Here is a 72,089-nt window from a genome sequence, read left to right as displayed (position 1 = left end):
TAATTTTTGGAATAGCTGGCGCGTTAAGGAAGCATGAACTTCTGGAGTTACAAACCAATAATGTTGAAGACCTAAAATCAAAATTTCTAATCACTATCCCAGGATCAAAAACAAAAACAAAGGAGAAAAGAATTTTTACGGTTGTGGATAATAATCAACATACATTCTTAAAATTAATCAGACAATATATAACACTGAGACCACAGCATACAAAACACACACGATTCTTTGTATTTTATCGAAACAATAAATGCTCTACAAATCCTGTGGGCATCAACACATTTGCCAAAATACCATGTACAGTTGCACAATTTCTCAAACTGGATCAGCCACAGCTATATACAGGGCATTGCTTCCGCAGATCTTCTGCCTCAATATTGTCAGATTCAGGGACAGATTTTGCAGCAATAAAGAGACTCGGGGGGTGGAAATCAACCAGTGTTGCGGAGGCATACATTGAAGATTCAATCCAGAACAAAGTAAACATTGCTAAACAATTATTTTGCACAAACGAGACAGCCTCTTCTTCCAAAGCCCCAGGTGACATCAACATAACCTCAAACAACTTTGAAAACGTCCAAAATGATTTGAACCTGAATATAAATCCTGACGTTCACAGCACAAACAATTTATCTGTTCCTTCCTTAACTTTAAATAATTGTAATATTAAATATTTTGTAATGAATAATCAAAAATAATTATGTATTAAAATGTACGATGTTAGAGTTATTGAGTCATTTTCATTTTTCATTGGTTTTTTATGCGTATATCTGGTTGCCTGTATCAAAACGTCAAAATCGCAAAATCGTTGATTAATGAAAAATAGTGTATTAATGAGGTCCATTAATACACTATAATTTAGACAAAAGAATTCATTAATACTGAAATTAACAAGCGGTCAACGGAAAATTACTCTAATTATACATTCTTTTTAAGGCCTTATGGAAATTTCGGGTCCATGAATCTATGTCCAAAAATGAAACAGAGAAACCAAACACACGTCCTCCAAGAATAAATAAAATCTAAACTGTACCTATATTATGCAGTAGGAAGTATTCTTACTACTAAAGTGGCGTAGATTACTCATAAAATCGTCAAATATGCCACGTCATTGCTGTGTCTCAGGTTACAAAAGTAACTACGATTCAACTTTAAAGGATGGTCAATGTGTTTCAACTTTTTCATTCCCAAAGGAAGAGACAAGATATGTAAGCTGGATACGGGCTATTCCAAGAAAGGATTGGACGCCTTCAAAGTGTTCGGTGGTGTGTTCCAAATATTTTAATGAAAGTGACATTATCTATTTTGATACATATCTTCAACCTAATGATTCTGTGCAACGAATACTATTGAGACATCCAAAATTAAAAGAAAGTGTGTTTTTCCAAGTCTACCGTCATATTTAAGTACAACACATGCACCACATCGGATTGATCCTGAGGAACGATATAAAAGGAAATTTCAAGCTAAGTGTTATGTAATAAATAATTTCTTAAACGCTGATATTATAAGTAGGTTTAATGAGTTAAAAGTGGAGTATGCTCAAAAGATAATATATACAATTGGGAGACCAAGATCGCAGATGATAAATTGTATTTTTACATATTAAGTTTTGGTGAGATTTTGTCAATCGAGAACAGCGTTCTTATAGACAACAATCTTGTTGCTCATGTATATCTAAAAAGAAATAAATTATCCTCGTCTGACTTGAATTGGATACTTCCAAATGATATGAAATTACAGTACACCTCTAGAAAAGTGAGCTACCCTAACACTTTATGGTTTTGACTGCAATTACCAAACAATTGGTGGCAGTTTGGGTCAGAGCTCGGTGGGCTCGGGGCTTAGCAGGTAATAAATTTCGAAGAAATGTAAACAACAGACCATCTCGGCACCGAATTTGAAACTAAATTTGATGAAAAATTGTAAAGTCCTCGTCGAAAAATAGTCAATTTTAACTTAAATTGTAAATCATTTTACAATAGGAGAGAAAATTGTCTTATAACTACCATAAATAATTCCATAAATAAGGAGGGGTTGTTAGTTTACCTGATGTTTCCCCTTCCTTGAGTCGGTACTGCACAACAAAGGGGCAATAAAATTAGAGGGTATAATGGAATTATTTATGGTATTTTCTCTCCTAAAATGATTGACAATTTAAGTCAAAATTGACTATTTTTCCAGGAGGACTTTAACACAAGTTATTTTCAATAAAGTCCATTTATATGACATGAAAAACAGGAATTACAAAAACAATTAATGAAAGACAATACTTGGGAAGAAATAGCTATTGTTTTAGAAACCACGCCAGATGATTGTAAGCGATTATGGAAAAACCTTCGTGGTCGCTTCACAAAGGAAAAAAGGACAAGATCGGGTGAAGCAGCACCTGAGTGGCAATATTTCAACCAAATGTTGTTCTATGACAAACATTGCACTCCTAGGAGAACAATTACAGCTACGCCTTGTGGCAGTAGTGGCTTACGCAGAACAAATGAAGGGAGCGACAACGAAAGTTCACAACCATCAGGCTCCTACAGAAGCTGGACTTCTACTTCTCCAGAACTTGGGACATCACAGGGAACGAAGAAATCCAGGAGTTTTCTGGTTCGCAACCTCTGTACAGTTCGGAAATGTCTCCATCATTCCAAGTGGTGAGTGGTGAGTGGTGAGAGAGCGAAGAGACCAAGACCTGCTGTGGAGACAGCCCTGTCAACAACTGCAGGAAAGAAAAGGCAGAAAGTGGAAAACAAAGAAATAAGTGGGATGGTCCAGATAGCAAAACAAATAAGTGCCAATTGACAGCACCAACCAACGTAAATCAAACATTTGGGAAATATGTAGTTTCCAGACTCAATGAAATGAGTGCCGAAGAAGCAAAAAACATGCGAAAAGCAATTAATAATATAATTGATTCATAATACATACAATTTTTCTTGTTGTACGTTAATAAATCATTTAATCAATAGTCCCCCTCATTATTCTTTCTGCCTGCCATGGAACTTGACCAACTGGTGATAGAAAGTAGTTTGCAAAAGTATCGCTAATTCCGTATACGATCCTACGGTGTGATCAAGAATGACTGAGTCTGTTGGTAACAATGAAATTTGACAAATTTGAAATTTACCATCAAAGGTTCATTTTTGTAATAGCATAAACATAACCGGCATAACCAAAAATGTTCAAGTTAAAAAATTCAGTCAGTGCGAATTACGAGACAAAATACACCAGTATTTTTCAATTGTTTCATTGCCAACAGACTCAGTCATTGTTGATCACGCTGTAGTAGCATGTTTGGATGATAGTCTACCAACAGACTGGAAGGGTTCTGCTTCAGTTCTCCATAAACCATTCTCTTCATCATTAGAGTCTGTGTATCCTTGAGGGCAATAAATAGTATTGTTTATTGATTCAATACCACCAAGTTCCTTTTTGCAAAAATTATGCAAAACTACTGTGGCGTTCACAATATTGTCAATATTGTCGACTTTGCAGCATATACAGGCTGATTCATCTTTTACCGCCGGTGGCAAAATGACCCTTAAGAATTGAGAAAAATTTATAAAATTTACAGAGTTGATTTGTCGAAAAATTTACTTTCGACCGGTATAATTTATTTAAAAATTTTTTTTTTATTGAGCAGATATTTATAAAAAACTGTTTTTCAAAAAAAAATTATGTTCAAATTTTTGCATCAGAATGTGGCTAATGGCGTATAGAATCAATATCTGCAAACCGTTTCGAAAAATGTTTGATAGTTTTTGAATTAAATCGATTTTAATGGAAAAGTTGCTTTTATTGATGGTTGTTGGCTTTTAGTGTTGTAAATTTTCTCCAACAATGACTACCTTGTAAAACTGACCTGCTTAGACGAATTTCTTCGATTTTACAAAGGACCCCCTGCTGTGGCAGTAAAAATCCTCTAATAAATCTTATTGTTAATATATTTGGACATTATGTCGTAAATCATGAAGCAAATACAAATTTGAATATCAAAATGCATTTATTTCAATAATACCATACGCTAAAATTAATTTAACATGGTAAAATTGTGTGAAAATACCTGAGTGTGTATATGCTACAAAGTTGAATAAATTAAACAATTAATAATTGAGAAAATGGCAAAATTTGACCTAATTAACTTATAAATTTCATTTTTTGAGATTATGTGCCTTATGGATAATAAATTAGGTCTACAAAATATGAAAGGAAAATCATAATTTTTAAGGTCAATTTTGCCACCGGCGGTAAAAGATGAATCAGCCTGTATTTTGTTTCAGTATACGTCACCTGGCAACTAATATCCCAAACGTGTTCTCTATTGTACGGCGAGCCCTTGAAAGCCTATAATTAAATATTCTTTGTTTAGCAGGTTGACTGCCACAAGTACCCTTTCAGGTACACGCTGCGCAGTCATAACACGCCTCGCCTAACAGGAGCTTTTCGGTACGTTGAGGGGGATCGAATTTAAACCAGCAAATCAAAATTTATGGAATTATTCCACTAGTAGGTGACTTGTTATACACTTGCGCATTATATGCTGCATAATTTCACCAGAGTACCTAATGTGGTACACGCGGCCTGGGAGACTAGACTACGATCAGCTGATTCTAATTAACTTGTGGTTTATGAACGTTATCTCTGGTTTATGGTTGCTTTTTTAATGTGATCAGTTTATAACCTGTTGGTAAGTTTCTTTATTGCTTTTTATTGATATTTTCTAAGTTTTTGAAACAATCTTAGGTACCCCAGTACCTATTTGTTTTTGTAATGGACAAAGCAGAGGAACGACGACTTCTTGAATTATATGACACAGTCGAAACGCCTTCTGGAAGCGATTTCGACGACAGTGACGCGGACCCTGATTTTTTAGATGAATCTTCAGACAACGTTAATTCTGTTTCTTCTGATTCACCCGATTCCTCAATTGTTGGCCAAACGAACCAACCAACCGCTACAGTAGTGCCTGCCGCTAATGTTCAAAATTGGAATATTCCGAATATTAATTCTATTCGTGATTTAGTATACAACCCCAACCAGGAAACAATCGAAGTTAATCCTGATATTCTAGAAACTATGCCAGATGCAACTCCGTACCAGTTTTTTTCTTTATTTGTGGGCGACGATGTTATAAACCTCATTGTCAACGAAACAAATCGATATGCCCAACAACTGATTCAAAATAAGAACTTAAAACGAAAGGCTAGACTTAAAAGATGGACTCCAACTGATGCATCAGAAATACGTAACTTTTTAGGAATTCTGCTTTGGATGGGTTTGGTACAAATGCTTTCTATTGCTTGCTATTGGAAAAAGGATGGGATATATCAATGCAATATTCCAAAATACATGTCCAGAAATAGATTTGAGTTGCTGCTTAGCACATTTCATTTATCAGACAATTTGGCTGCACCGGCCGGTGACCGACTATACAAAGTCCAACCGTTGATTTACATGATGGTAACCAACTTCAATAATGTGGTTATCCCCGAAGAATTTCTTTGTATTGATCAATCAATGATACCCTTTTTAGGAAGACTGTCATTTAGGCAGTATATACAAAACAAACGCCATCCCTATGGCATAAAAGTTTTCAAACTGTGCGCAAAAGGCTTTTATACACTACAATATAAAATATACGCCGGAAAGGAGGCAGTTGCCGATATGGCAGTTTCAACTAAAGTAGTAATGGAGCTGATGCAACCATATTTAAATTTTGGACGTACCTTGTATACCGACAACTGGTATACCAGCATACCACTTGCTCTGATATTATTAGATAATGAAACTCATCTAGTTGGTACTATTCGCCAAAACAGAAAAGACATTCCCGTTGAGGTCTCTAAGAAAAAACTGAAAAAGGGCGAAACAATCGCTAAACAAAATGATGATGGAATAATGGTCTTGAAATGGAAAGATCGTCGAGATGTACTCATGTTGAGTACAAAGCATTTGGACGCAATGACAGCCGTAGCTCAACGAAGTGGCGAAAAGTTTAAGCCAGACGTGGTTCAAAATTATAATACCGGTAAATCGTTTATTGATCTTTCAGATCATCAGCAAAGTCCCTAAATTAGAGCGCCTTTTCGCGATTTAGGTTAGGTTTATAATTTTCCGATTTCCGCTTGTTGGTTGATAGCTGTCGTGACTATGAGTCGAAATTTTGTGATTAATTATGTGATTTAAACCAAAGTTTTGTTAATTTCACTTAAGTTCCTCAAAGTATCGTGTAAGTTGTGTCCGTTGTGTCAACATTTTGAAGCGATAAGCAATGGGAAAATATAGCAAATAGGTTAGAAAATATTGGTCCAGTTGGGAAGAGCTAGATTGGGCTAAAGGTAAGAACAGTAGTGGAAAACTATTTAAAATGAACGTCAACATTTGTTCAAGGCTGGTTAATCAAAAACGACGATGTTCATAATGATAGATTGATAGTGAAGCATACTGTAAGGGCTGCAAAGTCGCTCTGCGGGCCCATAAAACAGACCTCCAAAAACATGCACAAGGCCTTACTCACACAAGAAAATTTAAGTGTTGCAATACTTCAAATTCAAAAACCAATCACATCACAAAACATTGTGTAATAAAAGTTACCAACAATGAAAAGGGGCGTGACATTAAAATGGCAGCGTTAATTGCAGTTCATTCAGCACTGAGGTCTGTAGATCATCTAAGCAATGTATTAACTATGATTGGCAAGAGTACGATATTTGAAACAATGAAGATGCACACAGCAAAAGCAACGTGTATTATAAAAATGTTCTTGCTTTAATAAATCCGGTTCGGCCGCACCCCCCGCACCGTCGTAAACACTCTCACTATTTTAAGTAAAGTTGGGATTAGTTTAACCTCGGTTCGTAAAGGCTGCAGTGGCGCTAGTATCGGAAAAAAAATTACAGTTCCCTTCACCCACATTCACTTGCCAATATAAATAGCTTGGGTCTGTGTTTACTCCCCCATTTGAGTTCAGTTGCTGTTATGGTATACTTGAATCCGCCTACGCTGCATTTTGAAATTTATATTTTAAAACGTGCTGTACTACCCGCATTTTTACCAATACACAATCAGGATGCCTTATAAATGCTGTGTATCCAATTGTTCTTTTGAGAACTTGAAGTTGCACATATTTCCAAAAGATGTGGAGGTAAGTAAATTGTGAGATTAAAATCATTGTTGTGATATAAAACAACTTAATAATATAGGTATGTGTAATAAGAGGTGCAAATTTTCTTTGTTATAGCTGTGTAGAAAATGGTGCGTGGCTATCGCAAGAGAAGAACTGTTGGCCAAACTTCCGATAGTGCAAAAATATTATCGGGTCTGTGATGTTCATTTTGACGAACAATCCAAATTCCCAGATAATCGTAATCGCACCAATTTGAAAGTTGGTAGCGTTCCTCGCCTCCACGTGCCAGGTAAGTATAACATTAATATGTTTGATAATTCTCTTTTAGATGTAGAGATGGCAAGCAGTGAAATCGCAGTTGTGCCAGGTAAGTATGATATTAATACGTTTGATATTTCTGTTTTAGATGTAGAAATGGCAAGCAGTGAAGTCGCAGATGTGCCAAGTAAGTATAATATTAATACGTTTTCGTGCAATCGTGTTGTTATAGCTACTTACAAGTTGAACTTAACAACCCTAATGCTGTAAGTAAATAACGACACTGATACCTACTGAGGTAAGTCATTATTCATTAATAACATTAATGTCTACAAAATATTCCTGTCAAAAAAATAACTTCGAAGCCATTTTTTTTCGTATAAGCGATTGTGCGAAAAACGTTGTGGGATATAGTAAGTGCCATAACAGAATCTCGATTCGGTTATAATGCACTTAGTAACCTTATATCCCAATGTACTATTGATACTCCTGTTTTAGATATAGAAATGGCAAGCAAGGAAATTGCAGATGTGCCAGGTAAGTATAACATTAATACGTTTGATAATTTTGTTTTAGATGTATAAATGGAAAACCGTGAAAGGAAGCTAAAGAAGAAATCAACGTCAAAACTGAACGAAGACATGTTAAGAAGGAAAAGAAATTTACTGCTTGAAGTTCGTTTAAAAAGAAAAGCACAATTAACTCCCAAAGCTAGGAAGTTATATCAAATTGCAAATGAATTTCGGGATATCGGAAGGAAGTTGGATGAAGAAACTAAATCGTACAAGAAAAAGTTGGAAACGCTCACCAAAAAAGCAGAAGATTTAGAATTGTATCAGAACAAAATAAACAATGTCACATTTAGATTTCTGCAGTCGCAACTTAGTCAGCAAAGCAAAAGGGCAAAAGGTCGTCGGTTTAGTACCGAAGACAAATTATTAGCGTTGTCTTTGTTAAAACAAAGTCCTAAGGCTTATCGTTTGTTACGAAAAATGTTTGCGCTCCCATCAAGAAAAACGTTAATTGCGCTTCTGAAGAAGGTGCCTTTTGAATCTGGAATTAATAAACCCATCTTTCGATGCATGCAGGAAAGTGTGAAGAAACTGAGTCCACGAGATTGCCACTGTATTTTGCTATTTGATGAGATGAGCCTGCAACCCGCACTTTCTTACAATAAATCCGAAGGTGCTATTCATGGATTTCCATGTACCTCTGGTAGTTCTGTGCAACGGATTGCCGACCATGTGATTGTGTTTATGATTGTCGGAATATGTAAAAAGTGGAAGCAGCCAGTGGCCTATTTTTTTAGCCAGAATGGGATGAAAAAGGAAGAAATAGCGAAAAATATCAAAGACATAATCACAGAGCTCAACAGCATCGGACTGGTTGTTGATATAGTTTGTCCAGCGAGAGATTGGTTGACATAAAAATCACTAAATCCTACGTAGAGAAAGTGGTACCTGGCGCATGTAAAATTTGAAATATATCCTTCAAGCAGTAACATTTTTGCACTGAATTTATGCTGTAATTAATGTATTCTAGTGCATTTTGTAGTGTTGGGTTAATTTAATACAATTTAAAATCTCCCAATCTCTCGCTGGACGAAGTTTAGCACTGTGTGTGACCAGAACAACAAGGCAGCTGTGAATTATTTGGTTGAAGAAACTAAAATGAATAGAAGGAAAAACAATCTTGACCATGAGTCCTATTCGTTTTTCATTGGTGATAATGAAGTTTTGCCATTGTTTGACTTTCCTCATCTTCTGAAAGGAATTAGGAACAACATGCTTAATTACAATGTTCACTTTAAATGAAAAGGTGAGGAAGAAGTAGCTTCATAGGCTCATGTTGAAATCTTATACAAATTGGACAATGATTAGCATGTTGCCAAAACTTACAGATGAACATGTTGTCAAAAGCCAAATCAAGAAAATGAAGGTGAAACATGCAGCGCAAATTTTTTCACATCGAGTTCAATCAACAATGAGAGGGTTGATTAAATATGGTAAATTTAATTTTCAAGTATAAAAAATTCTTTCATATACCATATTTTTGTTGCAGGCAATAACGTATTACCAAATAAAGCCATTGGACAAACCCAATTTTATACTTTTTGTTGATAAACTTTTTGATAGTGTTAATGGTTCATCAATTCATCCCAAAGACAATAAACCCTTGCGACGTGCGGTAAGTCTGAACACGGGTCACATGGATTTTTGTGATCAAGCCATTAATGTTTTAAGAACAATGAAATTTTCAAATGAGAAAAGGGAGTTTGTTCCACCCTCCATTACAAATTGGATATTATCTCTAAAGAATTTGAAACTTTTATGGAGGAAATTGCAAGCTGTGGATTTTAAATTTCTGCTACCTAGAAGTTTGAACCAAGATCCCCTTGAAAACTTTTTCAGTAGTAATATAACGAGTGACATGGACATTGCCGATTATATTTCGACTGAATTTTACGAGTTGCTATGATTTTGGAAATATAACGAGTGCGAAGCGAAGCGTAGCACGAGTTGTATTTCCAAATATCATAGCAACGAGTTAAAATTCAGGAGAAATATATTCGGCACATGTCAATGTCAAGAGTTGTATTTTACATGAGAATTTAACAAACCAGAACCACAGACATTTACAAAAAGGTATTTATTAATTATTAATTATATCAACAATGGTAATTTCTGCCACTGAAGTAGACCCCCATCTATTTGCTTGCATAATGACAAATTTAAACTGTCAAAAGCGAATTTGTTGATTTGGTGACAATTGAAGAGTTAAATGCAGAATAATCGCCTATTTATTTTGTACCTACAGAATAATCAAAAAAGCTCGCTCGTAATTGGCTGTTATTCAATCCAATTCTTAACGTTCATTGGTTCTTTGACACGTGCGTTGAATTCTCAGTATTATACGTTCACATGGTGCCCGTAATATAAATCCCACTTGTACACATTTTAAAGCTGCATTCAAAACTCTTATTTTGAATAATTTCATGGCAGCTCATTCAATTGGTGCCAATTGTGAGGAGGATGTAAGTGAAGGCGCTCTTTTCAGTTTACGATATTTTATTCATGGGGAGCTGCCTGAAGATACTCATGTATTACCACTGGATTATGCAACACAGAAAGTGATACATTTGAACCCTGTCAATGGTCGTCACACTTTAATGTTACACGGCTACATGACTGGGTATATGGCCAAAAGAATTTTGAAGTTGGTGGGTAATTGTAAATGTCGACACGAATTAATTACTCACATGGATGATACTCTTGATGAGCATATGCTTATACAATGTCGGGCATATAACTCTAACTCCCTGCTGAAACCTCGTACAAAGTTTGTGGTATTATTTGGTTTATGTACACAAGTTCTTACACATTTTCTCCCCACACTTTGTAACGAAAAATTATTAAGGTCAAAATTATATCTAATTTTGTGTGCAAACATTTCGAATACCATTTTTGCAGGATGTCCTCAACATGACCTATACGAGTATAAACAGTTCTTGCAGATTTTTATAGATCTTTTTTGTTTTACATGGACCACAAATGTTTCGAAATTATTGAGAGGGCATCTTCTCCCTGAGAAGGCAGCAGACCCTATTAAAAGGCAAGCCTTGGTACTTCATAATAAATATAGAAGTAAATTACATAAGGTTAGGCAATTTAAGCAATTGCAAAATTAAGAACTGTACAACGGCGTACATAAAGAAGATTATCGTGGAAAGAAGAACCTGAGGAGGTTCTTATCGCTCCACGACTCTTCACCAAATGTGCGCTAGCCTTATAGGAAATGAAACCCCAGTTTCAGCATATCGAAATATGTGATTTAATTCGACTTAACAAGGTTTAGTATATGTCGTGAGCAGGTGAATGGTATTAATTCTATATGTGTTTTTTAATATGTATTGTAATCGGCGGACTTTGTACCCCAAATGCCCACTGAACCTGTTACAGGTGCTACCAGAACATGCAACGCAACCCCGAAATCAGAAAGAGGACAAAAAAGTGGGGGTTGTCGTTTAAAAAAAATGGTGATGACGTAATAGCTCAAAAATGGATAACGTCATGAACAAGTGAAGCAACTTAAAATAAGCATTATGAGAAATAAATATTGACTTGTTTCAGCGTTTTCGACAAATGTCATTTGTTTTGAAATTACTGAATTTATTCCATAAGTATAGTGTATTAATAGTATATTAAAACATGAGTTTTATAAAACTTATATTAAGACACGAGTCAGATTTGCAGCACGACTGCTGCAAGCAGAAGTGCCTGTAAATGACGAGTGCTCTTAAGTTTTATAAAACGAATTTTTTTATGCTATTTTTTCTAATTTGCATACTAAATACATGTTTTTTTGCAAATAAAATCAACTTTGGTAATTTAGGGAATTTTGTGACAGTTGGTGACATGGTGACACATTTATTTCATACTTAACATTTAAAGTAAAATTCTAAATTTGAATCTAGACTAAACATAATTGTCAATTTTCGCAAGTTAAATTGTAATTAAAGATGAATTATCCAGAAATGCGGCAAATAGCAGAGAATACCAGAGTATTTTCTGCCGGCAATGTGTGTTACCAACTGAAAATAGTTCCTAGATTTCGCATGTGTTAATAGCTTATTAACGCATTCAAAACGAACGCGTTAACAGCTTTGCTAAAACAGCAAATTAGAAAAAGTGTATTACAGTAAATTATTGGTAATTTAAAATCCAATTCAAGAATGTTGTATTGGCTATTATATACGCAAGTTCCGTTCCTGGGAATGGGAAATGCTAGTTCTCTTTTAAGTGTTGATAATGCAAGTAATTCATCAGATTCTGAACAAGATAAATCCCCCAAGAATAAGAAGAGAAACTTCAAAAATGATCATAGGAGACAAACAAAACCGCAGAGATATAGGAAAGAATGGGGAAAAAATCTCTAATATCGGGGATGGCTGCAGCCTGTATATTAACAAGAAAATGTTTTGTAGAAAACCCCGAGAAAACTCAGTGCACTGCCTGCAAGTCAGAATATAAAGCAGATATTATTATTATTGTTGGTTAGTGAGCTAACAGGCTTAAAGCCCAATTACAAGCCTCTATCAGTAGGCAGAGTTATACGAGTATCTTCACAGCTGTAAATCACTGTGTTCTCATCTGAGAGGCCACCCTGTCCAGACCCTGAAAAAGCTCTTAACTTGGTTCAACCTGCAAGCAAATGTATCCACATTCATCTCTACGACTTCGTGACCACGCAACATTTGGGTAACAGGAGACCGAAGACCGGCGTCCGTATGATATGGTGTAATGAGGAATGTATTGGTTGATCGAGAACCCGAACGAGGAACCCTAAGATTGATTCTTGAGAGTAGAGCAGGGCAATGTAGAAATCCATAAAGCAGTTTATACAAAAAAATGACAGAGTGCTCCAATCGTCGGTTTGACAGAGACTGCAGACCAAGCCTATCTAGCAAAAGTTCCTGAGGATAACCCCTGGGGGGATACAAACCGTCCGATATAACAGTCATCAAAAATCATAGCACTAGAGCAAAACACGTGAAAGCTGTGGCGGCGATAAACAAATCACGTAAAGGCGTAAATTTAAAAAGTTTCTTTCAAAAATCAACAGAGGAAGACCAGCAAGTAAAACGGGCAGAAATTAAAATTGCGACGCTAATAGCGAAGCATTACTTGTCTATGAAATTATGTGATTATCTTATACCTCTTCTAAAAAATATTTTCCCTGATAAAAATAATAATAAGCAATGTTTTAGGCGAAATCATCAGAAATAGTATCTCAATTAAAACAAAAGAAATTCAGCATTTTAATAGATGAATCAACTGATATTGCTACAATTAAAAATCTTTGTGTTTGTGTAAGATTTTTCTGCGAAAAACACAACAGATGCATCTAAATTTATAAACTTACAAAATATATATCTTGGTGTGTCAGTTATGCAAAATAAATATTAAACAAATAGAACAAACTGAAAAGGATGATTTTTATGTTAGATGTTGTAAATTTTTAATCGTGTCTTGGTTGGGAATTAAAAAACGGTTTAACTTTCAGGACCACATTCTTTCGCAAATTTCTATATTTGATCCAATAAGCAACAAAAATTCTGTACCAAAACCAATTTCAATTTATAATAAAGATTTAATCCAAAAAATTGATGATCAGTGGCGCCTGTATTGTCAGATGATTAATGAATTCCCTGAAGACATTAAGACTGAAACATCAATTGATAAATATTGGTATAAAATTTCAATTACAAAAGACATGACAGAAATTTGTAAATTTAAAGAATTGGCAAAATTTTTTTTGGGTGTCTTAGTGATCCCACATTCAAATGCAACTTGTGAGCAAACCTTCTCTAAGGTTAACTTAACCAAAACTGATATAAGAAACAGGTTGTATTCTGATACAATAAAGGGATTAGTTCTTGCACCAGAAAGCATCGTTGATGGTGTGCACAATTTTTGTGTTGATGACAAAATTTTAGCATTAATGACAAATGATATATATACAGGTGTGCCAAAAATGGGACAAATGGTGCACTACGGTGTAAAAGAGATTACCGTAAACGTCAGAAAAATGTTAAAAAAAATTCTATTGGACTTATTTGCTGATTTGGCGGTCTTTGAAAGTGGCACTTAACAGGTCAATTATTTTGAAATATATGTATGAAATTGTCATGACACCTACCTCTAATTGTACATATTATCACAAAGTACAAGATCACTCACTAGGAATATCTAATCCCGCATAATAGAGAATTTAAAAGCTTTGGAAATCGAAAAAATTATTTTAAATCCACTACGGTATAACATTGCAAGGTAATAATGTACGAATATATCTTTGTTAATAATAATAATAAAAATAATTGATTTTTTTGTCGGAAAAAAAAATATTACACAGTCTAGGACTGGTTTACAAATCTATGAGGGGCGTGATGACCGACCAACTCAATAGACCGGGACCAATGACTTAACGTGACTTCCGAATCACGAGATAGAATATAGCCCTTTTTTTTATAGCAATATCCGTAATAGTGTATGTACTCCGGCAAAATTGCCGTGCCGCCGGGTGGTGGAAGGTTCAGACATTGATTTTTTTTGTCGGAAAATTTTTTTCATGTACATTTAAACATCCTCGATAAGGTAGTAAGTAGTCTGTACGCCAATTTTGGGACACCTGTATGTACCCACAAAAAATCTGGATAGCGACAGGTTGATGTTATATAACATCACTTTTGAAACGGTGTAGTGAGATGCAATAACTTAACTTTTTTTTATTTTACTTTTTTCATTTAGTATCTAGGATGTTACCTTCCTATTTACTTTATAGTATTTAGTACCAAGTAATACGTAGTTTAGTTCATTATTTATACTATTGTGTAGTGTGAGCAATTTTCCACAAACATGTTTCCTGTTGTTTCAAATAAACAAAAATTATTAACGAATGTTTTAATTTTATTTTCGCTACATTTTGTATTAGAAAAATATGATTTACAAACATTCCATAATTTCAAATAAAATTGGATAATTTCGGCAACACTGTTCGATAACTGAAGTTATCGCGCCTGGCAACGCTGCCTGGGAGGGACCGTCAGTCCCCAACTTCCTTTTTTTGGAATTCTTCCGCTTGGTTACGTTACCCTCAACAGGTCCATAGGCACCAACCAGGGTGGGGTTTAATTTACTTGTATTGTTGAACTTTAGTTTGTTCAGACCAACTGTTTTTTTTTTTTGTAAATAAACGCTGAACGTTTTCCAGGGACACCTATAAATTTAATTGATCCTAAACCCCGAACCCCGGCCTTCTCGACTAGAGCTAGACCGCGGCCAAAAGTGCCGTAACGAAGGTTATAATCCAGTGGCGTTCAAATTACCAATCGAAAATTTTGTCTGTTACGAGGTCTGTTATTATGTAATTTTATATTCCCAAAGCAGGCAGTGCGAAAAGAAAAATGGTTTCAAATACTTGGTGTTCAGCCAATTGTAACAAAATTTGTTTATGTATGCAGTTGACATTTTACTGAGGATTGTTTTTACACAACCCCGAAGGAAATCCGCTACTTGAAGAAAACGGCTGTACATTTAAAAAAATTATTAGTAAATCCATATAGTCAAGAGTAAGTCATTAAAAGTTTTTATATAAGCAGTACCACTTTTACTTTACAGGCCATGCTATTGTAAGTTTGGCAACATTGCAAGTAGTCCGGCTCTAGTTTGTGTTAATATTATTTACGCTTCTTGCATTGGCTAAATCAGAACAAACTTTTATGCTAAGTTCCTGTTTTGGTCATTTTAAGGGTACATAGTCAACTCCAAATCGTTTTACCGGGTAAAATAAAAAGAAATGAATATTCTGGTCCAATACATGATTTCAACGATCCAAAATTAAAGTATCTAAGATAATTTGTTTTATGGATCAGAGATTGGAGATTATTAACTGAGTCTAATGTGGGAGTCGAACTAACAAAGGTCAAAGGATACCTCTGCTGCAATTTAATGTTCCTTTAAAAATATTGTACAGGAATTCATAATAAAACAGGTAGCCAGAGATTGGGAGATTTTAAATTTTATCCAATTTTGCCTTATAAAGTCATGTTTAAATACTTAGATACAGGGGATAGAAGCACTTGTTTAATGAATAATCGAATAAAATTTTAATTGCTCTAGCGGTTTAAAATTTGTATTTCGCTAGCGGTTTAAAAATGTCAAGTAAATGTCAAAAAAAAAATAATAAAAATTCATTAAACAATAATAATTATACATACATTATAGGTACTGGGAAGCAATTGTCCAGAATTGTATCATCCATTTTCTAGATTTTAATTTTCTACACACTGATACGCCGTAAAGACCTAATTTTATTAGGAGTAATTTTGGATTAAATAATTCACTGTCACGCCGATTTTTTTTCTCATGTCAATAAACCCATGGCAACAAAAAAATCACACTCAGCGACTCGACAATCATAGGTGATTACTGATTACTGATTAGTGACACAAGCTTCGGAATTGATTTTAAAAAAAGATACACTCAAATTGGAGAGGTTTATTAGTGTAAAATTGGATAAACAGTTGTATTATACTCGCGGGCTAAATGAATGTTTAACTTGCGATGTTAACGCACTTGCGGCTTCGCCGCTCCCGCTGTTAAACGCATCGCTCGTAAAACATTCATTTACACCCAGTTGTTCAGTGCTTGGTTAACCAAAAAATTTTTTGGTTACCAACCAATATCTTGGTTACAGGTTTTTCAGTCAATTTTCGTCCCTTAACCATGGTTAAGTTGAACAAAATTTTAACGGACCGATGAGAGCTCCGTTAACCGGTGGTTGTTTGTGGTTTACACGTGCACGTGGTTTCAGTTATGGAGTCAAAAAAAAACAGGGGCTGTAACAAACAAGGAAAAGGGAAAAATGTGGGAAAAAATTGCTCTCTCGTTTAATTCCCAAACAACAGAAGGGATTAATCGAGATGCAAAAGTTTTAAAAGAAAAGTGGACAAATTTGAAACGGGTGGCGGTGAAAAACCACGCCGCAGACAAAAAATTCAGGCAAGGAACAGGTGGTGGTCCAAGTAAATCAGCACAAGAAACACCCACCGATACCCTGGTGAACAATATTTTGGGCACACGATTAACAGGGTTAGAGGCCGAATGTGATTCAGTTGCCCTGCCAGTACCAAGTATGTCAGGTAGGTAACTTTTTTTCAGTAATGATTAAATGATATAATAATACAGCATAAGTAGATATCTATTTATTTCCTCAATAGAGCTCGTGATAACACCTTTTTCAATGCTTTGGTTTCAGCCGATAAAGGCTACACACCTTTAAATTTAAGTGATAATATAATTTCAGACATTGTTAAGCCAAATATACCTGACACAATAGCAAATATAAAACAGAAGTCTTTACATGGGAGATACTTTAAAGAACTGGAACAACCAGAAGTTAATATTCAGGCATCTCATGCATGGCTTAAGAAATCAAATATTCACCCTGAGACGGAGGGTTTTATATTTGCAATACAAGATCGTGTTATAAATACAAGAAATTATAAAAAACACATATGCGGTTTACAATCGATAATTGATAAATGTAGGATTTGCGGAACTGAAGGGGAAACAATTGAACACATTATTTCTTCTTGCACCGTTTTGGCTCAAAGCGAATATAAAAAACGACACGATATATTCGCTAAAATTATACACATGAATTTAGCTGTTAAATTCAATTTATTAAAGAATACACAACCACATTATAGTTATACACCAGAAAGTTGTTTGGAAAATGACAGTTACAAGTTATATTTTGATAGAACAATTTTAACTGACATTCATATTAAGCATAACAGACCAGACATTATAATTTTAAATAAACAACAAAAGCAAGCATATCTTTTAGATATAGCTGTTCCAAATTCACATAATATAACACAGACATATAACACAAAAATTAATAAATATTTAGAGCTGTCCGTTGCTGAGAAATCTTTGGTGTTTAGAAAAAAATTCGATTTTACCACTTGTAATTTCAGCAACGGGAATAGTACCGCAATCTCTTTTTAAAAATTTAAAAATTCTGGATTTAGATAACACATTGGTAGTTGAAATTCAAAAAGGTATATTATTATACTCATGTCACATCGTGAGGAAGTTCCTTAACATTGACACAGAACATAATACACAACAAAGTCAAAATGCGGAGGCAAGACGCCGGTAATTATGTTGATAAGCACTGCACTATTACTTGATAGTAATATCCGTAATAGTGTATGTACTCCGGCAAAATTGCCGTGCCGCCGGGTGGAGGTGGGATAGTAAATCTATAAAGTTTGTATATGACCACTATTTAATATCTGTTGTAGAACACGAGAACATGTACAAATCTGCATGGGATACTTACGATAGTGATGCATTTGACATAAGTATTTTAGAAAATAATGGCAGTGAAATAGATGAAGAGAATACCAGAGGTAAAGTTACGAATTATTACTTGGTTTACAACTAATAAAAATATTCGTGATTGCAGGAAATGATTCCAGCAACGAGCTAAACGAGTCTACTTCCAGTTGTCTGAAAACAAAGACATTCAAAGGTTAGTACTTATTATAATTTCTATAGCAGCTTGCTCATAAGGTTATAAAGTTAACAAAATAATTTATAACAAAATCACCCTCTGCCAAAAAAAGAAGCAAAAATTAGATTTAATTACTGAACAAGGTAGGTAGTTATATATTTTTATTGAAATTTTAAAGGTATATTGTTTCTTAGTTACAGAAGACGCAGAAAATAACTGGGGTGATTACAACACAAAAATGTTGATAAGGCCGGCATCCAGCCCTCTGCATGTAAAGACACTCAAGGGTTAGTATTTATCATACTTATTACAACAATCTTGTCATTGAATTAATGTTTTCATTATAGGAAAACATAAAATTACCGGCACCATGACAAACGAAAAGTGGTGTCGTTTAGCGGAACAGAAGCAAGAACTGGCCGAGTTGAAAATTCAACAGTTACGACAAGAACATGAACAAAAAAAAGAAGTAAATGAGCTAATGCTCAAACATTTGGAGGAAGAACATGTGCAAAAGTTAGAATTCAACCAAGAAATACATTCATTAAAATTAAAATTCCTCCGGGTGGAGCAAGAAATAAAACTGAAGCTATTGCAGGAGAAATAAACTGTATTATATATTAACATTAGTCAAATTATTAAAATAAGTTAGCATTACATTACTCGTCATGTTATTATTATTCTCATTCCTAAAAACCTCTACAGGAACATTGTTTGCATCTTCAAATGCTATTTCTTCAGCTGGTGTTAACATAGCAGGGTCAATTTCATTATTTTCGATGGCAATATTATGTATTACAGCTGTTGCTACAATAATCCACTGCACCCGGGACATATGTAAATTAATGCCATTACTTAAAATAGGAAATCATCTTTTCCAAACTCCGTAAGACCTTTCTACTGGATTTCTTGTCCGTATTTGAGCTTCGTTGTATAAATTTTCACCTCTTGTGTTAACATTTGTGAGTGGTGTTAACAAGTTTTCTTTTAAGGGATCTACTGCAGTGAAGACACATTTAGGTGATGAAAAATTGAGGTAGTTATTTATTTATTTGTCAAATACCTACCTTCATTTTGTTTTTGATGAAATGTTTATAACTTTGTGCAACCCTCACTCGCTAAAAGTACATAGAGTATCTCATCCACTGCAACAGCTACAGAGGGTGACAGTGTAAGTCACCATTTAGCCAAAAAAACGTCGTAGAAGTACATCATCAACCTTGACTGCTATCTGGTCCCTATATATGACAACTTATTTTCAAAACTCCAGCAATGAGAAAAGAGCCAAGATATTTTGGAGATTGTGGCGAAGTAGCACGTACACCTAGAAGTGCAAAAAGAAACTGGCAGTTGGCTAGCAAAATATAACTGCACTAAGAAAAAGGGTGAAAAATATACAGCACCAGAACAGGAGACTGAAATCCCGTCGTGTTGTGTGCTTCAAATCTTTGTTAGATTCTTTAAGAGAAAGTCAACTGATCACAGACAATGCAGAACCAACATTAGTGTAAGTATGTAGATATACAAAGTGTCAAAATGATTTACATCTAACATGAATTTCCCATGAAAAATAAAATATGCCGCTCTCGTATAATGCTGTTATGCTAGTAGATGAATAACGGAAGAATAACATATTGTCCTGATCGAAAATATGACTCAACTTGTACAGTGTACCTACATATATGTAGATTAGTTTTTTTTGTTTTTTTTTGTAGCCTTCCCCTTTCACCACTCCTGGCCTCTCAGGTACCTTGCGGTCGGCTAATTGTTTTTTCCTCCTCCCCTCTTTTTTTCCTTAGATGGTGCGGCGGGGCTCCGGGGTACTTTCCCCGGCCACCCACGCCCACCCTCTCCACTCCTTTCTCCTTTCTGGACGACACAATACGCACACAACACGACATCCATGAGTGGCCCATCCGGCCGGGATTTGAACCTTGCGGACCTCGCGGTGGTGGTCGGAAGAGTGTCGCTCTTCCTTCCACCACCCTACCGTCAGCCCCTGAAAGACATACTTGACACCTTCGCCAATAAATCATCACACCTCTACTAGCGGAGATCGCCGGAAATGAAAGTTGTTCAGGAGCAGCGACATTCGCGCCCCGGCAGTTACTTCCACTTTTGAAACTGCTAAGAGCAGGAGTCCCGGACGCCGAAGATGTTCACATCATTGGCCAAGCACTCAATCAAATACCCAGATTTGGATGGGAGCAGTTCGAAGGCCCAGTAGTGGCACCCGCCGCACGTGGACCTCACGCATCACACAACAAACCATTGATTTTTGGACTGACATCGTCGACGAAGAGCTAGACGAGAGAGAGATTAGATGGACAGATGGAGAATATCGGATATTTCAGAAGATCGTCCACTCTATGGGGTCTAAAAAGGGATTCAATGTCGCCGTGGACCTATCACCAGGACAGGGGACACTGTCGCAGACAGTGCAGGTACCAAAATGGCGCATCGATCGAAGTTGTGAATGGTTCACCATGGGTGACGTGTCAGAATATATGTATATTAGTTATGGTGTATTAACAAATTTACTATTTGATTGGTAGTATGTTTAATTTATGTTTTAATTTGACAACTAATGAATGACATTAATGACAATGTATAAAATATTTATATTTTTAGGTGCATGTCACATGTTAAAATTAATTAGAAACTGTTTAGCCAGCCAAGGGACAGAGACAAACGCTGCAAATGAACTGATAGTTTGGGATTTTTTCAAAAAAGTGGTAGCGTTACAAGAAGCGAAAGGGTTACATGCGGCCACTAAACTTGAAAAAAAGACATATATTCTGGGAAAAATGAAAAAATGCGTGTAAATATAGCAGCTCAGACATTCAGTAGCGATGTTTCTATGCCGGGTGGTCCAACGCTTAAGGATGAACTGGAGTAACAATCTCAGCAAAAAGTTGCGGAATTCTTATAATGCTATGAAACGTTTATTACGAGAAATCAATATTTGAAAAAATAGTTTTTAATTTTTGGAAACGAATTGTAATGAGTTGCAAGTAAATTTTGTGTTTATTTTCTTGATATTTAGATAATTACTTACATGTGATTTTACAATCTTTTGACTAAGACTGTACGTGAAAGTAAACAAAAGTACACTGAATTTTAATTTTCATTGATTTCTGTTAAAGTTCTTAACGTAACTGCAGTAAAACGTGCGATATGAGTGTAATGTTGCATACCGACGTCAATTATATGCATTTTGTTCACTTTTATTGAAATTAAAACAGATACATAAGCTCAAAAACCGTGTTTTTCCACATGTAATTAGCGATTACATGGAAAATCCTCGACCAACTTTTTTTGTAAATTCATTAGAAAATTCTACGATATCGATACTTTATGTGTGAAAACTTTAAGAAAAATTGGCCTTTTTGAAATATGTTTTTTATCAATTTTTATGCGACCATTGCTCCATTTCTCATAAGAACACGTGTAAAATATCCCGAAACTTTAAAAGGTAATAACTTTAAAATTCCTCGACCAAATTTTTTTAAATTTGGCACAGTACTTTAGAATGGATGAAAGGACTACTGTACCAATTTTAAGCAAATTTCGCCATTTTTCAATGTTACTCCAGTTTATCCTTAACCATTTTTGCGATTACGCGATTTCTAATTATGGAAAAATGTTGACACTTGGCTATTAAGAGACACACATATGGAGCTGTAAGCCTGCCCCATTATTTTATTTATTATTGTTGGAGTTTAGTGACAGAACAGCAAAAATCACAGTATAAATTGAACTACGTAGGTTGAAGTGGTAGCGATTCTGACCATCACGTGTTCGACATAAAATAATTCACGGTATTGTAAAACTCCAGACTCCAGAATATTATTTAGTCCATATAAAGCTTTTAAACAGCAACGTTGTGTCTTACTGAAATCCCAATATGTTATGGACCCAGTGCAACACACAAGTAACAAGTGCTTAAAGGCTGTTCCAATTCCCTACATTTAACACACAAGACACTTTAACAGACTCGCGTGTGATGCTCATGTGATATTTGTGACGCAGTGCAGTGAACAATGGATGCGTCTAAGCAAAATAAGAGAAACATCCAACCCTTTCAAGGCGAACGATATGCAACATGGAAGTTTCGAATGCGTGCACTACTAGTGGAACTTGACGTCGCGGTAGTTGTAGATGAAGATGTGCCAACAGCACCGACTGCAGTGTGGAAGAAGAAAAATTCGCTGACTCGTAACACGAGAATAGAATATTTGGGCGATTCGTTACTAGGTTTTGCTAAAGAACAAGAATCTGCTAAGCAAATAATAGCAAATCTCGATACCATTTTCGAAAGAAAAAGTCTTGCAACACAACTTACTTTATGAAAAAAATTATTGAATCTAAAAACGAAATCGAATGAGAATTTATTAATGCATTTTATCCGATTCGATGATCTAGTAACCGAATTAATCGCCGCGGGGGCAGGGATAGATGAAATGGACAAGATCTCACATCTATTATTGACTCTACCGTCCGTTTATGATGGAGTGATCACGGCACTGAAAACACTCAGTGAAGATAGTTTAAACTTTGTTTTTGTTGAAACACGACTTTTGGACTATGAAATAAAATCAAGGACAGACGAGCTCACAGTGAAAGCGTTGGAGACCAGCGGATCCTCACCACCAATGACTGTAAAAAGTTTCAGACAAAGGGAATTAGATATAACCGATCTACTAGACAAAACAATAGTTATTTGGATCACTAGTCCAGAAAATGATATTTTGCGAGTGTGAACGGTATTGGGTACCCAAGGCGCCTAGCTGAGGCGAACAACACAAGTACTCGCGAAACATTTTCTGGACGTGTAATCCACAAAAATTTTCATGCCGACAGGTTTAAATCATTTTTAAAAAGTAAAAATTAATTAATTAATTAATTCAACCAAAGTAACTTCTATGTCAAACTTTGTTGACATTTAAGAATCAATGCTGCCAGCCCATTCTCTAGTCAGTGAATTTTTAACCAAGGTCACTTTTTTAAGTACTAGGCCGGGAATTTAACGTTCCCGGCGGGTTTTGAATCATGCAAAACCGTCGATAACGGCCCACGGCATGAAAACAATATTTAAGCAATAAAAGCAAAGGTAGAGAAACGCCTTACAAGAAACAATCTAAAATTTAAGTCTGTTTGAGTCCTGCACTGACTTATCGACACCAGTAGACATTGCAGTAGCTAAACTCGGAACGTCGGTAATAGCTACCAAGAGGGGAACCATCAAAGTGACGAGTACCCAAGGATTGGAAGGACAACTCGAAAATGTACTATACGCTCCAGATGTGCAACACAATCTCATATCCGTGTGACGGATTCAAGCCAAGGGTATGACAGTCACATTTAGTTCACAAGGGGTCACGATTAAAAATGTAAGGGCTTCTTTTCCGAATTTCACAAAACCTTGTGTGCAATTCGATAGGAAAAGCCTTTTTTTCCATTCATGACGTCTAAAATGGAAAAAAATCGCATCTCGTTGCACAAATAGCTATTAAAAGCGAAGTAAAAGATGTCTTTCAAGATTATCTGTTCAAGGCGAATGTCCATTTCAATTTAAAAATTGTAAATCTGTATTGCGATAATGTCAGAGAATATCTCTCCAACGAGTTGAAAGACCTATGTGCTTAGCAAGGAATTACATATCACTTAACTGTGACCTATACACCACAACAAAATGGTATGGCAGAACGGATGAACCGTACAATCACAGAAAAAGGTCGTGCGATTCTGGTTGCTTCAAAATTAGCTTCATCATCCTGGGGCGAAGCTGTTTTAACAACCACATATTTAATAAACCATTCTCCTACAAAAGCGGTAACTAATAATAAAACCCCATATAAAATGTGGTATAAAAGAAAACCAACATTAAAATATTTGAAAGTATTCCGTTCCACTGTTTACATCCATATCAAAACTAGTAAAAAAAAAAAGGAGCTTTGATTGTTTATTATGTAGATAAAACTACATCTGATGTTGACGAATCCGGAGACTTTGAAGTTACATTCTTGCGGAAAAGTTCGAAGAGGGAAAATTATTTTATTTATCCTAATGTTGCTGACACTGCATCAGTTAACAAATCAAATATCCAGATGCTATTGTCGCTCCCAACACCGTCCTCAACTAAAAGACAACCTAATATTGTGAAGTTTGATATTGATTTCTATGGTTTAAATATGCGTTAGTTACTAATTTACTATTATAAAATAAACATTCTTGGCTTCCTGTGATGGAAACTTTGTAAATACGCACTGTTCACGTCACATGAAACTTTGTTTTTACGGCGACTGTGCGACGGTGAATTTTTCCCACCTACTATGCGATAAAGTAAATAATCCTTGTTTTTAAACTTTAGAAACGTAGAAGAAATACACAATTTAAAATTAATGAAGCTGAGTTTCAGGAGAACAATATGTATACATTTTGAATTCAATTAGCTTTACAAAATAAAATAAATCAAAAGCCCCATCTGTCGGTTCTACCTTACATTTGACAATTCTTGGGTGCGTTCACCGACATAAAAATATTTATCGGCATTTTACTGCTAACAGGTTACCACAAACTACCTCGTGAAAAGCAATTGTGGAGCTTAGATGAAGATCTACACGTACGATTTGTCTCGAATGCGATGTCCCGAAATCGCTTTCAGGAAATAAAGCGATATATCAATTTAGCTGATAATAATAATTTGGATAAGAGCGACAAGATGGCTAAATTGCGTCCACTAATGAACATGCTCAACCAAAAATTTCAACAGTGGGGTGTTTTCCATCAAGATCTATCAATAGACGAAGCAATGATCAAATACTTTGGCCACCATTCTGCCAAACAATTTATTAGGGGTAAGCCTGTCCGTTTTGGATACAAAAACTGGATGCTCTGTAGTTCCACAGGATATTGCTACTTATTCGATATCTATTGTGGAGCCAAAAACATTACCGAAACGGTGGCAGACAAAAGTACTCTTCCCTTGGGATCAAGGGTAGTGCTAGATTTATTGGAGTGCATTGCAGTTCCCTCTGACCACGTTGTCCTTTTCGACAATTATTTCAGTAGCCACAGTTTATTGAAATTATTGAAAGAAATGAATCAACAGGCAACTGGTACAATAAGAGATAATAGGACCAGAAAATGCCCACTTACGGCTCCCAAGCTTTTCAAGAAGAAGGTTCGAGGATACTTTGAAAGTGTATACGACGCAGACTCCGTGCTATTATTTGTTCGCTGGAATGATAATAACATCGTAACAATGGCAACAAACTCTGACTCTGTAGACCCTGTTGGAAAAGTTAAACGGTGGTTTACCGTTGAAAAGGCAAAAGTAGACATACCACAACCTTTGCTATTTCAAACTTATAATAGCTCCATGGGCGGCGTTGATTTGCTCGATCCTCAATTACAGAATAAACATTCGCGGGAAGAAGTGGTGGTGGCCTCTATTTACCCATATGATAAATGTCACCATGGTCAATTCCTGGCGGTTGTACCAGCTGGCAAACCCAGAGAACAGTCTGGATTTACTAGGTTTCCAAAGACATGTGTGTTTACAGTGTTATGAAAAATCACGAAGCAGACCCTCAGGTCGGGTGCCTTCCAGTATCCGGAATCATGAGAGTGAACATTTTCCTCAATTAAGTAAACAACTGAGGTGTGCACAATGTCACTCCAGGGTTAGGTGTGCCTGTATAAAGTCTAAAGTGGCTCTATGTTTAGAACGTGATTGCTTTATAAAACATCACACTTAGTTCCACATGTTCCCAGTGTACATATACAACGTGTCTCAGAAACAAGTACATTAATTTTAACCAGTGACAGTTCTCGTCAAGAACAACAAAATTTTTGTTTAATTTTTTCGAAATATAATTTTCATTTTAATATATCCCCCCCCCCATTAATTAACGAGCTGTCTATTTACTCTCATTTTCTAGTTATTTAACTCAATGACAGTGACCGTGAAATAATACTTTTGGTAAAATCAACGCAAAACATTGTGTTTTTTTCCGCTCTGCGGCCGAGTTGTAGTTTTTAGCTCTGTTTTTAGTTAGTTTTGTCCTACTCCACAAGGCAGGTGTTTACGTGTTGATTCTCTGATTTAAGCTAAAATTTTCTGAAAATGGCGAGTTTATTTTCGAGTAGTGAATACATAGATAATGTGTTAGTGTATGGTGAAGCGTGCTCCTCGGGTCTAGAGAATTTTAGTGCTACTTCTTCTTATGGGAGTACATGAAGGACTTGGTATTTTCGATCCCAATTGACACATTTGCAGTTTTAAGAAAACGGGTGGAACATGCTGCTTCAACAATTTGCAATAACAAAGGAATGCTGGAAAGAGTGGAAGAATCATTTCGTCGGCGCCTTCATTATTGTGTTGAGTATTGACAATAACGGCGGTCACTTTGAACACTTCTTGTAAGGGTTAGTGTAGGGTTTAACTTTCCGTTCCATGATCTAATAATAGACCATTTTGTTATAAAAATAGGCTGTGGCGCATGCGCAGGTACGCAATGACAGTATCGGGCCAGCGAGTTCTGTTTACATTGTAAAAGAGTATTAAAATATCCCAAAGTCCCATTATATTGTGTTAAAATGCATTGTTCTGAAGTGAAAAATACGGGACAAAGAAACACTGTGTTTTTGGTGTACGTAATAGTGACAGTCGAGAGGGTAGACCCGATTATCGCTCCGATTTGAGATTTATTCCGTTTCCGAAACCATGCTTAATATTCCGTAAAATGGATATAAATCAGCAATCCAAAGCCCATATAAAGACCTGCCCTACCTGCAAACAATGTTGTGCCTGGGTGAAAAACTGTAAGAGGAACGATGCAAAGTGGAGAAGTATTAGGAACATAACCAAAGATACCTACATTTGCGAAGACCATTTTGTAGATTTTAACGCAGTTCCCTTGCCCCTGCCTTTGCCAGCTTCAAAAATAATTGAAATGAAGGTAACTATGTATTTGTAGAAAAATGTACAAGGTAACTGTATATTGTGTATAATTTAGGCCCAACCCAAGAGGAAATCTGTACATACAGGGTGTCCCAGAACTGGCTCCCCAGAGAAAAAAGGGAGCCTTAGGGCGAATATATTAACGTGTATTTTGAAGAAAAGAAGTCCTATCTCAAATGATAACCGAGAAAAGACATTCTGAAGTTGACCAATTAGAGTTGAGCATCATTAAGGTGGAATAATCGCAATTTTGCGTTGCCTAGGTTTCCTTTTTATCCGTAAACCTCTGTAATTCTGTCCATTAGATTTGGTCCACTACATTTATTAGAATGATTGTTTACGTCAGTTTGACATTTGTTATACAATTTCGCTGCGATATTTAATTCAAGTGTATCATTTAACATGTATTCTTCCTCTGAGGACGTAGATATGATTCTTACTTTTGCGCAATGCGGAAACAATGCACGTGAAGCAGTAAGGTTGTACCGTGAACAATTTCCACAAAGACAAAGTCATCCTCCGGATCATAAAACAATCCTGAAATTAATCGCTCGGGGTCGAGAAACGGGTCAGATGCAGCCAGTTCGAAGAAGAAGTTGGGGGCACTCCAAGAAATGTAAGGACTGTCGAACACGAGGAAGCCGTATTGAATGTCTTTGAGGAAGACGGCACCCGGAGTATTAGAACAGTTTCTCGTGAAATGGGTTTATCCAAGAGTTCGGTGCAGAGAGTTCCAGCTCATAATAGGAGGCATCCGTACCACTATACAGGAGTACAACATCTTCTGCCAGAGGATTATCCAATTAGGCGAGAGTTTTATCTGTGGTTAATAAACCAAAACGATGCTCCACACTTCTTGTCACGGATACTGTTTTCTGATGAGTCGCTATTTTGCCGGTAAGGTTGTTCCATTAATCACAACCTTCATATCTGGGCAGAGGAGAATCCAAGAGAATTATTTCCCAAGATTTTCAACATAGGTTTTCTGTTAATTTGTGGACTGGGCTATTGGGCGATCGTTTGGCAAGTATAAGCGTGGTGGATCCTTCCATTTGTTAAAATTCCGAATCCTCGGCTCTAGATTGGACCGTTTCAATTCTCCTCAAGATTAACGGGGGCAAGATATGCTCAGTTCATTGGCACGGAGCTACCTGATTTACTTCAAATTGTACCTCTTGCTTATCGCATAAATGACTGGTTCCAACATTTTAGCAGAAACGTTCGGGAAATTTTGGAAAACCAATATCCACAGCGCTGGATCGGTCGAGGAGGACCGCATCATTGGCCTGCCAGGTCTCCAGATCTGAATCATTTATGGGCGGTCCATAAATTCAGAGGCTGATCTGAGAGTTCGAATTCAGGAGGCTTTGCTTCAGTTACTGAAGAAATGATAACTAACGCTACTACAAGAAGTTTGTTACGTAGAGCACAATTGTGCATACAAATGAATGGTGGTCATTTCGAACATCTGCTTTAACATTGTTACCTATTTAAATAAATGGTTCTTTTTAGAATGGCCATTTTTATTGTTTTATTTCGAATTTTGCAATTGTCAAGTCTTGATGTTGATGACAGATAAACGTCAACGAATTTTTATATCGGAAAACGTCAAAATTCCAGTTGCCCAAAACATTTTATTGATTTGTGCGATATCAGAGATTTTTTGTTGTTGTTTAGCAACCGATCGGATTTTTTAGTAACAGCTGAGGACGAGCTTCCGGGATTGGTGAAATTAAAAACTTTATAACTCGGTAATTTGAGCTAGCTGAAAATTTATTTTAGTCAATTTGGAGTATCTTTTGTTGTCGGCACATACCTGTTTTCTCTGGGGAGCCAGTTCTGGAACACCCTGTATAATAATAATAATAATAATAATAATAATAATAATAATAATAATAATAATAATAATAATAATAATAATAATAATAATAATAATAATGTTTATTTGCCCAACAGTTCTGGAAGAACCAATTACAGAGCAAAAAATGGTATATGATATATTTGCCAGCAAAAAGAACAAAATCCACAAAAACAAATTGTGCATGGGAAGGTTTTGAGCATAAATCTGACTTGGAAGCTCCAGTCATTGTTGCCCCTGATGTGACTGCTCCTGAATGTGAGGTTGATTCGAAAAATGATGGTGGAACTTCACCTGATTATGTAACTACAACCAAGAAATCAACTCAAACGACGTTTCGATTTACTGACTTGGGTACCTTAAAGGAACAAATTAGAAAATTTAAAGAAGAAAACACAAATCTAAAAAATGAATTGAAAACCACATCCAAAATATCAGAAAAAAGGTAAAACCCAATGAACGTTTTTCAACAAAAGCTGCAGTCAAATGAAATAATGTGTAAATTTTACACTGGCTTCGTTTATGTACAGAACAGATAATATGCTCTTTGACTTTACTACATGCAGAAATATGTGTTATTGGGGTTCACAAGAACAAGCAGAAATTAAAAATTAAAAAAGAAGAAATTTGAACATATCCAAGAGTTGATTATGACTTTAGTAAGATTAAAAACTGGATTATTGGTCAGAGATTTGGCATATCGTTTTGAATCGTCTATTGGATTGCTTTCCAAAATATGTATTTACATCGTGGGTACAACTGATGTTCAACAAATTTAACCCTCTTCGACCTTTAATGTTCCCCACTCGAGAAAAAATTAAGGAGACATTACCCAAATCATTTTATAGGCTAAAAAATATCCGTGTGCTATTAGATTGTGCAGAAATTTTCTGTGAGACTCCTTCAAATTTGGAGCATCAAGCAACTGCGTTTTCTAATCATAAGGCACACATCACATTTAAGGTTTTAATTGGTAAGAAGCTTTCAAATTTCTGCAGATAAATAGTCATAGTTTTCGATTTTACAGGCTGTACCGCAAATGGAGTTGTTTCTTTTATCAGTGACTTGTTCGAAGGTTCGATTTCTGACAAACAAATAGTAGAAAAATCAAGATTACTGGATCTTTTAAAGGATGGGGATTTGGTGTTGGCTGACAAGGGATTTACAATAAAGGACCTGACTGATGAAATTAATGTTAAACTAAACATACCTGAATTTTTGAAAGGGAGGCAGAAACTAACAACTGAAGAAGAAATTCAAACAAAGTTAACTGCTAAGGAAAGAATTTATGTTGAGCATGTAGTTGGTCGCATCAAAAATTACAGATTATTGAAAAAAATTATACCACTGAATATGAGAGGAATTATATCACAAGTTGTGTTTCCAATTTCAGTAATTACCTAATAAATATTTCCTGTCAGTTTACTTTCAGGGGAAAATAAATCTTGTATATAGAAAATATAATTTTACATATAAACAAAATCACAATCAGTCATGCAATATGTGAAAGCAGCCATACTACTCGTATAATATCGTTGAATTTATAAGGTAAGTTTGAACGGAATTAAGACGATGTAAGAAACATGGAATTCCATTAAACTTCTTGCCAAATCTTCCCAAAATATACAATAAAAATAAATTCTCTCGATACTAATTCCATATGGGGTCCAAATAACTGAACACTTTTCTTGTGTCTCAATCTCGTTGGGTCGGGCCGGGCGGCCATCGCGTCGGCCGACTGGCCTAGTCTTGCAACTCAATGCGCTGTTGCCATATTTCTAAGCACGGCTTGTAAGCATATAACTAGGAGGACTATAATGCGTGTTTAAACTGAAAACTGTCGCCAAGAATAGGAGACAGGTTATGTTCTATACCGTTCACTGGGTTCAATCCCAATATGCGCATGTACGCGTATTTTCGTTTGTTGGAGCCGTTGGAGGCCGCTGTGGCGCTGTAGGGCTGTAAATGCTGTAATGTGTAATGGCCGTTGACAGACTGACGAAAGTTGTGGTGCAATATATTTCTGTAATTTTCAAGAATTGTATATTGTTCTTATGGCATTTACTTATTTCATATTTTTAACTTCTCCTAGGGAAGTTGTCAGTTGGGTGTCCTTTGAGGGTCCCTGAACACGTTTATGAAGCTTTAACTCAGCCTGATTTTCAATTTATTTTTAATAATGACACTGCTGTGTATAATACTTTTTAAAATTTATCTCCGTAGGATTCAGTCCCTGAAAGCATGAAGCAGATGCTTTTAAGAAAAAGAAGAAAAACAAGAAAATATTCTTTTGAATTGAGAAGCTTTGCCCTGACACTAATTTTTATTCCCCAGGAGGATATAAATATGTTAGGAGTATGGGGTAAACAACTGCTTCCTCATCCAGCCACCATTCGGGATTGGTAAAAAGTGGCTGACGGAAGACCAGGGTTTTCAAAACAAGCTTTTGATTCTGTTATCAGAAAAAATAAAGAGAAAGATGTGTTTTGCAACATCGTCATAGACGAAATGTCTATTCGGGAACAAATGATTTTCTCCAATAATAAATTTTATGGCGGTGTTGATATGGGAACTAATAATGTAATGCAGGAAAAATAAAATCCAACACTTGCCAATATAACGCTTTAGTTTTCATGGCAGTCCTTGAAGGGTGGTTGGAAAGTACCTTTAGGGTACTTTCTTTCTAATAAGAAGTTTGAATAGTGAAGAGAGGGCCAGTTTATTGACAACATGCCTAAATTTGGTGCATGAAACTAGTGCAAAGGTACATTCAGTAACGTTTGATAGCGCAGCAGTTAATTTAGGCATGTGTCGTAACCTGCGAGCAAATTTTTCATATGGGACTCAGGGAATCAAACCTTGGTTTGAACATCCTGTGACAAGGGAAAAAGTCCTTGTTTTTTAGACCCTTGTCACATGATAAAGTTAGTGAGAAATACATTGGGGAATAAATGGGCTATAGACCCCCAACAAAATAAAATAATGTGGGAGGTCATTAAAATATTACAGTTCAAAGAGATGGAAGGGTTACATGCAGGTACTAAATTAACTAAAGCGCACGTCAATTTTAACGACAACCGCATGAAAGTTAAACTTGTTAAGTGTTTGTGATGCAATTAAATATGCTTCGTCTTTGAACATAGATGGTTTTGAAAATTCTGAAGCCACTGCAATTTTTTGTCTGATATTTATAGTTATTTGTACAACTAGTTATGAAAGTCATACTTTTTTTCACGAATTTGCAGATTGAATCAATTGAATCAAGCAAATAAGTGAAAAAAACGGACTTTCATAACGTGCTGTACACACTATTTTTTTTGCATATCGCGGCGCGTGCCGTTTGTCGTACAACGCAAATATACCAAATGTACAATACAACCCTGCTTAAAATATTACCTGCTAGTGGTAAACTAGGATTTATAAGCCCCGCAAGATCTTTAACTTAAAGTACCATAAAATTTTACGACCTACAACCAAATTGAAACTAGTATAAGTTGAGAAATTTGGTCTAGAAGGATTTATGAAAAATTACAAAAAAAAAAATAGGTAGGTATGCTTTGACAATCATCTCCAAGGAGATGGAATAAAATTATGCAAAAAAGTACTGCTTTCACTACAATTTTTCGTGTAAAAAAGTGCTACTTTCACTACAATATGCTATAACGGTTATTTTTCATCGAAACTAATAACCGTCACAGAGAGTGCGCCATAGACTATTTGTCCGGTTCGACTGGAGCAGCGAGCGCCCCTCGGAGCGGCGGGGTTCTGTGGCTCGAGTTTATCTATGGTCTATCTCCCCCCATCCGGAAGGGAATCTCGAGGTTGCGCGATTCGCACGTAAAAGGTTTTTTCTGAAAGATGGCGTCGTAGGTAGAAGACCGTTGTCTTGAAATTTTACGTGGTCTTTGGCGAGAAAGTCGCAAATTTGTGTTATCGGGAGGTAAGTGAAAGATCCACCAAAACCTCGTTCTCAACCCAACTTCCAGAGTTGGAGGGATGTCCGTTGATTGCTAACTTCCGGTCGTTATATCAACCATCGTGAGGGATTGAATTCTAACCTCTCCTGACCACGTGGACGGAAGTGAATTAATTCCCACGTGCGGATTCGCCCAATTTCCAATAACGGAGTTGAGGCTGTCCCTCGGCCGGGCTCTCGACGATCGTCCATCAGAGATCTGGACGGACCTAGTGATCATCTCCACCGTCAATTATGCATGTTAGCTCGGAAGCTGTTTCTGCCACCGTGGCCCTGTGTTCTGCTCGGATACTGTGTTTGCCACCGTGACCGTGTGTTCTGCTCGGAAGCTATTTCGTCATCGTGTGTCCAGATAAGTCCTGGGGAAATGGGATCGGGTTGTTAGAGTTCGCGACAGCGTCAAGTAGTAAATCATGTTCTGCTTATAGTCACATCGCGGTTGCGGCCTCACCATTATGTTGTATTTGCCGAGTCAGTGAGACCCCGCCTCATAACCTCAACTAACCTGTGCCCTAGGCAGATCAAGGTGACAGTTGAGGAGGTGGAAGGCTTTCAATCACTCGAACCTCGGTTGTGGCCTCGCCATTGTATTATATTGTGCCTGTTGCATTTAGCCATTAACCATCATGTAGTTTGTACGGCGTTGTCGTTTATATTATTTTGTTGAATTGTTTTCCTCGGTCTGGTAAGTATCTCCACCCCTCTCCACTTGTATTAACCCCTTTGGCGATTCGCATTCGTTATTTATGAGAGGTGAGAGCCCAGCGTAGCTCGTGTGAGCACCGGCACATTTTGTGAGAGTGTCTTTGTGCTTCACTTCGAACCAGAGTTCGACCTGCATGTTGTTTTGTAATTTTAAGTTAGTGTAAATCAACGTCAGCTGACGCGTTTATTGGTAGGCTTCAACCCTAAAGCCAGGCGCCCATTTTCACCCTGACTCATCTTTCATGTTAAAAACAACATTTGTATATAAATTCACTAAAGTTAGTAAATACTCGTAGGAACCTTGAGTTTCATTTTTCGTTCCCCAAAATTTTTGAACCCACGAACGTACGCTCTCCGACCAACAAGGACTGAGCCCGCGGCAGAATAACAAAGGTAGGTAACCAGAATCGGGCACTCGTTCAGAAGTCTCCCGAACCGAAAAAGAAGTTATTTGTTATAATGCAAAAATAATATTTTTGATATTTTAAATTGTAAAAGTAAATTTTCAAAGAAAAATAAATACTGCATACCGTTGAACACAAAAAATTTCGAATTTCTTCTAAACGAAGTAAATATCTTTATAATTACATATCCAACTTAAAAGATAACTTGGGACAACCAATTTTGAACACCGCTAGAAAAACTTGTTTTTTGAGGCTGATTGTTTGCCTAACAAATATTTTTGAACTTTTCAATATTCTTCGTTCAAAAGGGCAAGAATATTTACTAACATAAAATATCACAAGCTTTTTTTGAAATGTTTTTCGGCAGTGGAGGCGGCTGGAACAATAATCCGAACGCTTTTCAGTTTCAGAATGCGTACACGCGACTCTTGCTCCGTCACGACAGTCGCGAGTTTGATAATGGCAATTGTCTTTCTGATGGCATTGACATTTTACACGTTGGTTCAAAACGTACGAGTCATCGCGAAACAATTTTCAATTTTGAGATTCCCGTGATGTCTGTGGACTCTTTTGACCACGACTGTAGAAACACTTTATGGAAATTGACTCCGTATGTTGAGAACATTGTTTTATATATTAGTGGCTTTATTGCCAGAAAAATCTTAAAAATGAAAATTTGTTCGCTTTGTGAACAAATGATTACTGTAGAACCAAAAGATGAAAATAATACCCCCACTTTAATAAAAATAAAAAATAGGGAGGCGTTGTTAACACTCTCCTTGGATGTTCAGAAGATTTGTTTACAATCTGAGAAAATATTCAGGCAGTACTTGTCTGAAATCTTCAAAATTAAAAATATCGAAAAATTTCTCATAAACAAAGTAAATGGGGCGCTTGGCATACTATTCAATAATGAGACAATGAATAACCACGTAATGTCCCAGGATATGATAGACAGCCACAGGTCTCTATTACAAACGTTAATTATAGAAAACTACATAAAAATTCGTTTATGCCATGAGAGCAAAATAATTTCTCAAAAACACAAAAACGTTCGTCATAAATTTATACAAAAGATAAAATTAATCTTCAAGCGGTCGAAAATCGCGCCTTTGTGTATCTCCATAGAAACGGTTAAAGTTTCATCTTTTTTCTGAGCGGAGTAGAAATACATACTGCAAGTCCTAGGAGTAGAAGTGTCCCACAGGCGGCTCAACCGGGTCAAATGTAAGGTCATTTGAAGTAGTTATTTGTCACGATTTATTTATCAATTACAATTATCATTTACACGAAATATGTAATAATTAAATTATCCCTATTAAAGAAAAGCCCCTAAAAAAGCGAAATAACGAAATTATTACCCAATATTTACCCGCGTCTGGCACGAGCCGCCGTTGTAGGTCCCTTGTGTGCGTAAGCTGTAAGTTATAATCGTTTGCTATTCACGTTTTTATAATTTTTGTTATATTTAGCAAATAACTGAAGTCCGTGGTCGATATGGATTCCGCGTCCCGAGAGAGAATTGACGCAGATCGCTGCAAACTATGTAGGATCTAGTGCCACCAAAGCCCCGAAAAGTGTATGTACAATAATGCTCATGAATCATCATGATGAAAAGAATCTGGCTACAAAGGTAAAATTTCTGAGTTCCCTAGAGGAAGAATTATAAATTATTATTGTAGGTTATGTGTATGTCAGACCGACGCTTGTGATGCGATGAATTAATTCACCAATTTGACAATGAGAGATATCGAAGATTGGGGCTCTGCTCGTCGTTGTAAAAGTTCAGGATACCCAAAATTACAAATCGCGATCATTCACCATTTTGGGAAAGTTTTACGTGGAATTTGCTGAAAGTACATCGGATAGATTGGGTAGCATTGTGGACTTTACTAATATTACCGAAACTTCAAGTACCAATAACAAGGAAAGTAGAAATTACTAGTACTTTAAAATTTGAAGATTGTACATGCAGGAAAAGAAAAATAATAAGATAAAATAGTATATATCATTCAGAGTGGAAAATCATTTTTATTTTACCTCACAAGAGATATTTACAGCACCTTTCATTTACTATGCATATTTCAGCAAATGATGACCAAAGTAATACAAATTATTTATTAAATATGGGTAAGAATTTAGCAAATTTAGAAAAAATTGTTGTACTTTTGATCGATGAAATTTATGTCAGCAATCGTTTAGATTATCCAGATAAAAGTATTTTAGGTACAGCTTATAATAATAATGATTCAGCTAAAACTGTGCTGAGCTACATGATCACCTCAGCATTTGGGAGTTTTTGTGAAATAGTTAAATTTTTACCGGTCAACAAAATAAAAGGTGATGATATGGCTCCGATAACAAAAAATATAATTGATTATGTCCAAAATTGTGGCTCTGCCGTATTGTGCGTCATTTCAGATAATCATGCAATTAATCGTACAATGTTTACAAAATTATCAACCAACTCAAAAAGTTTACCAAACCCAAAGTGTGAAGAGGACACATCATTTTTAAATTATGATTTTGTACATATTTTTAAAAACATAAAAAACTTGTCGTAAAAGTACAGAAAGACGTTCTCGCCATGGAAACATCAATGACATTATCAAAAGAGCTTTAGTATCAGCTGAAATTCCATCGATACTTGAACCTACAGGATGTCGCAGAAGTGACGGTAAACGGGCTGATGGTATGTCCCTCGTACCCTGGAAAGATGGGCAGGCTCTCTTATGGGACGTTACGTGTAGAGATACTCTAGCAGCTACTTATATTCCTTTGACAAGCCAAAAGGCTGGTGATGCTGCTCGTTTGGGTGAAGATGCCAAGAGAATTAAATATAAAGGACTTTTCTCCCGCTTTTGTTTTCTGCCATTTTCTGTGGAAACTTTAGGCCCTTGGGGAGCAGATGCAAAAGATTGTATTACATTGTTAGGGAAGAAAATCAGCAGCATGTCAAATGACAATAAGTGAATGGTGAGTGAGTTTTCGTAGATGAGACCACGGATATTACTACTGAAAGGAGCATGGCTGTTGTAGCGAAGTGTATCAAAAATAATAAAGTGTCAGATAGATTTTTTGATATCATTGAAGTAAAATCAAGTTGTGCAAAAGGTTTGTTTGAATCTTTAAAAATTAATCTTTTTGAGAAATAAAATATACCATATAAAAACATGATAGGTTTTGGGGCTGATAATTGTGCGGTGATGATGGGAGAACAAAATGGTTTAAAAGCTTTATTTAACAACGTCAATCCCAATTAGTAACTGTAGGGTGAACATGCCATTCATTCCACTTGTGTGCATCTCGAGCTTGTGATAAATTACCAAGCACTGTAGAACAGTTTCGTCGATATGTTTGTAACTACTTTAGCAGTAGTAGTAAAAGACTATCGAAACTCAAACAGTGTGAAATTTTTTGTCAAGAAAAACCTCATTCATTGCTAAGACCAAGCCAAACGCGATGGTTGTCCTTAGGACAAGTTGTAAACAGAATTCTTGAGCATTGGACTTCTCTCATAGTTTTTTTTTTTCTACAACCGTCAAAAAAACGCGACATTTATGCATCATTATCAAGTCGCAAAGTATGTCATTTTTTGATAGACCAAAAATAGTTGTCAAAAAGTTTCGTTGGATGTTTTAATTTTGTTTTCACTGTTTTTACGGTGAAAATAGTTATTTACATAATTAGTGGGATAAAAGCAATATTACAGGACTCGAGTGTGAAGATTGCAGATGACGAGGGCGTTAGCCCGAGCTCATCTGTAACACACGAGTTTCCTGTAATATGCTTTAGCCCACGTGTTATGTACAACATTTTATCTACGGCTGCGAATTATTAATTAAAAAAATCAATTTTAGGCAAAAACGTCAAATTTGACATTTACAAAAATATGTTTTGATAATTGTTAAATGTCAGTTTCAATCGTTTTAATTCAAAATCAAAGCAACAAGATTGAAACAATTTGCTCAATACCAGGACAACCAGCTAATTCTGTTTGTAAACAACGCGTTGTTTTAAATTTTTCATAATTGAGAACCGGGTGGTTTACGTCTTATCGCGGCTCTCGGAAGTGAAGTGACTTCGAAAAATGTACATTGGGGGTACCCCGACGTCAAGTGAGAAAAGTACCAGAACCTGGAATGGAAACGTGTGTGATCCTGTTTCGAGGACGACCTGGAGTGCAAGAGACGAGCGTCTCTGGAGATGTCACTGCAGTTTGCGTCGTTTTTCCAGTATGACGTGTACTACAAAGTGGTCTCTTGTGCGAGTAACCCAAAAGAGAGTAGTAGATGATATCATTAAAAGTGGAAGTGAGTCTTTTTGTGTCAAGCCCAGAGATTGAAGACCTTAACGAAGTCGATGCCGGCTACTGGGCAAACAAAATGCAAGGACTGTGTTATGTATTTACAATAAGTACCTAGCTTTTCTTTTGTATTGTTGTATTTCAATAAATTTTGTCTGTTTGCTTCTAAATAAAAATGCGTTACGTAATGAAACCAGTGCGGTAATGAACTACATTACGCAACTCAACTGACTGTAAATGAGTGTGGTAATAACGACTTATCCAAGCAGCCGTAGATAATAGTATGTTATACGCCAAGGTAGAGAAGACATTTTTTTAAGCCAGGTAGTTTATTAAATATAATAAAGAATAAAGAAGCGAGGCTTAAAATTGTCTTCTCTAGCGTGGTGTATATATTATTTTTTTCACTACTAGATTTAAAACCCTTTCTAATAATAATTATTAATTAAATTTGTTTGTCCGATGCGACGATCCGAGTTCTCATTTTTCAACGGTTGCTATGAAAATTGAAAATCGTCTGTCTACGTTAACCAATAAAATCAAAGAAAATCTTTCGTTGCTACGTGACGGCTGTTCATTATTGACCTTGGTTAATAATGAAAATTATTATTAATCTTGGGAGAGAAATTCTACTTCTGGGGTCGGTTCGAGAGTCAATAATGACGCCTTCTGAGACTAGTAGTGAAAAAAAGAATTTTATGCACAAGTAACAAATGAAAAATACACTGGATAATTTAATGTTTCCTAATTTAACGAAGGTAGCTCAGTGTGTGATGTGGATGTGTCTACCTCATTCTTCAGCGTCCGGAGTTAAATTTAATAAAAATTAAGACACGAAATGGACTACTGATTAAAACTTGTGCTAGTTTGTTATATGCTAAAGATATCTTAAGACTGAGTGGAGAAAACTGTTTTACATGGAAACCTCCCAGAATAATGCATAAGTATAATATCAATATCCAACACAAAAATAGGGAATCATCAAATGAAGAAATTGTGAAAAGTGTTTCTAAAAGAACGTATATCAACGAGTCCTGTGGAATTGTGTGGCTCTAAAGTACAGGGTTATTATAAATGTTTGTAGTCAACGAGCCCATGAAAACAAATGAAATTTTTTCTTTTGCCGTTCCATAGTTCAATACGAAAATGATACGAAGTAGATTATTATTCTTGACATTAGGAGGTTATGTTTACCTTCAAAAAATTCTTTGAATTATTAACCACAACAGTGAAGATTCGTTTAAAGAGATTGTTCCAACGTTTTAAAACCGTGAGTAACAGTGACTTAAATCCATCAAGACGGGATTTGTTATCAAAGTGAACTTTAAAGTTCATATGGTTCAATCCATCTCATACGGACAATAAAATTTAATTTTCTCTATTTCAGTTTTGTAAACTTATCCACTGGTGTTTAACCACAGGTGTGTAGAACTGAATTGTTGCTGTTAAATTATTCAATGGGTACTGAATCATTTTTGTTTTAAAAGTTTCAAGGAAACAATGTTAAGTACCACAAGATTCCAAAACTGTTGATGGAAAATGAGAGAATGAAATCATTGTAAATAGACATTTTATTTATGTGTTATATGGCAACAAATTAAAGCTATTTAACTGTCCAGCAAGGTTTTATTGTTGTTAATGTGCATTAAATGATTTCCAATGTTATAATGTGGAGGAGCAGGATACACAAGATGGGCGACGTCAGACAGGGGCATGTGTTGATCCAATCTGGAATAGTTGTTAATGAAATCAGCAACAAATATGGAAGAGGAGGTATACTTATTACTTCTAACGTCTCCCTGAGTACAATCAGGTTATGAACTTACAGCAGGACCACAAGGGCGTAGTAAAGGGGGAGGCCAGGTGGGCCCGGCCCACCCCAGAATCCTTCTGGCCCACTCCAGAATAAAAGTAAAACACATTAAAAACAAGATACATCTGCAATATCTATCTATCATCTGTCTGGTTTAAAGTCTGGCCCACCCCAGCAAAAAATCATTGCTACGCCCTTGCAGGACCATGCCTTGTTGGAAAAGAATGACAAATCCAAAGTTCTGTTATCATTTAGGTTGTTTAAAAACCAGCTGCAATATGCAACACGACGTGGATAATCTGCTGGTTTCAGTTCTTGAAACAATGACATTTTATAAGGGTGCAAATTTAATCTTTTCTTCACAATTTTCTGACATGTGCTCAGTGCTACACCTGACTGTGCTGACAGCAATGATGTTCTGGGATTTTGTTCCATTCTCTCTCTCAAAACTTCACCAACTTGAAGCCTTCTCGATGACTTTTCCTTTGAAGCATCTCTAGTTTTGTGTATTCACAATCCATCGAATGTGGGTCATTAAAGATTGTTCCTCTATCTCTAAATTAGGAAACTTTGCGAGATATTGATCCTTACATGATTGCATTCTGTTTTCATCTCGTACACCATTTTAATAAAATGAAATAATAATGAAAGTAGTCTGTTCCACGGTGTACCCCATTGCAATCCTAAAAATCCTTTTTATCCTAAAAAAAATGTGTTTAGGAGAAACTGATAATTAGAAGAGAGAATTTGGAAGAGAACAGTTAACCTGAAAATAAATTTACTTGAAACTTACAGAATTTTACTAACCTAACCTTGATCACTGTTGTATACTCATCGTCGTCGTCTGTGGTCTTAACACTCTTACTCTTAACTTTTACTAAAGACTTATTTTGATTCGAAGCATAGATTCGAAGGAAAAAAATGCGGTAATCAAGTGATTTGACATTAACAGCGACTTTTACCGTTTCAGTTGGTCAGGAGCTCACTCATACCAATATTCCACTAGATACAGTGCAGAATCGAAACAAGGCGGCACAAATTCATGGCCTACTTGGACTACAAACATTTATAATAGCCCTGTATATTCATCGAGACGAGTCACCAGCAAAAACAAACAACGATGCGTGATCATCACGTGCAATTCGCTATGCATGTTCTTATTGGCTCCCTTCTATTGCCCGATGCCGCAAGGCATTTCAGTCTGCAGTTGTATTCAATAGTAAGCGGTGTGCGTTATTATTTAAAGATGTCTGCAACAGATACAGCTTCTGAGGTTGAAATGTCACCTCCAAAAAAAAGAGAAAAAAGAACTTATGTTGGTAGTGCCGAAAAAAAAATTATTTTGAATATTTACAAAAACCTTATTCAGTTAAATCCTAACACGTCGATTTCTGAAGTTGTGCGTAATGCTGCTTTGTGCTCTGGAGTTTGTAAACGCACTGTATATAGAATCCTGAAGGAAAATAAAGAGCATCATTCTTTAAGTTCTCCTAAACGAACAAAAAATCGAGACTCACTTCTCAGTAACGTAGACGATTTTGATCGAAATGCAGTAAGAAGAAAAGTTCACGAGTTTTATTTTAGAAATGAACTTCCTACTATTGACAAAGTATTAAAGGTCGTAAACGACGATGATGATCTGCCTACTTTCAAGAGGGCAACTTTTTACAAGTTGTTGAAAGAATTAAATTTTAAATATGCTGGCAGAGGGAAAAAAAGTGCGTTAATTGATAAAGAAGAAATAATTGTTTGGAGAAGAAGATACCTACGCAACATTAAAGCACTCCGGCAAGAAAATAGAAAAATTTATTATTTAGATGAGACGTGGATAAATGCGGGACTCACAAAGAAAAAGGTTTGGGTCGATCAAACAGTCACATCGTCTCGGCAAGCTTTTCTTGATGGTTTATCAACTGGTCCCAAAAACCCATCTGGAAAAGGTAAAAGACTGATTATAGTGCATATCGGAAATTAAATGGGTTTCGTTGAAGATGGTTTGCTAGTGTTTGAATCACGAAAACAGGGCGACTATCATGAAGATATGAACGCTCAAGTCTTTGAAAATTGGTTTCAAAACATCCTTGAAAAACTAGAAGACGGAGCTGTAATCGTTATGGACAACGCATCCTACCACTCTCGTCTAGCAGAGAAAACTCCAGTATCGTCTTGGAAGAAAGCACAAATTAAAGAATGGCTAGATTCAAAAAATATTTCCTATGAAGACGATGCATTGAAGACTGAACTGTTGGACGTAGTGCGCCAAAATAAGCCCTCTAAAGTTTATGTAACAGATGAACTAGCCAAGAACCATAATAAATTAGTTGTTCGTCTGCCACCGTATCACTGCGAACTTAACCCTATTGAGTTGGTATGGGCAGATATTAAAAACTTTGTCGCCGCCAGAAACACCACCTTTAAATTGGCAGATGTTAAACGTTTATTTCAAGAGGCCATTTCACAAGTAACACCCTGTAAATGGAAAAATTGCGTTAAACATGTGATTGAAGACATGGAATGTAATTTTTGGAAATTGGACAATATTATCGAAGTCACAGTTAAGTCTCTGATTATAAACTTAAATTCAGATTCTTCGGAAAGTGACTCTGATACTCATTGAATTGATTGACAATTCTTTTTTGATATATTTTCTGTTTGGAATCGTAATGATATTTTATTTTATTATTATTTTCATTAGTAATATAAATTTTCTTTAAGAGTGACTTTACTCTTGTATGTAAAAGGCAGTGGTCTCATTTTTTTGTCGTTGCTTTTTCCTCACCTTCCCAAAAAAATTAATTATTTTACATTAGCAAAAGAACTATTTTGTATAAATTTGCTATGTCAATGTCATTTCAAAATTTGGTTAGATTGTCACAAATTTAAAAAATTTCCCTGCCTGATTATGTCCATGTCAACAAAGTGTCAAAAAAATTAGGAAAAAAATGACAAATGACAATTAATGTCATAGAACATAATGATAGATTATGATATTTACGACTGTTTTACAATGGAGCATTTTCGATTGCGTCAAAGATGACCTTGACGACCAAAATTTATTGCTCGCGACAGTATTTAAACAGATTAAAAAAACTGTCATATATTTGGCGCCCTCTTCGACAAACACGCAAAATTTGTGAGAAAATACAGTTGGCTTAAAAAAAACGGGAAATGAAATTTGACCTAATGTGAATTGGAAATTTAATTTGTCAATTTATGTCAATTTGTGTCTGTTTGACAGTAGTATTTCTGACACATAAGTGCAGTTTTTTAACCTAAATTCTAAAAGGTCGTTTCAAACTATAATAATTTAATAAAATCTGACAGAACTTTTTCTAACAGTTCCCGTTTTTTTTTGAAGCCAACCGTATTAAAAAAAAATTTGAGGGTTCTAATGTAAACTAATTATTACATGTGATACATCGTTGAATTCAGAAAAAAAAACCTCTTTTCAAAAATCATAAAATTTAACCCCTGTTGCCGTTAAAAAAAATCAAATTAGCTTTGTATCTCGAAAACAAATGAAGGTATAAAACTGAAAAAATTGCAAAGAATAGAATTTAAATGCTCTTAACTCCATACCAAGTCTCAAGGATTTCCGAGAAACCATTCTCGAGATACTTAAGGCTCTCTATCAGTACCGAAAATGTATACGAGAAAACACCCATTTTTTACCGATAAATAACATCTTTAATCTTCAATTCTAAAGGGAGATGGATATTTATACAGGATGACAAAGGTGTTTTCTATGTCAGGACAGGTTAATTATTTTTAAATTTTGATCCGAACGCCTTAAAAAACACAATAATTGAAAAACTTTTCATACATTTTTCTCCAAACCTATTTCTTTGCCAATCTTCAGACTTACACCAAAATGACGAGCATCTTGCGAACTAGGTAGGTGTGTGTTTACTTTTTTAGTAAATGGAATATAATTCTCTCTATTTAAAAATAATGAATCGAAGCAACGTAACTTTTGCATCGAAAAATTCCTCTTCGAGGGGTGATTTATAAGCCCTCATAATTTATATTGCCCCCCTAGAGAGCGGTCGGACTCGCCGCCTCGCTACTGCTTTAAATAGACACAGACCTAGGTACCAATTCTGTTTGCCGATTTTGTCTACAAATACTTCGACTGCGTCTTTAAAATTTAATTTCATACTGTCCGGTAGATGTTCGATTACATTATCAATAGAGCATTAAGCATTAAAAATCGGTAAAATAGGCAGGGAAAAAGGCATTAAAAATTCGAAGATAAACATTGACAATTAAATGTTGCTATAAGTATTATTGTTTCAGTGATTCACTGTACATTATAGAAAAAAAAAACATCATTTACAACAATCAAATACATTTTCTCAAAATTCACTGATTTTTGACAGATCTTACAAAAAAAAACACGAAAGCATCACTTGAAAAAATAAGACTTCTAAAGTTCCGCACAAATTTATTTAATTTGTCGGTAACTTTCGACATTATGACAGAAACGATTCTTATTGTAAAAAAATTGAAAGTGAACGAATATCACAGAAAGAAAGTAATTTCCAGGTAAAACGAGATAAAAGCAGAAAGGGGGATTTAAGTTACACTGTGGATTATAGGAAAACTCGAGTCAGGTAATGTAGATACCGTAATGGGATAGGATTTTCTATGAACTGTAGGTAAAGTTAGTTCGTTGCTGCTATGTATTCCATGAAAAACAAAATTTATGTCAAAATTGGCAGTTATATAAGCCAAATGGGCTTTTTTTAGGAAATGATCAATTTGAGTCCGGTAGGTGAGTTACAACAGGGAAGCAATACTTACCAGACTGTTTTATTTTTATAAATCAAATCTGACAGTGAAAAGTTAAAAAGTCAAAAAATATTCGGTCATTGTTGTAACATAACATATTTAGCCGTGACAACCAAAAACAAGATAGTGGAACGTATTGATATGAAAATACAGGGTGTTTCTGAAATAAGTACATTAATTTTAACTGGTAATAGAACTCATCAAAAGGAACAACTTTTCTCTCTGCCATTTTGGCGAAAAACGTTGCGTAGTGGCTTAGGAAAGATTTTCCTAAAACCGTTCATATCTCCAAAACTAAGCTACCTAAAAACGTGAAACAACCAGATTCTTACGAAGTGGATTTTTTGCTATACGGGTAGATTTCTTTGAATTTCGATTTCTGCGTTAAAACACGTTTTCTGGATGAAAATGGACATTTTTTTCATATTAGCGCTGATCTCAATTAGCCATTGCAGTATTTAGTGGCGTAGGGCTATTTTAGTGAAAAATCTCTCCAATTTTTTTTTTGGAATTAAACATCGTTTTTCGGCAAAATGGTAGATAGAAAAGTTGTTCCTTTTGACGAGTTCTATTACCAGTTAAAATTAATGTACTTATTTCTGTTACACGTTGTATGTAACTTGTGTTTCAACCTATGTTTATTGGCGCGTGGAGTTCCAGTATCGACATACAATTTCGGATTCATGGATAACTTGATTACAAATTAATTTGATCGCTCTTTATAAGATCACAAAATTCCAAATATATAATTCTTCTCGGAAGTTTTCCTAATCTGCCGTGTCCAAATTACCTGCCCCCTGGCTGTTTCGGCTAGCTAAAGGATCATTATTGGACGACACCGTTATTCATCCCCATTTCAGGTACAATCTTGAATATAAATTTGCTGTGTTTGTTTATACATATTTCTATTTATTTTGACTGCGTCCTAGTGACTAGAAGTTGAGTTATTATCCGAGTGCGTTTTAAAAATGGGTGTCCATGGTAAGAATAAGATTTCTACAAACGGTTACCGGAAAAGTATAAAACGTAGAATGAAGGCAATACGTAATAAGAGGTAAATATAATGAATATAATTTCTTTTTCAATTTTACTCTGTCTTACTTTTCGCAACTGTACGACACTTGCAATCTGCAGCTATGTTACTCGTATTTATTACAATTATGTTATTGTTACATGTTATTCTTATGCTTTTTTAGATCAAATCAGATCGTAGCAGACACTGAGCCGGTTGTTTGCGAGGACGTAAACGAACAGCTCCAGATGGAAGCTACAGGTAATTTGCCGGAATTGAACATTGTCACAGAAGATCCAAAGCATCAAGATTTTGGAATACAGGGTCGCCGTGTGGTAGATATACAATATTTTTTAACAAGTTTAAAAAACCTAAAGCATGATGGGTTTGGCTGCAGCTTTTTTGATATTGAAATTTTGTCAGAAACAAGGTACGGACTGAAAAGTATTTTCGTAACTAAATACAAAGTGTGTAATGTATCAAATACTGTTGCAACTGAAGCTGATTCAAATGTCAGTATCAATAAAGCTGCCGTCTGTGGCTCCTTGGCAGTCGGAATAGGATATTCTCAATTCACAGAATTGTGCGCGTCTCTTGACATACCGGCAATATCTCCTAATACATTTTCATCGCATGAAAAATCTTTGTCTGGCGTAATTAATCAATGCACACATGACTCAATTATAGAGGCAGGTAAACAAGAAAGAGCTTTGGCTGTAGAAGCAGGAGACCTGGATGTTGATGGTATCCCGTACATTTCTGTAATTGTTGATGGAGCATGGTGTAAGAGGTCTTACAAGACCAATTACAATGCTTCTTCTGGTGTCGCATGCATAATTGGTATGAGAACGAAAAAAATATTGTACATTGGCATAAAAAATAAATATTGTCAATTTTGCGAAAAATATCTCGCTCGCAAAATGGACATTCCTCAACATACGTGTCATAAAAATTGGGATGGTACATCGACTGCGATGGAGGCTCAAATTATTGTTGAAGGTTTTCTATCTTCTGTTGATATGCATGGCTTGAAATACAAAAAATTGGTAGGAGATGGAGATAGTAGTGTATACAATAAAATAAAAAATATCAAGCCATACGGACCCAATTTTTATGTAGAAAAAATTGAATGCAGAAACCATATTTTACGCAATTATTGTAATAAAATCAAAGAATTTGCAAAATGTACAAAATTTAGTCCGAAAATACGGTGTCTATTTCGTCATGTTTTGCGGTTCCGGACAGGAATAATTAGTGCTGTTTGACCAAAACATATTTTTGGTTGTCACGATCAATGTCCGTCATATTTCTGTAATGGCCCAAAAACTGACGAAGAAAATTTATGGATAGATTTTAAAAATAGTGAGGTTTTCTCAGATTTTAATAGACATTTAACAAGAGTAGCTAATAATGCATCCAGTTTATTACACGATGTTGACACGAATATGGCAGAATGTTATAATAGTGTTGTTAATAAATTGATTGGAGGGAAAAGAGTAAATTTTTCTAAAGGCGGATCTTACCAAAATAGAACTATCGCAGGTGTCGCAAATTTTAACAATAATCGTCCATTTTTCTATGAAGTTCAAAAAAAATTGGGAAACGTTGGAAGTTTTACGGAAAAATTTTGTTTGAAAAATAAACGTTCTAAAAAAAAATGTTTACGCAAACAGAAAATTATTTATCAAGCTGATAGTGATTACGGTATACCTACAGTTGAAGATTTAAGTGTAGATGAATATGAAGTAATTAAAAATGAGTTTTTGATTAATATTGAAAATTCCAATTGCGAAGAAATTGAACAAAATACTCGGGGACAATCTGTAAATCCAAAATGGCTTCAAGAACGGATGTACCGATTAACCTCTAGCAATTTTGGAAAAATTTGCAAGCTTCGACCAACCACTTCGACTGCATCGACGGTAAAAAATTTAATTTATAGTACAAATATCAAACGTAGCGCACCATTGCAACATGGCATTGTTAATGAAACAACGGCTCGGGAACTTTTTGAAAGTATCTACAGTTTACATGTTGAAGAATGTGGGATGTTCATTCACCCACAACATAAATTTTTGGCTGCCTCTCCAGATGGTCTTATCGATCAAGATGCCATTTTGGAAATAAAATGTCCGTACGCTGCTCGAAATATGGAAGTAGAAGATGCAGTAAAAAAGAAAATCATTGATTACTGTTACATTGAAAATAATAATGTAAAGCTCAAAGATAATCATAATTACATGTACCAAATTCAAGGTCTCTTGGAAATAACAAATCGGGAATATTGCTATTTTTTCATTTATACTTTTAAAGATTACAATTGCGAAATCATTAAGAGAAATAAACAATTTTGGGAAAATCAAATGGTCGGAAAATTGGAAAGATTTTATTCATCTGCAGATTTATTTGAATTATTAGATTCAAGATACAATAGAAATATGGCTATAAGAGATATTAAATGTAAAGATTTATAATGAAATAACTTTCCTCCTGAAATAATATTTTTATATTAAAATTATTTTCAATTATAACTCTTTTTTTTAGCATTTTTCTAATCGGTTGTCCTCTGTGATGTCTAGGATCCACTAATTTCGAAAGTAAAGCCCGAAAACAAAATTTTTCAAAGTGATTTTCCATAATTTCACATTCTATTGCCTTTTTTATTTATACCATATTTTAAATCCAAATTTATTTTCTTTTTTCCTTTCCAAATTTACTAGCCGTAAGTCGAATTGATCGTTCTCTATACCATTCAGGATTTTAATTGTGTCCTTGAGTTTTTTTTTCGAGACGTCAGCTTTCTGTTTTCCATTCCATTTTTTATTTTTCTATATTACCATTATTTAAAACTCTAAGTATTTAAACTTTACACAAATGTCTCAAATAAAGTACTGTTTACAAAATTATCATAAACAATTCCCCTTAACTGGTCACTGCCTTTATTAAAAATATCTAGCACACTCCCAAGATATGGTTTGATGCATTTAAAATATCGTTTCTCAAATTTTCAGCTTTTGCATGAATGAAATTGCTATTCTAAATTTTTAAATATTTGTACGTAAGAAGTTTTTAATATTTATGTCTGCCTTTGGATTTTTTGCTATATAGTTTATTGAAAGAATTACGCAGAATATGGTTTCGACTTTCAATTTTTTATAACGCGACAGTATATTCAGTTATTCATGTTTGATTTTTTATTGTTTGTTTAAATATGTGTACATACCAAATAGTTTTTTTTTGTTAGGGAGTATGGCTATTGGCGAGACCCCCTTTATAGGTCAACGCATTGCCAATAGTACCTCATTAGGTGATGTGGAAATCTATTGAACTTGAAAAAAATCAAACATGGATGTATTATACCTATAATTTATTTCATATAAATGTTCAAGTGAGCTGTGCATGTATAAAAGCACGTTTAATTTAGTTACATTACAAAAGTAACATTTATGATAGATCCCTGATCCATTATAGGTTATCTCCAATAAATCTTTACTTGATGAAAATACGGTGTGATCAAGAATGACTGAGTCTGTTGGTAACAAATAATGTATATTTATTTAATTATGAAAATAAACTGATTTATAATTTCAAAATTTTTGTTTTCCTACTTATAAATTTAAATCATATCCTGGGGAATCCGACGGAAATTTCGTAAAGCGGCTCGGGATTTAGAAACAGGGCAGAGGGTAGCAGGTAGTCTCCTTTGGGCGAAGTGCTGCTCTTCACACTAGGAGGTAACAAATACTAATCCCCTCATTATTAGCACTGCATGGTAGTGCCTGTCGTAAAACGGTCAGCAGGTGTTGTATGGTTGGTTGTATAGTTACGAAATAGATATTTTCGTTGGGTGATGGGCACCCTTAACTCTTGTCCTACTTTGTAGCGACCTGTATATTCGCGCTGACGATTTTACGTAAGGCGCTATTGCTTGAAGTTGGCATCTAGCGATTCACGTGCATTTGTTTTGATGCGGTGACTCGTCTCGATGAATATACTTTTCGGCCTCCCAATCTGGGAAATATAGCGTTACCTTACACTTTAGGTCAAGGGAGGTGCGATTTCCCGTACAATGTCAAAAATTTCTAGTGGAATGTGGGAAAAATCTAGTGGAGTACGGGAAAAATGTGCGGACACCGTTGATTTATTCTTTTCACAGTTACTTTAAAATTAAAGTGTCCATACGTTACTTTAATTTAGTGTAAAAAAACACATTTCCCTGTATAATTTTTCCGATAAATGTGTTTGTTTAATTTATATCGATCGAAAAAGAAAATAATCGTAACAGGGAAAATACAACCTATTGGGTTGGCAGCTGTATATGTCAAAAAGTTTGACAATTGTCAGGTATTTCATAAATATCTGCAAAATTGCACAATAAAACTAAACCACAGAAGTTGATATATGGTTTTGTGTACCTACTTTATCCAGTACTAGCTGTTAGTGCTAAAGTGCAACTGGAAAATAAAAATAAACAAAACATCTAACCCCAAAATCTTGTATTCACCTGAAGAAAGATGATTCGTTTTCACCAGGAAGTAGTGGTTAAGTACAAGACATTTTAATAATTTGCAACATTATTAACATAATTTATTTTGTAAAATTACAGTTGTAAACATTATTGTTACAATTCTCCACTTTAAAGAACAATGCAGAAACAATTTGGTAACTGTCAGCTTTATTACTTCTGGGTTGAATGTCAATATGTTGTACTGGTGCTTCTCTTACGGTACTGATGATGGAATTCTCAATGTTGGATGGTTACATTGGAAGCAACTGCTAAAAATTCAAGTAGATTAAAGCACTGTATCGAAGTTAGTGACACAACTCACCATTGTTTGAGCTGTAGCTGCAACACAGTACATTTTGTTTTTGATGTTGAAGGAAGGCCATCAGTCATCACAAATCATTTTAGGAACTTCAATCTTGTGTCCATAGGGCAATCGAGGTTCAAATATTTGTCAATTTTATTTGAAATTATTTTAATACCAATTTAACCTGACTTCCATATATTTCTTCACAGTTTCAACCCAGTTTGGATTGGTAATGGCAAACGATCTACAAATATTGGTTTTTGTGTCAGTTATCAATATAATATCTTCTCTTGACATTTTCCATTTTCAGAGTATATAACTCCTTTCGGAGACAGGCACCACAAACACCTATTAATAAAACTGTCTGTAATAAAATATGGTTTATTAAAAATGTGTGAATTAAAGAATAGTTATTACATACTTTCGTGAGAAAAAATTGTCCTATGTAACGTTGTTTCGATTTTTGTGGTAATAATTCAGAATTTAGTCCTGCCACTAGTACTGCCTCTGGTGTCACATTTAACTCACTCTATATTATATACTAGACATTTTTTTCACTCGATTAATACACCAGAATCAAATTTTGAAGCACGACCGTGAAAATTTAGCCGGCAAATAATTTGTTAGGAAAAAAACAAATGAGCGGTCACGGTCGTCAAGGAATTGATTCCACAGCATTCGATTCTTTATTGACGATGTCAAATTCTACAATAAAATTAGTCTTGATTTTTAAAAGATTTAATATTTTGGTCAGCCGAAAAGTCTAATACAAATGTCGTACGGGACGTATTTTCCGGCCCTCCAACTAATCAGGCACTCGGCTGCGCCATCGTGCCCGAAACCAGTTGTCGTGCCGGAAAATTCACATCCCGTACTCTAATGTAAATAACTATTACATAATAATTTTATTGTGTCAAACTGTTCAACCGTTGAAGCCGTCAAATGTGAAATTATTAAATCTTAGTGTAGGACGGCGCAATATGTGACCGTGAATTTTGCGTTTTTGCTCCCTTTTTCTTTGATAGTTTTTAAGACGCTACACGTTACGTGAGTCATATTTAAAAAGCTCTTTGTTAGGAAAACGTTCCTGAGTTTGGAATAAAAGGATGTTCTTAAACAAAACTGGATCGTTGTTTATATTTTCAAGCCACTTTTGTGCAAAAGTTGGTTATTGTGGTCACTGAGTGACCTGTTTCTGTTGGTGTTGTGGTGAGTTTACCTATTTTAATAATTGATTTTGATAAGGATCATGGCCATAATTAAATACAATTAGTATTGTGAGTCTTTAAGGTCCGGTTGTATAAAGCTTAGTTAACATTGTGTCAGCTAACAACGCGTCAAGTCGGAAATCCGTCTATTTGATTGGCTGATTCAAATAAAATGTTAAATATCCTCCAATCAGATCGCTTGACATTATGTTAACTTTAACAACGACTTGACATCGCTTTATACAACCGGGCCTAAATGTTTTATAATTAATTGGGGGTCGCTAACTGGGATCAGGACCGCTCGTGATTAATAATAATTAATTGAGAGTCGCTGACTGAGATCGGGACTGCTCGTGAGTGATAATTAATTGAGATATTGATGTTGACGATGATCATGTTGTTAACTTGATTCGAGTCATGATGACAGTTGATGAGATAGCGAATTTTGAGATGACTGAGCCCAGACATGTCGAGCTAATTAACTAGACTGTCCACCTTTCCTTTGTTTCCGGCAACTGTACGCTAGCAGAGACCGTGCAGCTGCTAGTGGTGTGTAATTGATTGTGATCGCCAAGAGTAATAGCACAGTATAGAACCATAAGAATCAGTAGTTTCACTCGGCGGCGGCACCTTTTATCTTTTTGTCATCAAATTGCACTGCGCAAATCACCCACGAGTTGCCAGTGGCGTAGTTAATTCCAAACCATACGGGTAGATGTGAGAGTTAAAACCAGGCCGGAAATGAAAATGACATTAGAGGATGCAAATATTATTTAATATTTTTCGAAGGGAATCAGTGGGAATAAGGGAATACATAACTTAAACAATTTTTATATACAGGTGCGTCTTAAAAAACGCCGTAAGCTATATCTCCGTTATTTATGGTTCAATTTAAATAAAACAAAAACTGGAATAAATCACTTTAAAAACTCTATAAGCATAACGTAGACTATTTTGTTTTCCAAAAATCATTCAAGGTCAGATGACAGTCAACATTATTTTTTCAAATAGCTTGGTATATTTTTTTATTCCTATTTTGAAAGAGATTATTTTTCTGAATCCAACGATATGCTGCATGTCAGAATGCGCTTAATAGTAACCCAGAAAATAAATATGTAAATAAAATCGCAAATAGCAGCGGTCTTCCCACTGCGCAGTCACCTGCGAGTTGGTCTCGAGCTCGAGAGGGGGTGGTGTCCAATGGGCTGCGAGTACGGCCGCGGGTGAGGCGGTGAGGGTAGTACGAGGCAGCGCCACCAAGAGCCTAGTAACGGAGCGTAACGGTACTAACATGCCTATTTTTACTACAAAACGTATTAATTACGTTTTGGAAATGCATGAGAATAAAATTTCCGGATATTAATCAATGGACGAGGGCATATTCGATTCGGTAAGAAAATCGCAACGACACAGACATTATGCTTCTTAAATTATAAATTTCTGACAAAAAAAAAATCAAGTTGTATAACAGAATTATCCTTGACAACGGAAAAAAATTGAGATTTTTAATAAATAAATGATTTTGATTGGCTGAAAAAATGTCCACTTATTAATTTCATGTTGGGTTAGCTAGGTGCAAAAAATTTCCAGGAAATCTCTATATTGTTATAGAAACGACACCGAATTCTGTTTTTCTGTTGGCTATTTTTAAGTGTCGTGTGATTTTCTGTTGTAAGACTCGAGTTGATTAAAATGTAACACTTGTGTCAAAACGTCAAAAAATGACACTCGTAGTTGCTAATCAAGTTTCGATTTAAAATATGATATGCATGTGTTACATTACTGAATTCACAAAAAAATACTCTTTTCAAAAATATCAAATTTGACCTCCCGTCCCATTAAAAAAAAAATAATTTGGCCTTGCATCTTCAAAATAAATGATGTTAAAAAATTGAAAAAATCTCAGACGATAGAATTTAAACACTTCTAATAAACCCTGCTAAACAATTCTGAAAATATTCAGCTGTATCCATACTTTTTGGCGACCTGTATGTACTTCAAAATGTGTTTTAGTTATTTTTCTTGGAATTTTTTTCGTAATTCGTCACCCACCCGGTCCCATACCTAGTTTCTACCGTAGTTGTGAACATAATTTTTTTGTTTAATATGTGTGGCATTATATTTTGTTTTTTTTTTAGGGTGGTTAAAAGAACATAAGACAGTAGCAACTGCTAATAAGAATGATCCAAATGAAGCATATTGCTTATATTGCCACACATCATTAAGAGAACATCACACCGACCTGAAAAAACATGCTACTACCAAGGTTCATACAAAAAACATGCAAACTAGGATTGTCAAAAAACATGAGACTGTTAAGCATTATTGTGAGTAAAAGCCTGTTTTTTTTAAATATTGAATATTACAAAATTGTAATTTTTAGTTAAACCAACTTCACTTACAAAAGACCAAAAAATACTAGAACTAAAACTGTCAATGTTTGTCTTGAAGCATACTTCCATAACTGCAATTGACCATCTGTGTGAACCACTGAAAACAGAGAATTATGGTGAAGGAAATATTTTTTCAAATCTTGAATTACATCACTCTAAATGTGAATGTCTCATTAGAAATGCTATTGCTCCGTCTATTTTGCAAGATATTATCAAAAATATTGGTCAACGTAGATATTCTATAATACTCGATGAGTCAACAGATGTATCTGTAAACAAATATTTGGCAATTATGTGTCCGTTACTTTGATGGTACAAAAATTATAACTGATTGTTTGGGGTTAATAGAAATAGAACATGCAACTGCAGAAGACTTGTGTTGATCTTTAACTCAGTTTTTAAAACAAATTTCTTTGCCTCTAAGAAATATGTTAGCATTAGGGACTGATGGAGCCGCCAATCTGTGTGGAAAAAATAAGTCATAATTCACCTTATTAAAACATGATATACCTGACTTAATATTAGTGAAGTGCACTTGTCATTCTATAAATCTGTGTGTATCAAAGGCATGTGCTGAACTTCCAACCTGTTTGGACTTCTTAGCACATGAAGTTTACAATTGGTTCAGTCATAGTCCTCTTAGAAAATTGCAGTATAAAAAAATATATAATTTAATTAATATAAACGAAGAAAAACATTTTAAAAACTTAATTCAACTTTCATCCACAAGGTGGTTATCGCGTTATAAACTTAAAACATTTTTTGGTATGGTGGGAGTAACTGAGAAATGTTATAAAAGTAGAATGATATGCGACATTTTAAATGATGACAAAGTAAAAGTTTATTTTCAAATAATTTTACCCATCTTGCAGGAGACAAATAATCTGAATCTACGATTTCAAAGCGATGAATGTGACACTGGTAGTGCATATACTCAGCTTTTTGTGACAATCCAATCGTTAGCGCAACGGTTAATAAAACCTTTGTTTTTAAATATACCGGAACCTAAATCAGATTTAAAAATTCTCAAAAAAATTGGAGAATGTATTGAAAATGAATTGTCTTTTTTACCAGTTGACATTGCTGATTTAGGTTACCAAACCAATACATTATTAAATGAAGCAAATTGTAGTGATTTGGATTTGGAAATTAAAAACAGATTTTTTAAATTTATGGTCAAATTGCTAAAAGAATTAATAAGTAGAATGCCAACAAACATAGAAATATATAAAAATATAAAATTGTTAAATCCTGCTTGCTGCCTCAACACGCAACAGCCTGTTAATTTCAGTGATTTGCCTCTCATAGAATTTATACTTCCTGGGGAGGATAGATACACTGTTGAAAATCGGTGGCGGAAAATTGCACTAATTGACAGGAAAACGGAATTTGTGTCAAATAATTTTGTTGCACCAAATAATGTTTTACAGTTTTGGCCAGTAGTACATAATTACATAGATGGTTCTGGTCAACAAATATTTAAAGAATTGTCAAGCGTTGTTTTAAAAATGCTTTCCCTTCTCCAATTAGTAAGGCTGTTGTTGAACGAGTGTTCTCAGTAATGAACAACGTTAAACCAAAAGTAAGAAATAAAATGAAACTCACTGCTTTAAATGCTACGAGTATCATTATTACTAGAATATATTTATATTCTAGAAATATATGTTGTAATAATTTTTCTCCAACAGTGTCCATGTTAAACTTATTCAATTCAAATATTTATAATGAAAACACTAATAATGTTGATATATCTGATAATTTAGACATTGCCCTAGAATTATTGTCTAATGAATAGAATGAGAAATGAATAGTTAGATACTACGTACATATTTAGATTGTAACTTTTTAGCTACTTTAGTATAATTTATGATAGAAGTTATCCCTTTCAAATATTCTTGTATAAATATATTTTTTGTAATAATTTTTCTCCAACTGTCTATGTTAAAATTATTTAATTCAAATATTTTTAATGAAAATACTTATAATGTTAATATATCTGACAATTTAGAAATTGCCCTTGAATTATTGTCTAATGAATAGAATAATAATAATAATAAATAGGTAGTTAGGAACTATTTAATTGTTATTTTTTAGCTACTTTACTATAATACAGGGTGACTGACGAAAAACCTTTGACGCTGTATCTTACTTATTCTTCATCCGATTTGAATAAATGACACATCAGATGAAATAGTTCGAAAAGGACTTCATTATTATCCTATTCGATATTTTTTTCGACATCTATTTTTTGACAGACGATAGCCAACTTTTTTTTTTCAAATTACACTCTATATATTTTTTTATTCGTTCTTATAAAGAATCTTCTTCTGAATATTCGTGCATTAAAAGAAAAAACAAAAAATGTATTTTAATTGAAAAAAATTGAAAATCAAAAATCAAGTAATCAAATTTGTAAACAATACAAAATCTATTCTAGTTGCTCACAATTTCCTCAATGCTGTTGCAGACACTGTCGATACCTTCTAGAAATACCCACCTTTGCATTCAGTAAAAAATGTCGAGGTTTTTCCTGACATACTGGCACTATCCACTTTCTTAACTCTTTTTGGGTACCTGGTGGGGTCAAATAAACATTCTCTCGAAAGTTTCAAATGAAGATAAAGAAATCCAATGGATTCAAATCTGGGGATGTAGCGGGCCATCGAATAGCTCCATGAGCACACATTCATCGTTCACCAAAATGATTTAAATGATTTAAAAATACAAAATTCATGCGTGCATTACGTGGTATGGCGCCGTCCTGATGAAACACGACTCTATTCAACACTGCTAATGGTATCTCATCCAGAAAGTTGCTTATTTTGTTTGATCAAGACTGCTATCAATAAAAAAGGGACCCACTAGTCCATTCTATCTCCAAAAATGCCACACCACACGTTAACACTAAATCGTCTTTGGAAATTTTCTTCCACAGCAACATTATTATTATTATTATCAAACTGTTTTGACAAATGAATATTCAGAGCTTACTTAGTCATTTCGAGCATTTAGAACAAACTTCGCTCGTTTATTTTTGTCACTTGATTTTTAAATTTTGTACATTTACTCTTTAATTTCTCGACTTTTGTTTAATGAATGGGTATATTTCTTCGCATTTTTATATTCAGAAGATAAATCTCTATAATACTGAATAGAAAAAAATGTACAGTGCTATTTGAAAAAAAGAAGCTGATATTCATCTGTCAAAAACTGGACACAAGAATTTTTTTTTATTAAGTTGATACTGAAGTGTCTTCAAAATTATTTCATTTGACGTGTCATATTCAAATCGGATAAAAAATAAGCAAGATACAGCATCAAAGGTTTTTCGTCAGTCACCCTGTATATGATAGAAGGTATCCCTTTCAAATATTATTAGATGAACATATTTTTTTTTGTTCTTAAAAATGTTTTTTTGTATGTATTTTTAATACATTTTAAAAACTCAAAGAATAATGTTTCATTTATTGAAAATTATTTTGAATTTCCCGGTTGGCGATTTTTGGCGACTTACGAGTCATCTGGTGGCGACATAGTAACATTTCAATCTGGAGACCCTGCCAACCTAGTACGCATGAATTGCCTGGTTAGAGCAACCGAGCAACAGTGCTCCCGAAGATGGACTCGACAGTTCGACCGCTCCAGAGGGCCAGTGGTAACAACATTTATATCCAAAATTTTGATATAAATGTTGTTACCACTGGCCCTCTGGAGATTCCAAATTTGAAACCAAAATTGGGCCTTTCCTTTTAAGAAAACGAAGATGGCGTCGATTTCCCTTATTTCCGAAAGTATCATTTTGAAAATGTTTTATTGGAACTTGGAGCAGTCGATTATTGTCAACTATATAACAATGTTCATACTAATATAGTCCCGACAAAATAAATGTGAATCCTGACTTATTAGCTCAAACTAAAGTAACGCTTAAGGTATAAGATTATATGGCAGCACTAAAATTATTCCAATAATGGAAACCAATATTGGCGTTGAGATGGTTGTCTCGGCTCGTGCAGCTGCATCCCATTTCCTTGGTTCAGGGCAGGGATTAAAAATTTGCGATAGAACATGTTTTTGATGTTTATTGTAAATTTTGTGATTGTAACGAAATTCCCTTTAGTACTTTGTGTCTTGAAAACAGTAAAGATGATTTGTAATAGTATTGTATAATTGTCCGTTTACTCTAAGGTTATATTGGGGCCGTAAAAGTAGTTACCTCCTAATAAGCTGCCCCTTTGTGTGGGCAATTCATATTTCGACAAATTTGCCTCAGTCCCACTCTGAACGAAACAACCAGCCGGGTTTACCTGCTGTTTACAATCACAAAATGTTTTCTATTGTAGACAAATCAACTTTTACACAATGGAATAATTCTACGGCCCCAATATAACCTTAGAGTAAACGGACAATTATATATTTAATAAATAAATTTAATTTCATCGGTAGGCATTTGTTTTGAGGCCGGCTCTGGAATTCACAACAGAGAATTGCTTGAAGCATGATTTATGGTTGGGCTGACCGCCTACTGCAATTGCGACAAAAGGGACGTTTATCTCCGGTCAAATACTTTTAAAGGGCTATATAATCTTATACAGGGTCTCTATAAATGATTGTCTGGTCAAGCCAGCCTTGGAAAAAAAATTTACTGTTCCGCTTTTTTGAAACCGATGCCAAATTCTAGTTCGTTTTCACGGTCACTTCTGACATTAGTGACTGACGTTTCGTTTGCGCTTGTCAGTCGAGTTTTGGTTCCTTATATTCGTTTTATCGCAGTTAATCACAGTTAATATACACCAAAAATCTGTATTTTTCAATAAAAATTGCAAGTACGTCCGCTTTTAGAGGTAAATACACTGGCAAAATTTGTGAGGTTATGCTTTAATGTTTTATGTTTTATTTTAGCTTTATTTTCTTTACAATGGTGTATTCTGTTGAACAGAACACGTTCATTGGTGTTTTTTACTTTTGAAATGGAAGGTTTAGTAATGGGGAATTATCTGTTTGTAAAAATGAATTCCATCAAAATATCTGAACAACATTGTGAACAGATTTTTAACAATCAGAACAATTAGCAAGGGTAAATCATTAGGATGACCACCAGTATCTAATGAAATACTCGAGGATTTGAAAGAAATGGTGGAAAAGACTCTGCAGATATCCATAGCCTGTTTATCTCAACAATCTGGTGTACCACGATGCACTTGTCACAAAATCATTAAAAATAGGCTACAACTGCATCTTTATAAAATTAGTGTTGTACAAGAACTCCAACCTGCAGATTATCCAAGTTGTGTTTAATAATGTATTCAGTTTGAAAATCACCTCAATTTCATAATTTGGAGTGCTGAGAATCCACACCAATTTGTAGAGACTCCTTTACATGTTTTGAAAATTGGTGTGTGGAACTGTGGATAGCAGTGTTGCTGTACCCTTAACTAAGAAATGCTGCAAAATATTTTTGAAAATAAATGAAGAATTGTCAAGTGTTTAGAAGTTAAAGGGGGACATTCTCAATCTATTTTATAAAAAAATACCTATTTGTTATCGTTATTTAGTGTTGTAAATTATGTTGTTGAATACATTTGATTTTATTGAAAAACCAGTAAGACTTATTTGTTATGAAAAACACTGTTATTTATATTGGAAGAAAAAATGGGAGTCAATACCATATTGGACAATTCAGTCTAGGTCGTATTTACCACTAGCATAAAACAAGAAATGTGAAAGCACTAAAGCAGACAAAAAGGCAGTATCAAGTATTGTATTGTGGTATACAGGGACAAGGTGTTCTCAATATTTATCCATTTGGATTTGTTCTCATACCAATTCCTGTACATTGTGTGGCGGTACGATGGGGGCAATAATTGTTCCTCTGTTGGTGTTGATATTAAATAATAAATAATAAATTAATGTTAGCAAGAGTAAAGCACAGTTGAAACTTGTCTCTGGTTAAAAGCCAACAACCTAACCTGAAAATGTGACATTCATTATTTGCCGAACAAAGCGGCACATTCAAAATTTGACAAGTTTCCATGGCTGGCTGGACCCGACAATCATTTATAGAGACCCTGTACCTTAAGCGTTACTTTATTTAACAACATGATAACGATAATAAAGATTTATGGTAGATCATTCTCGAAAAGGAGCAGCGAGTTTTCGAAATTCTCTACCTGCAACTTTGCTGATTGATAAATGATAACCATCTGTTCCTCATCACAAATCTTTATCTTTACATTTTTATTTGAACATGTTAAATAATTTGACGTAGGTAATCAAGTCAGGATTCACATTTATACGATTTTGGCAAATCAAAAAGTTTCTAACGAACGGAACGGGCTACGTGAATCAGCGTGTATTTTCCGCATAATGTGGATATAGACTTCATTATTTTCAATGAGTTGTAAGCAAACCTATAATAGATTTCCCGGGCAATGTAAGCACATTATCTCACCCTTTACCTTTACCGTAACATCATTATTATTGTGTTCTGTCTCTCAGGCTCATATCATCGCCTCAGAGTTGTTCATTACAGGACTAACACCTATTTTGTTAAACATATCGTCAAATACTTGATAAAAGATTAGTACCAAAGTACTTACCTGAGATCTTCGCAATCTATCTACATTCTTCCAGTTTATTTGAGATTCGCACCGAAATTTGGATGCCTCCAAACAGTTTTTCACAGCACGATTACTTTTAATACGATTTCTCAGTCCTTGCACCTGAATTTATTTTTTAAACCACAAACACAAACACGTGCATTACCGTTCGGAGAACACCGAGACAACAATAACAGAAAAAAAGGTTATGTATGCTACAAACAACCCGCAGTTTTGTATATTCACAACTGAAAATTTAAAAAATATATGCATCTTCATGAGGGCACTGTTTTAGAGGCTGCATAACTTACAGGGTGTTAATTCCTGAATAAATAGTGTTGGGCATAATCAAGGCGGTCTCTATTTTAAAATGGAGGCCGCCTTGGCATAATCGATAATTAGGTATACAGAGTGATCAACAAGAAACCAAATCAAGAGTGCTACCTCATCTTTTGTTTTATCGAAACGTATTTCTAACATGGATCAGCCGCTTTTATTTACTTGCTGTGCACACTCGTTTTGTTGGTTGCCTATCTCTCAAAAATCTATTATTAATTGCCTTTATAATTTTTTTGTAATTCATGAATAATAGATTTAAAAGAAAGTTATAATTAATTATTGATTGATTAGTCGCCATGTCGCCTGGGCGGGATGACGATTCCGACTCGAGCTCCGAACAAAGTAATGAAAAGTGCAGAAAATGCAGGCGAAAAGTGTTACATGCATCAGTTAAGTGTGCAAAATGTAATGAGATATATCTCGAAAGGTGTTTTCAAATATTAGTTGACAAGGGTAAAAAGTTTTGTGTGATAACCGACAGCATGATGCTGTGCGAGGAACACTGCAGGCAGATAAGTTGCGTCGAGGAGACCTTTCAAAGAGTAGTGAAAGAACTCAAGCAGGAAAATTTGGCTCTGAAAAACGAAAATAGTAAGTTAATAACTGAAAATTGTAGTCTAAGCTCCGAAATCGAAGCCCTTGGAATGGAGATTAATAAGTTAAAAAATTGCGATAACAGTTCCGAGTTGAAGGAAAATAGTACTGATATCACCGTTATAAAAACGATTACAGATAAATTTAAGGCTGATTTAACGAAGTACTTCTCTTCGCTAAAAAATGATATAAACATACACGTTACTCAGAAGTTTAATGAGCTGGGAACAGGGTTATCGCCGTCAATATCTTCGCCAAAAACTTACAGCGAAATTGCTAAACAACCCAAGGATGTAGTAATTCTTCAACCAAAGGTTCTTCAAGACTCTCTTTCTACTATGAAAAATTTAAAAGAACAAATTAATTTAGCTGAAGTTGGAGTAGGAATAACAAAGATTAAGCATCTCAAAAATGGAGGAATTTCAGTCGCTTGCAACAATGCTGATGAAAGGATTAAATTGGAGACTGAGGCAAAAAAAAAACTTGGAGATGCGTACAGTGTTAAGAAAACAATCCTGTACAACCCAAAAATCAAAATTGTAGGTTTTAGCGAGGAACTCAACGAGGAAAACCTGAGAAACTGTTTAATTCAACAGAATTTATCTCTTAAAAACATCAGCGGTACTTTTAAACTGATTACCTGCAAGAAAATGAAAAAAAAATTTAGCAATTATCGAAGTTGATCCTCTTACTTTCGCCGACTTTATGAAAATGGAATCTGTGTGTATCGGATGGAATATCTGTAAAGTTTATGAACACGTAAATGTTTTACGGTGTTTTAAATGCGTAGGATTTAATCACACTAGTGAAAAGTGCAAAGAAGATGTTTCTAAATGTTTGAATTGTTGCGAGGAAGGTCACGACGAGAAGGATTGTAATAATAATTCCGTGTGTGTTAACTGTTTGAAGTTAAACAAATCCAACAATTTAAATTTGAAAGTTGATCATTCGCGATTCAATTACTCATGTGAAGTATATAAAAAACAAGTGTCAGTTAGTAAAAGCAAAACGCGCTACTCCATGTAGCAATCAAAGTGCTGCAGTGTTGTAAAAACAGGTATCCTCTTTTTGCACATCCAGTGTTTAATAAGATAAGAAACAAAATTCAGGAACTTGAGGTTGTATTAGAAACTAATAAATTTGATATTTTATGTTTCGAAGAACACTGGCTGGTCGAGTCTGAGGCGAGTTGTTTTACAGTAGGTAGTTATTCAGTAGCTGAATACTTTGCTCGAAAAAATCATATCCATGGAGGAGTAATACAGTTTGTTAACTCCAGTTTTGAATGTATACTTACCTCTTCCTACTGTTAAAACTTTATCCATAGAAATAGACTGTGAATTAGTAGGGACATTTATTCCTTCATTAGATGTGTACATCATTACGGTGTATAGGTCACCTCTGGGTGACTTTAACATGTTTATTGAAACTATGCACAAGCTTTTGGGTAAAATCGATTATAAAATTAAAAATCTAATAATTGGAGGGGATTTTAACATGCACTTTAATACTAACAACAAATGCACAATCGTTTTCTGATTTACTTCAAAGTTATAGTCTATATTCGCATGTTAAATTCCCTACTAGAGGGTTATCCGCAATTGACAATGTATTTTCTAATATAATTACTGAAGACATAGACGTTACTCCAGTAAATTTTCACATATCAGACCATTTAGGAATATCAGTTAATTTACGTACCAATCATTTTATCACGAGAAAGTCTAAAGTAAAAATTGTTAGACCTTTGTCTGATGAGGGTAAATTTATGTTCTTTAAATTCTTAGAAAATGTAAACTGGAATTTTGTAGATTTATCTTTTGATCTCAATGTTAGGTTTCAAATGTTTGTGAACACTATTATGTACTATTACAATTTAGCTTTCCCACAAAAACAAATTTTCTGTAAAACTGGTTCCAGATCTAACACTTCTGTGAAGTGGTTTACACCTGTACTAGATAAGATGCGTAATACACTAGGTCTTATATGTGACGCTTATAATTTACATAGGACTCCGGAATTGAAATCACTTCTAACAGATTATAAGAAGCGTTACCATCTTGCTATTAGAGATGCTAGAATTGAAGCAAATGCCAAGTTTATTTCTGATAATAAAAACAATCCCAGAGTCCTATGGAACCTTATCAACAATAATCGAACATCAAAGAACAAACATAACAATTGTGAGATAAATCCCAATGATTTTAATAATTTTTTACGAGAGTTGCTGAAAATATCATTAATTCATTACCCAGTGGAAGCAGAGATCCGATTTCTATTATGACTAATGAGAATAGTACAAATAATATGTTTTGTTTTAAAGGGGTATCGGAAGTTTAAGTACGGGATGCAATCACCAAGTTACGTAATACTCATTCAAAAGATATTTAAGGTCTTTCTGTACCGATTATAAAATGTGTTAAAAATATTCTAATTCCACCTCTTACTAAATTATGTAATTACTGCATTAAAGAAAATATTTTTCCTAATTGCTTAAAAAAGGCCGTTGCCATTCCACTGCATAAAAAAGGAAATCCAGCTGATATGAGTAACTATAGACCTATTTCTCTCTTGCCCGCTATATCAAAAATTTTTGAAAAATTATTATTTGAACAAATTTTAATTTTTTTGTATGATAACAATTTATTGTCTCCTCAGCAATTTGGTTTTCGTACAAGATCTTCCACCGTAAAAGCAGTTACTAATTTGGTAGAGAAAATAATAGACTGTTTTGAACGTAAAGAATATTATTCAACATCTTTCCTGGACTTGAGCAAGGCTTTCGATTGTGTGTCACATGACATCCTATTGAGGAAACTCTATACGTATAGGGGAAACTGTCCTAAAATGACATACTTTTTTTCAATTGCTTCTATAATTTTTGTGTTGAATCCTAGGATATTCAAAAATGACAGAAATGTAGATTTCAACATATTATATTAAGAGGAACAACGTAAATTATATTTGGTTTTCAAAAAGAATAGAAAAAAAATAAACAAAATAAATCGTAATATGTCATTTTATCAAGATATGTAGTTATAAAATGACATACCGTAGGTTGATAAAATGACATACCTATTTTTGCCAATTAATACGGCACATGTTATTGGCATACTTCACAAATATATTTTTTTTTGCTAGCGAGATACATTCACAATGAGCCCATGCTTTACACTTGATCCAACAGATCCAAGCTTCTCTTGACCGCGAGTTTTTGAATGTGTCGTTACAGTATAATGGCATTTATGGCATTTCTCATTGCCTCCTCATCCCATGATTGGCTGGTTGATTTTCTTTTGTATGTTCCAACCATATTGGACTACACTGTAAAGCAGTTTTTCGTTGAAAACTATGAAGAGGTAATTGAAGGTAAAATGACATACCAACGAAACCATATGTCGTTTTACCCTCACACAGAGTATGTCGTTTTGCCCGGCATGCCCTGTTTCCAGTGACATACCCATTTTTTTAATAAAAGCAAAATTTTAATTCGCACAATTAACGTCAACGTAATGGCAACAATCTGCAGGACCTGACAAACATTCACTTCATTATACAATTGCTGTATAATGCTATTAATATTGTTTCAATGGACACCGTAGAAAATGTTTTTGCAGCGGTAAATCACATTTTCTACGTTAATTTTGTTTTCATCCAAGCTACAAACTTTTCTTTGATAACTGTAACTTCACTCAAGTTTCTTCACTCCAATGGTTGTTGTAACCAAGAGGTGGCGCTTTTAATTTTTGAAATATTAATGGTATGTCATTTTAAAAGGTATGCCATTTTAGGACAGTTTCCCCTAATTTTCATCCGTCGAGTACACGATTAATTTTATCATATTTGAGTGACCGCAGTCAGTGTGTTAGAATAAACGAAGTATTATCTGATTTTTCACGCATTGTTTATGGGGTGCCACAAGGTTCTATCCTTGGCTTGATTTTGTTTTTAATTTATATTAACGATCTATCTTCTTATGTTTCGTGTGCTGATATTACATTGTTTGCCGATGACACTACTGTGAGCAATGCGGAAATATCCATGGAGAATCTTTTACTTAAAAAAAATTATAGTATTTCATTAACCGAAGAATGGTTCCTGGCAAATCGACTAAATTTAAACAAAGATAAAACTGTACATATGATGTTTACTTTAAAACAATTTGTTGGAGGGGTAGAATACTCAGAACAAACAAAATATTTAGGAATATATGTCGATATGCAGTTAACCTGGAATGCACATGGTGAACAAATGGCTTCTAAAATATCTAGAAATATATATCTATTACGTATTCTAGCTAACAATCTTCCTCTCCAAAGTCTTAGACTAGCATATTTTGCATTAGTGCATTGCCATATTGAATACGGTATTTTAATCTGGGGTCACTCAGGTACTCTGTACAGAATTTTCCGGTTGCAAAGAAGGGCTGTTAGGGTTATTTCCAACCTTGGTTTTAGAGACGATTGTCGGCAACATTTTGCTAAATTGAAAATCTTGACTCTTCCCGCCATATTTATATATAGATGTTTGGAATATGTTATTAAAAATCCGAAACTATACCCCAAACTATCATCTTATCATCAATACAGTACTAGGTCTCAAGACATTGATCATATATCTCTACGTTTAGCTAAATCACAAGATGGAATCCACTATTATTGCATTAAATTTTTCAACGCACTACCGGACTCTCATAAAAATTTACCTCCAAACCAATTTTTAAAGCATATAAAAACTTATTTATTAAATAAAATAATTTACTCTTTTGATGAATTTTTAAACAATTCATCTAATGATTTGAAATAGTCAAATTTGTTTTATTTGTTCTTTATTTTTTTTTTTTTCTTCTCTCATTACTATTCTTTATGTAATTAATTTTTCTTTCGTTTTGGGACATGTGTAAATACTATTTTGTATATTAACACGAATAAACAATTATTATTATTATTATTATTATTTTTTATTGATAAAGGAAAAAACACAAAATTCCTTCATAAGGCACAATCTTTAGTTACAACATTTTAAAAATAATTATTTTTCACAATTCTTGGTTTTGTAAAAGTATCAATAATTATATTAAGTATAACATAATTACATAAACATTTTTGTTTTATAATACAAAAATTTCCGATAATATTGCGGAATCTGGAAAAGTGCCCCGAATGCTTGCAGCGTTTCCACGTTGAATGGCAAGGGAAATCCTCTCGAAAAGGAATTTCTTTGATTTTGAATCGCCTGATTCCGCGATAAGTCGGTTTCCGATGACATTAATGAAATCGATGGCTTCTTTGCACCAAGGGCCTAAGGTTTCAAATGCTAAACCTTTAAACACGTAGTTTGACGAAATGATTGAACTATATTTGCTATGTTTGCGTTTGCAAGCCATTTCAGCGGCAAAACCTGAGACTTCAGATGATTTCAATACGTAACTGTCTGCAAGTGTATCTACAACAGTAACGTCCCAAACCAAAGGTTGACCTTTAATCCACGGTACTAAAGTCATCCCATCTGGGCGTTTTCCGTCATCCCGAGACAGTCCGTTTGGTTCTAAAGTTGAATTCACATGAATTGAAGTTAAAGACCGATTGATAATGGAATTAATTTCAGTGTGTCTTGAAAATCTACCACTGCTTTTGAAACAACTTAGACCGTGGGTGCCAATTTCGTCAACTTTCGCATTGCATTTGCAAATATGAGGTGTACAAAGATTACAACCCAATCTTAAACCAATACAAACTTGGAAGGAAGTGTTATCTAAAAGTTGTGTTGTTTTCTGTAAGAAAAGGGCAAAAGTTATTGCTCTCTAATTTTTGGGTAATTGAGAACTTATTCGTATCTTTTCTAGCAGTGTTTAAAACATTTAAATTACTCCAAGGTCAAAATGTTCTCCATTGTGGTCCAGACAGAATCAAATTCGCCTCTCATAATTTCAAAAACCCTTATGAAGCTGTCAATTTGTTTAGGGTAATGTGTGGGTTTTATTTCTTGCAACACGCAAAGGGAAACAAATTAATATGCTTCTTAAAAATTTTCTGATAAGTGCCGTAACACAATTTAACTTGTTGTCTTAAACGCCTTATGGAAGTTGAGGGATGTTCCTTGACAATTTGTTGAACATTTTGAACCATTTTTAAAATATGAACTAAGGACTGACCTGACTTTTTCTTAATGATGAATTATGATTTGCTAAAATTAGGTACTATAATTTTAAGACATTGATAAACTTATTGATAACCAATACCATCAGGTTCGGACATCTGGCTTGAAATTCTTCAGTGTAAGGGGGTTCAAAGTAAGGTCAGTCTTCATTTTCTTGTTTCACCCTCTTTAATGGTAAAATTCATTTTACAACTTATTCTGGGATAATTATTGCTTACAACTTCAATTAACGTCTGTAAACTTTGCCGAAATCAAAGATTTGTTTTCTAGGTTAAATCACTTAAATTGTCAACAACAACAACCTTGAATTTTAAAATGTGACATCTCAACGAAGCATCTCCGTACCAGTGGCGTCGCGTTTGGCAACAAAGATGATAATTTACTTACTCTTACAAATGTAAAATGTTGCTCTTGTTAATCTTATAAATTGTTTCCCTTATCTTATAATAATAATAAAATGCACAATTATAATTCCAACGTCTAAAATTCATAAGGTGTCATTTTTTATTAAGTAGCGTTTGAGACCATAAATTGTCTACGCCCATGTTTTGACCGCTTATGTGCATATGATTTTGCTACGACCTGACCGATAATTTGCAACGCTTGCTCTAATTTGGATTCTTGTTGAACACTCTGTACTCTCGGGTCAAAAATAAATTACTCCCTAGAATTCGAACTTTTAGGGAAATAACGTTTTTCATGTTGTGTGTAACTAGGTAGAATTTTCAAAAGTTATTTTGAATGCCTAAGGTTGGTTACTTTGAATTGAGAGATTAAATCCAAATAAATATGCCGCCAGTTAGTGGAGTAACGATAGACAAAAATACGGCGTTATTTCGGAACCGGTAGCAAGAGGTCCGATTGTCATCATTTTTTTTTTTTAATGTCATGAATACAATATACTGAAAACTTTATAGGTTAAAAATTGACGCTCATAACGGGACACTCGAAAATAAAAAAAAAATCGGAAAACTTGATTTGCATTTATTTTGGTGGTTAAAAAGGTGAAATAAACTATTCTGACAATACTTTTTGAAATTATATATCTGACTTTGTTATGAGAACTCTTCAAATGATCATTGTGACGGGTATTGGTAAAAATATACAAGAAATGCTGAAAGTAAAAATTTACAAATTTATTAAGAGTAGATATACCGTGAGTTCATTTAAATTTATAATAGTTAGAGCAGGCTATGACTTTAAAATTATATTGGCAACACCACTGACACTTTGATTTGAATTGTCAAAGTGACGCTTCAAAATTCAATAGAAATTGTGAAACGGCGAGTTAATAGTTGTATCCAAGCCGGATGTTCGATACAACTGTTAACTCGCAGTTGGATATTTTTTGTTGAATTTTGAAGCATCACTTTGACAAACCAAATCAAGATGTCAGTGGTGTTGCCAATATAATTTTCAAGTCATAAATTTAAATGATCTCACGGTATAATAAAAGCTAAATGTTTTCCCCGGTTTCATCCTCTTCTATTTTATCTCATTTTCATCTGAAATAGTTGGTGAGCAGTTGCTACAGGTTTCCTTTTTCCTTAATGTTTGAAGGGACTCCCAGTGAAAAATTATGTAAATTTATGTAGCGGTTATTGAATTAAAACGCCATATTTACCGGTTTCATTAAAAAAATTGAAATTTTTACAGAATGTTCTTCAGCGAGACACAATCATTCCTGAATTTTTTGAGAATTTTAAATCGATTAGAAGTGGGTGTTTTCGCTCGGGCGGTAAAACTTGACTCACCCGGTACAGTTCCCACAAGCTCGCGTGCAGAAAAGTCCTGTTTTCCTACATCCACAACTTCCTCCGCAGCCAGATTTACATTTACTTTTACATTACCCTTGTAAAAATACGAAATTAGAAATGTGATTTATTGCGAAGGCATGATATGAATGCAAAGTTGAGATTGAAATTGAAAAGGAGCTAACAAAAGCAAGTCACAGCTAGTGTTGAAAGTGGCCACAAACGTTTCTTAATTCAGTTTAGTAAATCGTAACAATTGTCAGTTCGACTGATGACATTTATTGACAACTAATAGTTCGGCACTTCAAAAAAAAGTAGAGCGGTGCAGGAATATTTACATGTGCAAATATTCCAAAGCAAACTAGATTAAAATCATTTTGTTCCACACTGTATAAGTGTTTTAGATAGCATTTTATCCACGCAAGAATGTTTAAAGGCGTGTGCGAACGCACGATAACGTTTTATCAATCACAAGCCCAAATTCTTGTTTAAAATATCACAAAGAATGTTCCTTCTGTGTCTCGGTGAAACTCAGAACGCGAGGTGCTGGTTGTTAAATACTTCAAAAATTTGAAAATGGAGAAACTCTAGTTTAAACTATTAGGTTATGCGTTATATCACTTTGTGGCATATTAAATGTTTCACTTTGGCTAACTATGTTTCTTATTTTAAAAAATAAATAATTTCCGCCAAGATATCTGTGCAAACGTATTATGTGTTGCCTATTGCTAAACCGTAAGGCGGGAAGAGATAAAATGGGCGTCCTGTACAGAGTGATCAACAAGAAACCAAATCAAGAGTGCTACCTCATCTTTTGTTTTATCGAAACGTATTTCTAACATGGATCAGACGCTTTTATTTACTTGCTGTGCACACTCGTTTTGTTGGTTGCCTACCTCTCAAAAATCTATTATTAATTGCCTTTATCAAGGCGGTCTCTATTTTAACAGGCCGTGACACTGACTTCAGAAAGTGGTCTGTGGAATGGCCCACTAACGTCTGGCAACGTTGCTTCGCCAACTTTTAAAAAAAGTTACTACAGTCGGAACGTTATGGATATGGATTGGGGACTTGTCGTTAAGTTGGCACTACCAGCAAAAGTAACTAGGCGGGCCAATAAGGTTATTGGAATTTATGACAGATCTCACTAATGTACAGTTCAATCATAAGTTTTAAGCGACCTTGAGTTTGACAATCCATATCCAAAACATTGCGAGTATAGTTTTGAAGTTTTTTGATCACTCACTGCCACACACTATTTTGCCATTGTCAGCTGTCAGTCAATCATCACTGATAGATTTTTCTAATTCTCCTATTGCAATTTTACTTCAGTCAAAGTATATCAGGTGTCCAAGTCAAGGTAATTATGTGTATTCTGTTTTATAAGATAGCTATTGTTAGTAAAATTTCATAGAGTCCTGTATTCTGAACAAGTTAGTATCCTATCCAAAATGAACATAGAACTCCTTTTAGTTCACCGTGATTGCATTAGCTCCAGTGCAAATTCCAACTCATGCCACCTGTACACTGTACAGCTCAGGACAAGATTTTTTTCTGAAGTCGTACACAGAGACCAATAAAAACTAATAAAGGTGCAGTATGAATTGTTACTGCAAAAGCTACCTACTCGGGTGTATGGAGCCTACCACAAATACAGGTTTATAATTTAAAATGGATTTTAGACCTAATGGAACGAGCAACAAAGACCTCACTACAGACGTAAGAGTACAAGTAAAAAAGGGGCGAAGATATCAGGATATCAGGGGCATCACATGGAAAAACAAATACCTAACAATTTCGAAATAAAAAAAATACAAAACAATTCAACTCCTTCAAAGTATTTCCGAATTTCATTTCAAAATTTACTTTCAAATCTTCCAAATCATGTATCATAATTAAGTCACTCGCATTGCTATAATTAATTTCAACGTCA

The 72,089-nt window shown here is 34.8% G+C and overlaps 4 long non-coding RNA genes across 5 annotated transcripts; 2 read left to right on the top strand and 2 right to left on the bottom strand.

Annotated features, from left to right (window-relative positions):
* The first annotated feature begins 33,145 nt into the window (after window positions 1-33,145).
* Window positions 33,146-36,405, top strand: LOC138127647 (uncharacterized). The gene is made up of 4 exons (XR_011158320.1): window positions 33,146-33,235; window positions 33,282-33,956; window positions 35,853-36,013; window positions 36,063-36,405. It is a non-coding gene; the product is annotated as an uncharacterized lncRNA (long non-coding RNA).
* A 3,834-nt stretch (window positions 36,406-40,239) lies between these two features.
* LOC138127638 (uncharacterized) lies at window positions 40,240-52,067 on the bottom strand. Of its 2 annotated transcripts, XR_011158302.1 has the most exons (3): window positions 51,535-51,672; window positions 41,293-51,477; window positions 40,240-41,200 (listed from the first exon to the last, which is right to left on the bottom strand). It is a non-coding gene; the product is annotated as an uncharacterized lncRNA (long non-coding RNA). The 2 variants fall into 2 exon arrangements; XR_011158301.1 differs by having other exon boundaries at window positions 40,240-51,477; window positions 51,535-52,067.
* Window positions 52,068-52,183: 116 nt separating this feature from the next.
* On the top strand, window positions 52,184-55,046 carry LOC138127648 (uncharacterized). The gene is made up of 3 exons (XR_011158321.1): window positions 52,184-52,322; window positions 54,460-54,648; window positions 54,705-55,046. It is a non-coding gene; the product is annotated as an uncharacterized lncRNA (long non-coding RNA).
* Window positions 55,047-59,582: 4,536 nt separating this feature from the next.
* LOC138127649 (uncharacterized) lies at window positions 59,583-61,518 on the bottom strand. Its single transcript, XR_011158322.1, has 2 exons — window positions 61,311-61,518; window positions 59,583-61,252 (listed from the first exon to the last, which is right to left on the bottom strand). It is a non-coding gene; the product is annotated as an uncharacterized lncRNA (long non-coding RNA).
* Window positions 61,519-72,089: the final 10,571 nt, after the last annotated feature.

The sequence above is a fragment of the Tenebrio molitor genome, chromosome 4, assembly GCF_963966145.1.
Source record: "Tenebrio molitor chromosome 4, icTenMoli1.1, whole genome shotgun sequence".
Taxonomy (NCBI): domain Eukaryota; kingdom Metazoa; phylum Arthropoda; class Insecta; order Coleoptera; family Tenebrionidae; genus Tenebrio; species Tenebrio molitor.
The sequence above is the reverse complement of the archived record's forward strand: the minus strand, read 5'-3'. Positions and strand labels throughout refer to the sequence as shown.